The 72,089-nt window shown below is 42.6% G+C and overlaps 2 protein-coding genes across 2 annotated transcripts; one reads left to right on the top strand and one right to left on the bottom strand.

The window, feature by feature from the left end:
- Positions 1 to 10,364: 10,364 nt before the first annotated feature.
- LOC129835380 (uncharacterized) lies at positions 10,365 to 16,753 on the top strand. Its single transcript, XM_055901017.1, has 5 exons — positions 10,365 to 10,889; positions 11,033 to 11,329; positions 12,976 to 13,236; positions 13,399 to 13,556; positions 15,877 to 16,753. The coding sequence occupies exons 1-5, from the start codon at positions 10,841 to 10,843 to the stop codon at positions 16,291 to 16,293; spliced, it is 1,182 nt and encodes a 393-aa protein (XP_055756992.1). The 5' UTR covers positions 10,365 to 10,840; the 3' UTR covers positions 16,294 to 16,753.
- Positions 16,754 to 55,746: 38,993 nt separating this feature from the next.
- Positions 55,747 to 67,438, bottom strand: LOC129835472 (C-type lectin domain family 4 member E-like). Its single transcript, XM_055901109.1, has 5 exons — positions 67,369 to 67,438; positions 66,135 to 66,267; positions 65,571 to 65,712; positions 64,183 to 64,316; positions 55,747 to 56,764 (listed from the first exon to the last, which is right to left on the bottom strand). The coding sequence occupies exons 1-5, from the start codon at positions 67,436 to 67,438 to the stop codon at positions 56,584 to 56,586; spliced, it is 660 nt and encodes a 219-aa protein (XP_055757084.1). The 3' UTR covers positions 55,747 to 56,583.
- Between the last annotated feature and the right edge of the window lie 4,651 nt (positions 67,439 to 72,089).

Raw genomic sequence — 72,089 nt, 5'->3', positions numbered from 1 at the left:
AGCCATATTTAAGGCAGCCATAGGCATTTGGGTTTTGTGGGTAATTGTCTATGTTGAACGTTTGTTGCTTGTCTATGCACTTACGTCGTTAGCTTCACGGTCGTTTGTTGTTTTGTTTAGTTTGTATTCAGTGTTCGTTTTTCGTGTTTTTTCCCTTCTCTAAATAAAAGAGACTGTATTTTGCACACGCTGCGCCTTGGTCCTCTCTCTCACCCATAGACGATCGTGACACCCTCACGCATCTTTGGTTCATTGGTTGACACTGTGTATCTGATTGACAGGAACAACAGGTTAGTCTGAGCAGACAGTCAGAACGAATGTGCGCTTGAGCATTTAGGCCTATATTATTTTATTTCATTTTTCGTTCTTTGAATTAGTTAATTCTATTAAATTTAAATATTTTGATTATTCATATCTTAATTTTTATTTATTTTTATAAATAGATTTGGGTCTTTTGATATGCAAGCCGGCTCCCAACGTTCACCTACAAGAGCCGGCTCTTAGAGCCGACTCGTTCGCGAACGACCCATCACTATAATGTATTTAACGCAGTTAAAAAATGAGCGTGGACCCATAGGCGGAAATCCCGGGGGGGATGGGGGGGACACGACCATAGTAACGATTCACTCCGTGGTGCTGAAAAGAAAGCTCTGTAGTTGGGACAGCTTTATGTACCCCTCAACAGTTTGTGGTCACCGTTATAGTGCTATGAATGTATTGCTTAGTGTGGTGTTGTGTAGTGGCTTTGCAATAGGCGGAAATCCCACGACCCCCCCATCCTGGGAAAAATATGATTTGTCCCCCCCAATATATCACTGTAAACATAACTATGTAATTTCAATAATATTAATAATACGCAATGAAAGCACTTATGCTGAATATAGACACTTAATAGCGCGTTTCTAAGTTTCAAAAGATTGCGACCACCCCGCCCTTTGCCTCACAATGGTTTGATCCACTGCCAGTTCCTTATCTGGCAGGTAACAGAGGGTTCGTATCTACTGTCTGAAAGGCACTCAATGCACGTAACTGACGTGAGGTTAGTCCAGTCAATCGCGCCATAGCAATGTATTTTTTTTTAGATGTTGGCAGGGTTTACACACACACTAGCTGAGTTTGCAGAGCTCGTGGGCAAACATAAACTATTAAGCTAGCTAGTACCTATTCCATTTATGTGGCGTCGTCAAATATGGAATCTTTGCTATGGTCAGTTTATTCCAAGATCAGCATGCAGCTGTAGTGCTTCGAAGTCCCCGTGATAAGGTTAGCGATAAACTTAAGTCCAAACTGAACAGAACAGAACTACACTCTCTTATACCATTGTCTTAAATATATTTAATGGTCTCGTTGCAAAAGTTAAATTGTCGCTATGGGACTTTGAAGTACATGTGTGCCGATCTTGGAGTAAACTGACGATAGCAAAAATTATAGCAAACACCACAGAAACGGAATTGGTGCTCGCTAGCTTTGCAAATTCAGCTATTGTTGGAAGCCAGCCAATATGAAACAAACTATATTAAAATCACCAAAGGTTGCAGCATATGTTGTGTAAATGGTGAACTCATACAGCTGTCAACTCTTGTCACTGCAATCCGTTTCACATTTGCTAGTTACCTTTTAGATCGAAGCACATATAGAATGATAGAAGATAAGATGATAGAAGCCCATCTCCTACTGTAAATAACCTGTGTGTGTGTTTGTGCAGCTAGCCAGCCTGCCAGATAGAAAAATGTCAGAAAAAAGTTAAAATACAGACATCAGAGTATTTTTCAGTACACCAAAACGCAAAGTAAGAACTCTAGTAGCCTAATATCTCAAAGACTAGTTGATAAAATGTTCATTAGAAAGAAGTGAAATGCTAATGGAAATGTTTCACAATGATGTCATTAGGCAGAGCAGGCAACAGATGGCACACAGACAGCAGAGCTGGGGACAGATATGCAGGGACAGACTGGCAGAGACAGGGAGTCTCAGGTAAGTTTGTTGAGTCTTTGTTTGGCAACATTATGAAATTATCTCTCTTTTTTAGACTTGTAAAATAGGGACATAATTGGAAAATGCCATGGATACCCCCACTCTCAATTTAAACTGGTGACTGAACCAAGATTTGTTTACGGCAATGGTATTGCTGTTGTGATTAATTGTGTTGTTTTGGGTACCGGTAGTTAGGAGTACGGCAAACACCTTATTTATTTTCTAGGAGACAGACTGTGAGTCAGTGAGGGTGGTGAAAGGGAAAGAGCCAAGGAGAGAGACTTCAGAGGACAGTGTCACAGCCACGGCAGGACCAGGTGTCCCTTGTTGCCAGCAGCACCAGTATAGGGGACAGTGGCACAGCATTGTCCAGTTACCTCAGTGATGGCACAAAACTATATCAGCCACACCCACAATTTATAGAACTGCAAACTCTTGCCAACAGAGTGTTGACATTTCAAGAGAGATGGTTTCGCGATTTCCCCTGGCTACATTATAATCCATCAGTAAAATGAGTGTTGTGTTTTCACTGTAGCCAAGGGTTTTCAAGCCAGCCATCTTTTGGCCAAAGAGCAGATGCTGCCTTCATTAGTGCAGGATTTAGGTACTGGAGAAAAGCCATTGACAAATTCACAGCACATCAAAACTGCCAAACCCACCGCCACTTTGTAACTGTAACAGCACACCAGCTAAATCCAATCAGTGTCCAGTTATCCAGCACGTGGGGTAAACAGCAGGAGGACGCAAGCTACCTTGCACTGTATGAGAAAGCAACAACATTGATTGAATCCATTGAGTCACACTCAAGACGATTTGCTGGCAAAGCAGTGGATCACTATAGGGCAGAATTTTTTTAAGTGTTGGATGGTGTGGAGGTTCAGTTTGGCGACCGTTTTGACCAGGACAGTATAAACGTCCTGCACAAGTTGGAAAGAGCGCTTCTTATGGGGGAGTTGGATGAGTCTCTAGATCAGTACCCTGAGCTAAACATAGATTCTCTTTCAGTGCAGATCCCTCTCTTTCACAACAAATACCCCTGTAGCAGCAGTGGAGAGGCAGCAGAGGTCCTCAGGAGGCTTCCAGTGGAGGTGCGGGGGTTGGTTGACCAAGTTGAGGTGCAGATCAGAATTTTGTCTGTAATGTACATAAAGACAGGCTGGACAGTCTCAAGAGGGAAAATATCTGCCAGCAATTTGTTGGATCCATTGAAACCCTCAAACATATGTTCGGTTCTTTTGTTCAGTAGTGTGTATAGCAGTGGTTCTCAACCTTTTTTGAGTACTGGAACCCCTGCATATTTTGAGGAAAGGCAGGCAAGGTTTTGAGTGGTCCTCAGGGACCTCCACCCCCTCTATATTATATGTAAAGTCACTGGAATCCTTGTGCTGAATACGTTCATACACACCTTGACATTACACCAGGGACCCCTAGGGGTCCACCTACCCTGTTTGAGAACCCCTGGTGTATAGTATGATATTTGTTATTTTGTTTAGTAGTTTTTAGTACATGACAGTACACTTACTAATTATTTATTTTATTTAAAATTGCATACGTTGTGTGACATACTTGTCCATAGCTGTTGTTTGAAGAGTTGAGACACTGACTGAACAATAACTAAGTATTTCTGAAGGATATTTTGTTTGATTTGTTTGGGTTTTTCATTGAAGTAGTTATTTTGCTTAGAACTGTACTTATTCTGAGCGTTTTGTTCTTGTAAAGATGTTGTAATAGACTCAAACCACATATTTAATGACTATATAAATTAATCAGAAAAGGTTAAATAAAAAGGTCAGTTCAGTGCGGAGACCAACTTTGTTCTCAATGGAGATTATTTTAGACGAGATCACACCATGTTCATTGTATTTATGAAAACTGCACCCATACAGTGTACAGTACCATTACCACCTACTGACCTTGCTTGGTATTGTTGGTTGTAAATACAAATACCTGCATACATACTGGACTGATAAGGAACACTGCTATAACTATTATTAGAAGTAGTATTATAAAGATTTAAACATTTTAACAAGTTGGGACAACCCTTCAGTTAACTACTGTACCTATCAATTATCCAGTAATAGTAATTATGGTTCCTCAATATACATTTAACATATTACATTTAACATATTACATTTAACATATTACAACGTAGGCTATGTGTTACAGCACTACTTTTGGTATCCCCCTCAGGAATTGCTCTTGAGAAAATTTAATGTAATTGTCCCCTCCAAAGTTGATATCAGATTTTCGCCCCTGCGTGGACCAGAATGAGGCTCGCTTCTCACTATATTGTTCCTGCACTTAGGAATTGCATTCTTCAGAGGATGTTTTTATAATTTATGTGCAGATAATCAACATCTGGAGTTCAAAAAGCAGTAGCAAAAATGTTAGAATCAGGGAGCCAAATTAACGTCTCATTCACATACGCGATTCGCTTCCGGTGATTACCCAAAAAGAGCTGATCGTTCGCAAAAGGCCCATCACTACTGGTTACACACTGAGTGATGGACAAACACCCGCACCACACAGACAGAAAGGGGCAATAATGACGGAAATTGATTGGCAGATAGTGTTGGGCTTTTAAGCCAATAGTGGATTAACAGGGGTGGGATAATGTTAGTATTTTGTTGGTAAAATAGTAGCTGGGAACTTGCGGTGTCTGACACGTGTTTGACAGTTTACGGTGGAACACATGGAATTGCATGTACTTTCAGAATTGTTTGGCGAGCTACTCATAGGTGGTCTGCGAGCTACTGGTATATATTTATGACAAACCACTTATATTATGTCCTCTACCGTTAGCAACTCATTTCATTTCTAGGGTACATTAGTGTAAATTAAATTGGCTGAGAACAGAACTACCGGAACGTTACTTTTGTACCTGCCGACACTGCGGGAGAAATACAGTCTTTGGACAGAAATAACAGCTGGCGAGAAGTGCACAATATCTGTCTTATCTCCATATTTCTGGTTTGTAATGCTCCTTACTTTGAACAAATGTACTATCAGCCATCATTTCATGTTTGTGTCAATTTGAATAATTAATGCTATATGTTCCATGAAAATGAACCATGCCTCAACATCTCAAGGTTGAGCAAACACAATATTTTGCCTTGCAATATTAATCGCAGTAAAAACAGATAATGGCTATATTAACCATACTTTTCTCCTCTCACTTGAATGGAAATATAGTAGGAGATGTTTTCATTATTTTAATGACTATTCATGCTTAGCCCTACCAATCAGGTTGCCACGCCCTGGCCTTAGTATTCTTTGTTTTCTTTATTATTTTAGTTAGGTCAGGGTGTGACATGGGGAATGTATGTGTTTTTGTAGTGTCTAGGGTGGTTGTAAGGTTTAGGGCACAGGTGTCAAACTCATTCCACGGGGGGCCGAGTGTCTGCGGGTTTTCGCTCCTCCCTTATACTTGATTGATGAATTAACATCACTAATTAGTTAGGAACTCCCCACACCTGGTTGTCTAGGGCTTTATTGAAAGGAAAAACCAAAAACCTGCAGACACTAGGCCCTCCGTGGAATGAGTTTGACACCCCTGGTTTAGGGGGTTTATTAGAGTAGTTGGGTTTATGTTTAGTATAGTATTCTAGCTGTGTCTATGGTTGAGTGTAGGTATCTAGGAAAGTCTATGGTTGCCTGAATTGGGTCTCAATTAGAGACAGCTGGTTATTGTTGTCTCTGATTGGGAGCCATATTTAAGGTAACCATAGGCTTTAGCTGTTTGTGGGGAATTGTCTATGTTGAACGTAAGTAGCTTGTGTGTGCACGTTCGTTTGTAGCGTCACGGTCGTTTGGTATAGTTTGTATAAGTGTTTTGTTTCGTGGTCATCTTCGTCGGTCACAATAAAAGAAGCTGGAGAGCTGGAGGCGCAGCGGGATATGTATTCATATCCCGCTGCGCCTTGGTCCGTCTCTCCACACGATCGTGACACAGGTGTGCTCCAGCTGTCCTTGTCATTTGAGCTACTCATGTCCTGATAGAGAATAAATATGTTTATTCTCTTCACAAATGGCAAACTAATCATACTAAACTAACCATGGCTTCACATAAGGTAATTGACCCCCAGAATCATAAAGATACATATGTTTAACCACTGACCTAAAAGAAGCAGAAGTAAATTGATTAAGGCATGATTATAATGTAATGTTCAAACATTCAGTCACTTGTTGATATTTCGCTAACATAAAAGCAATATGAACTAGAGGAGACAAATGGCCTGTGCTTAAACTTGACTTTATTGCAGGTCATCAGTTCAGCCAAAATAAGGAGTCTATTACTTCAGTCCTTCATTAGTTTTCACTTCTTGTTACCTGGTAAATAACCACCAACAACAATAAGGTGAGAACCATCCATGTCAGCCAGGCCCATCTTTTTAAAGAAACACCATTTATTTCAATCTCTAGTTCAGTAAAATAAGTAGTTTAGTTCTGGTTAGAAAATAATCCAGAATTCTGGTAAACAGCGCCACACTCAGGCAGTAAACGTAATGTTATATTCTCAGACAGACCCATATTTTCAAAGAAAACACAATTGAATTATATCTATTTGAGCAGAATAAACAGTAGAATAAGTAGTAGCATGCGTAAAATCACTGAGGAAGCCATACCAAGTCAGTAAACAAGTCATATTACAATCTATGTTTCTACAATTGCGTTGTTTGCTCTATAACCCAAATCGTCCATACACCACCTTCATATACAATAAGGCTGTGACAACTAAAAAGACACATACGTTTAGTCAGCATGCCAATTGCACGCTCCCTCAACTTGAGACATCTGTGGCATTGTGTTGTGTGACAAAGCTGCACATTTTAGTGGCCTTTTATTGTCCCCCAGCACAAGGTGCACCTGTGTAATGAGCATGCTGTCTAATCGGCTTCTTAATATGCCACACCGGTCAGGTGGATGGATTATCTTGACAAAGGATAAAATGCTCAGTAACAGGGATGTAAACACATTTGTTCCCCAAATTTGAGTGAAATAAGCTTTTTGTGCATATGGACAATTTTTGGGATCTTTTACTTCAGCTCATGAAACATGCGACCAACACTTTAGATGTTGCGTTTATATTTTTGTTCAGTGTATCTACGTGCTCTCCTCCTCTTACCGTTTCACCTCACTTGTGGAATTCAGTGAACAACACACCAGCTGTCTGTGACCAGGTGAAAAAAAACTTTCCAAGCCAAACCTTCATATCCTGACCCCTCACCACTTCACACAGCCTACGTGGTTGTCACGTCATAGTGGACATACTAGAACTAACTCGTTAGTAGCCCTCTACAATTATGCCTTACAGTCCGAAAACAGTTTAGCAGTTGCGCCGGTGGCAATAAATTAATACAATCAAAAGCTTACCTTGACTTGGAAGAGTTCCGGTGTTGGATAGCCAGAGCCAGCTAACATAGCATCCCTCTCTGTTTGAGCCGGGTGCTTGAGTAGGATAAACTAGGTAGCTATATTTGCTTGCTAAGTGAAAGTTTAAAAAAATACAACCAAATATAGCTAGCTCTCTGTCTCTCGTCTCCTTAATTTTGGAAGAAATACATTTGTTAAACTGTTCAACTATTGTCTTTCTCTCTCTGAGTCAACTACTTACCACATTTTATGCACTGCAGTACTAGCTAGCTGTAGCTTATGGTTTCAGTACTAAATTCCTTCTCTGATTCTGTGATTGGGTGGACAACATGTCAGTTCATGCTGCAAGAGCTCTGATAGGTTGAAGAATGTCCTCCGGAAGTTGTTATTACTGTATAAGTCTATGGAAGGGAGAGAGATCCATGAGCCTCCTAGGTTTTGTACTGAAGTCAATGTATCCAGAAGAGGACAAAATCTAGCTGTTCTCTGGCTACACCATGGTGCTAGCCTACAGAGTGATGTTGAGGCTACTGTAGTCCTTTGCAAAACAGTGAGTTTTAATCAATTATTTGGTGACTTGAATATATTTAGTATAGTTTTATCTAAAAATGTTTCACTGTTTTTATTTTTCTGAAAATCACTGGAGGATGGTCCTCCACTTCCTCCTCTGAGGAGCCTCCACTGCTCAATGGTACTGATATTACAAGTAAAACTAAAAATGTGGACTCTACTTTTAGACTAGCTGAATGCCAATGGCATCCTCCTATCTTTCATGTTGGCAAAACGGTCTATGGCTCTGTAATACAGTACACTTACAAATGTTGTTGTCATAGACTACCTAGCTAACATTCTTGCTTGGCACCCATAAATACATGCCACTGAAAATAAGTCGTTTTGTTGTGATCACAAGAATAAAATCCAAACAATTCAGGTAAAGAGCGTCAGTCAGGCAGAAAAGTGAGAACAATTAGTTTCCCTGGCAGATATAACTGCTACTTAGAAATACTATAGCATTACATCAATAGATGCCTTTACCTTTGACAAATACATCTCAGTGTGAAAAGGCGTCCCATTTCTCTGTTTTGTCAACGAACTGAATATATTCCAAATACTGGTTGTAACCAGATGACCCAACTAATTTAGATAGCCTCATGTCCTCCTTTGGTATGTTCTATTGCGAACTGTCTGGGACTCGTTTCCCTGTTCGCGATATTGTACTTATTAAATGAAAGACGAAATTAACTACAATACACTGGTTTCAAATATATTAGCATAACCAGTCTACACAGAACCACAGCAGGCCCGTAGTAAAATGAGATGTTTTTTGTATTAAAACGTGTCCCAGTGCAACATGCCTAGCTCTGCCCACTGGGGCGTGGCTTACGGAGGGCTTTTTTAAATTAGCGCACGAATCACCGTATTTCAACCGACGGGAGTTATCTCCGGCTCCCCCACTACTTCAGTTGATTTACTTAACATTTTTGCTTTAGACCTGCGAGACCAAGTAGGTGTAATTCCGACCATCACGAGCTAGGTTTCAATCCAATTGGCGACATATTTTCATGCTAATATTCTAAAATCCTTCAAATTGACTCGTCGCAGAATAAAAGGCTGTGCACGTAGTGCAAATAAAAATTACATTTTGCGGTTAAACTCACATGTACCGAATAAAAAATATAAGTTAAATGGGTTGCCATCGTATTTTCAACTACTGGTGGTTCTCACAAAAAATGTTGCCATATGTAATCTGAAATTGTCTCGTGCGTTCTATCTGTACGCGGTTGGCTAGAGCGCACGTATAGCCTACAACATCATGAGATAATTAGTATTATGGACAAAATTCAGATGTTTATTTTTATTTGTAAAACAGCAGCCAAGCATCATGTTTCCAGAATAATACCCTCGATATTTATTGGAAAGGAGCATCAAGCTCATCACCTTGCACTTTCACCACGCTGTGAATGAAGTTCATCATAAATGATTTCATCTGTAGCCTGATAAACTGCATGCTTTCCCGACGAGTGGTAGTGTGAGGACTACACAACCAGAGTGACCACATTTAAAATACACAAATGCGGGACACCAGCATGGTTTTGCGGGACAATGTAGTCTACATTAATAAAAACGTTTGAATAAAAAGGGTCTGGAGAGAAATAATACTGTAAATGACGTCATCTTTTTTCTAAGTTTGAACCGTTATTGAATATCACTATAGAATATGCATACAATTGCAGACACATTTTTAATACCCTCAAATACCTAATTTCAAAATAGGGCATGGCATCATAACTGTCGATCGTGAATGATAATTCTTCACGTTTTGCCAGTGAAATGTTCAAACCGTGTCTGCATGCCAATCATTTGATCTCAATAAGATTCATGGAAATATGCATTGAGATCTTCTTGAGTTACTGTTTCATGAAAACAAGGAGCAGGTGTTAGGTATGGTGCATGGTTGGAATGTTTCAGTTTTCCCCCAATTGTGTCATACTGTAAACTTTCGGTGGCTGTTATAAAGATGGACATCCCATGGAAATTCAGTAATTCCCTGACACACACAGAGAACCTAAGTAGGCAACATATTGAAACAATTCTTCTCGGTAGAGAACTTGCCAACAGGAAGCTAGCTGGTTTTGAACTGCGGTCTCGTAGTTACAATAATACATATCGTTCTGATAAGAACAGTACTTCTCATTGTCAGATGATCCCAAAAGAGGAACCAAGAAAACAAACACATCTCAATATGCAAATAAGTGTTCTCAGATGCATATACGATAATATCTACCCTGGATACCAGTCTGTTTGTGCTAATATGCCACTCTTGTACGACAAATATAAATATAACTACTAATCATGTTAGCACAAAACAGTTCTGGATTAATGAAATGGCCACCAGACTATTACATTGACCCCCCCCCCCCCATTTGTTATGTACACTGCTGCTACTCGCTGTTTATTATGTATGTACTCACTTCACTCCTACCTACATGTACATATTGCCGCACACTGACTCGGTACCGGCATCCCCTGTATATAGCCTCGTTGTTATTTTGTGTTACTTTTTTTTTTTTTTTCTTGCGTTTATTTGGTAAACATTTTCTTAACTCTTCTTGAACTGCACTGCTGGTTAAGGGATTGTAAGTAAGCATTTCATGGTAAGGTCTACACTTGTTGTATTCGGCGCATGTGACAAAGTTTGATTTGATTTCAGACTAACTGAGATAATAACAGAACATTGCCCACATCTGTTCATGCAAAAAGTATGTACAGTAGGTAATCTATTTGTATAACTTGGGACATACTGTTGAAACCCCCCATCGTTTCTTTCTAGAGTGGTAAAAGTGACGTGAGAGTCATACGCATGTGGGGGAAGTTGTGGGGTGTTTTTCCTCACCGTTGCGGGGAACTGCAAGAGGTGTTAAATACTAGAGGGTTTAATTAAATATCACTTTGACAGAAGCCATGAAGTCAGGCTTTTGATCTCTCAAACATTATGGATATTCTGGGTTCACTACTAATCATTTTGCTGGGTACTATCACAGGTACAGAATTCTACTCTATGATTTTTTAAATAATATGAATTATATTATGTGTAGGTATAAAGTACAGTATATCCCATTATTGGTATACCAAAAAAATATATAAAAACGTTCAAAATGTGATCCTGCTGTTCCTCTGTCTTTAGGGACCAGGGCAAATGTCCATCCAATAGACAAATATGGGTTGAAGGGCGGTGCAGTGTGTTTGACAGTTAGAGAAAACCCTCTTCAAGAGATGGCGATGAAATGGATAACTGATGGCAATGTAATAGCTGCGAGGGAAGAAGTTTCTCCTCGATACAAGGAGAGGGTCGATTATAACTCCACAGACCACTCTCTTTGTCTCAGGAAACTGGAACAAACAGATACTGGAATCTACATTGCATATAATGTTAAGAAATGGAAGGAGATAAAAATAATCAAATATAATTTGATGGTCCAAGGTAAGTTTTGTAAAGGCTTTTTTACATTCCACTCATTAGCTACGTTTCCATAGATTTGTCCTGTAATTTTGTTTGTCAACATTTAGAAAGTTCGCATATAAAATAGACAATTGCCTGCTACCAGTGGTGTAAAGTACTTAAGGAAAACTACTTTAAAGTACAACTTAATATTTTGGGGGGGTATCTGTACTTTACTATTTACATTTTTTATAAATTTTACTTCACTAAATTCCTGAAGAAAATAATAAACTTTTTACTCCATACATTTTCCCTGACACCCAAAAGCATACGTTACATTTTGAATGCTTAGCATGACAAGAAAATTGTCACGCACTTATCAAGAGAACATCCATGGTCATCCCGACTGACTCTGATCTGGCGGACTCACTAAACACACATGCTTCGTTTGTAAATTATGTCTGGGTGTTGGCGTGTGTCCCTGGCTAAAATGGTGCTGTCTGGCTTGCTTAATATAAGGAATTTTGAATAATTCATACCTTTACTTTTGTACTTAAGTATATTTGAGCAATTAGATTTACTTTTGATACTTATTTAAAATCAAATACTTTTAGACTTTTACTCAAGTAGGATTTTACTGCGTGACGTTTACATTAGTAATTTTCTATGAAGGTATTTTTACTTTTTCTCAAGTAAGACAATTGGGTACTTTTCCCACCACTGCTTGCTACCGTGCATTTTCATTGAACTGTCGATGACATCACACCTAAACAAATATAAATTCTACGCAAAAAACCTAGATAAATTAAAATGAAGTGGCTGAACTGTTTCCAATATCCATTTAGACAAATTGCGCATTAATACATTGGCGACAGCCTGTATGCCCTACCACCTATCTGTTTAATCTCTCAGGTAGCCTGCAAAAGACAGCATGGATAGAATGCAATAATTTACTCTTTTTGCCATATTCTAATAATTATCATGTGCCAACGTATCTCCACGGTCCGTGCCATGGTGAAACTTACACTGCTGTAGATCTGAAATAACGTAGTGGTTAAACTTGCATCCAGACAATCAGGAAAGCAAGGTTTAGCAATTCAGGCATTCTCCAAAAGTCAAGACAATCCTTTTCCTGCAAGGAAACATTATTTTATAGTTTAAAAATAGATTTAGCAAGCAGTAGACATTTAGAATGAAATGTTATGTGACGACTGTATCACATAACAGGCTGAATCACAACCGGCCACGATTGGGAGTCCCAGGCGGCGCACAATTGGCCCAGCGTCATCCGGTGTAGGCAGTCATTGTAAATAATAATTTGTTCTTAACTGACTTGCCTAGTTAATTAAAGGTTACATAAACAAATACAAATGACATCACTTGCCCGCTTGCCTTAAATTATTCGGCAATGATGATTTATATGAAAACACCGTTTCCGTCATCATTTGTTGCAAAAAAGAAAGTTAGAAAAAATAAATACCATCCGTTTCGAAAGGATACCATTTTTGTCGATCTTTAGAATATTTATCTCGTAGCTGCCTTTCCATTACACATGTTTTTTTTTTATTGCTTTTGTCGAATTAACCTGAAAATGCAAACATGCCTACTGTCACCTGCTTGGTTTGATGAATGATCTTTTAGGACATCTTAACATTTTTTGTAAACTTTGATATTATCACTTATTTTAGAAGCTGTTTCCATACCAGTCATGGAGGTGGTGTCTCTCTCCTCCAACTATAGTGATGGAAGGTGCAATGTCACAGTGAACTGTTCAGTTACAGGTGTGTGGGTATTGTCTGTCTGTGATGGAGGTCAGTGCACACTGTCACAGCAGTCTCTTTCACACACCAGAGTCAACATCATCATCTCCAATGACAACGGGACTATCCAGTGCACTGGCAAAAATAACTTCAGTGCAGAGACCAACTCACAACGCATGGAGGACATATGTAAGTCTAATTTACTAGCTTCCACCTTCTGTGCATACCATTGTACATTTGTTTATCAAGAACGTTTTAATATCATTGCAGTAATTATAATTATATTACAGTTATATAATTTCCCATAAACAGAATAACAATATATGTGTGTGTGTATATGTAACCTCTCAGGTATAGGTGAGAAGAAGGGGAGACCTTCAACATTACCAGTTGGGACCATTATGGGCAGTGTTACTGGTGTAGTCTTCTTTGTTGGTGTGTTAGTTGGTGTAGGATGCATCATAACAACCAGAAGACGGCAATCCCCTAAAGAGCAGCAGTCAATGCAGGTACCCGCTCTGTCAATCATGTTTAACCCCCTAAAGTCGATGTCTATGCCCCCATCAAAACCTGTATGTTTAAGCTAGATATATCTGGGGTGTATTCATTACACAGTAGCAACCGGGTTTCTTAAACGGAAGCAAACGCAACGAAACGGGAGGGATCGACCTGAATTTGTCCAACAGAAACATTTTCTATTTGGCTAATGATTACACCCCTGCGTCTCAATCCACAACATCCGCCGATATCGGCCTTCCGCAGCTGCAGAGGAAGGTGGCAGAGCTACAGTGGTGTTTGTCAGAGCAGGACACATCCTAAAAAATGGTCTTCTCATGAAAACGTCCGAAGCGTCCCGAACAGTTTGGGCTATACACTACTATCCCCCCTCTGGAAAGATCACTCTCAAGAACACGATGGTGTTCTTCGGATTGCTCTAAGACCCCAACAAGCCTCACAAGACTCGTCTAAAGGTAACACAGTACCAATTAAAACAAATTTATGGAAATAGTTTTGTGCCTTTAAAAATGGGGGGTAAATTTGGGTAAAACACTTATGAGAAAGCTCAGGATTATATATTTTTTTATCTCTCATATCTGTTTTGCCATGTATGAATGTGTTATTCAACGCATTTCTTAGGGCCAATAGCAGTAACACCAAATTTCATCAAATATTTTTTTTTAAATAATTTTTTGATACATAAAGGGTTCCTAAAATTCAAAATGTAATAGCTAAATGATCCATGGTATGACCCTCTTAAAACAATTCAATATGTCAGCTTAGTAGAAACCCTGCCCCTAAGGGGACTTGTGAGAATGCTACAGTCTTTGTGGCGCAGAAGAAAGATCAGCGTGTCCCAAAACCAGAGGTTGTGAGATTAAATCCCAGATGGGGTCACATTGAAAAGTCAGTATTAAGTAATCATGTCAAATGTAATTGTATTTTTGTTCAACTTTGAGCAGTTGTTTTGGGCCCTGTACAGAGGCTAGTGACAGCGTCTAAGGTTCAGGGCAGGGTACCTGCTAGTGATGACTGTTTAACAGTCTGATGGCCTGGAGATAGAAGCTGTTTTTCAGTCTTTTGGTCCCAGCTTTGATGCACCTGTACTGTCTCTGCCTTCTAGATGGTAGCGGGGTGAACAGGCCGTGACTAGGTTGCTGAGGTCTTTGACCTTCTTGATCTTCCTGTTACTCCAGGTGCTGTGGTTGCGGGCGGTTCAGTTGCCGTACCAGGAGGTGATACAGCCCTACAGAATGCTTGCGATGGTGCATCTGTAGAAGTTTGTGAGGGTCTTAGGGGCCTGAGGTTGATGAGGTGCTGTCGCGCCTTCACCATACTGTTGGCGTAGAGGGACCATTTCTGGTCGTCAGCGATGTACACGGCAATAAGCTTTTGACCCTCTCCACTGCGGCCCGTCGATGTTGATGGGGGCATGCTGCTCTCTCTGCTGTCTCCTGTAGTCCACGTTCAGCTGCTTCGTTTTGTTGACGTTGAAGGAGAAGTTATTTTCCTGGCATCACTCCGCCAGGGCTTTCACCTCTTCCCTGGAGGCTGTCTCGTCATTGTTGGTAATCAGGCCTACCACTGTTGTGTCATCAGCAAAACCTTGATGATTGAGTTGGAGATGTGCGTAGCGACGGAGTGATGGGGGGTGAACAGGGAGTACAGGAGTGGGCTGAGTGTGCACCCCTGTGGGGGCCCCCGTGATGAGGATCAGCGTGGCGTATGTGTTGTTGCTTACCTTCACCACTTGGGGTTGGCCCGTCAGGAAGTCTAGGACACAGTTGCACAGGGAGGGGTTCAGGCCCAGGGCCCTGAGCTTAGTGATGAGCTTGGAGGGCACTATTGTGTTGAATGCTGAGCTGTAGTCGATAAACAGCATTCTCACAGGTTTTCCTTTTGTCCAGGTGGGATAGGGCAGTGTGCAGTGTTATGGCAATTGCGTCATCTGTGGACCTGTTGGGGTGGTATGCACATTGTAGTGGGTCTAGGCTGTTGCGTAAGGTGGAGGTGATATGATCCTCAACTAGCCCCTCAAAGCACTTCATAATGAGTGTTACCTTTGCTTTCTTGTGTACAGAACAATGGTGAACAACTTAAAGCAAGTGGGCACAACAGACTAGGAAAGGGAGAGATTGAATATGTCCGTAAACACTCCAGCCAGCTGTTCTGCACATGCTCTGAGGACGAGACTTGGGATGCTTTCTGGGCCGGCAGCCTTGCGAGGGTCTTACTCAGGTCGGCCAGAGAGATCAGGAGCACTCAATTCTGCTGAGCGGTCGGTGCCACATCAGCGACTCTGTGTTGTTTCTCACATTTCTCTTCTAACAGGCCGTTATTACAGAAGTTGACAACCCAGTGGCCGCTATACCAGGAAGACCAGAACCACAAAACACCCTTGGTTCTGAGGTGACATCTATCTACTACACTGCAGGCAGACCAGGAGCAGTACCAGCAGCAGCAGTAGAAGAACACCAACCAGTGGACAAAGGGTACACTTTACCAGAAGAAGGTACAGAACCACAGGCAGAGGCACTCTACAGCACTGTGCAGCAACCAGCAGTAGAAGAGCGCCACCTAGTGGACAAAGTGGGCTGTTCAAAAAGAGAGAGACCAGGACCACCTATGCCTTCTGAGGCAGAGCCTACATCGATCTACAGCACAGTACAGGAGCCAGCTATAGCACATCGCCACCCAGTGAACAAATATGGGAATTTTGTCAACAAACCAGACAAACTACCCTACTAAACTACCCCTCCATCCCCCTGATGTTACATTGACTAAGACTTGACATAGACTCAGATACCGAACAGCAAACACAGGGGAAGTTACAAAGAAGAGAGAATTATGATAATTTATTGTTTATTTTGTTTGGGTCTAATTTCATCCATATTTGAAGTGGCAATCTGTGATTGCTACATCAATTTTGGGGACTTTTAAATTAATTATATATAACTATTGGTTAATATAACTTATGTTTGTGTAATTCTAAACAGACACTGTATTGCTTCAAAACATAGTTATAACTATAATTTTGATGTCGTGAATGGTCAGTCCATAGCATCCATAGCCTCATCTATAAATTTAAGTATTACATTTCTCCAGACCCATCACTAAGCTGTTAACCTTAAAAAGGTGGCAGGATGATGGCATTCTTAGTATTTGAACTGCAGATTTCCCCTTTAATAATAAATCGTTATGCATACTGTGTTATTCTCTGTATATGAAAATGATAAAACATGCTGATTAATACAGCAGCACTTCACATGCTTTAAAATAAACATTATATACAAAACAAGGCAATTTTAAAATGGGGAGCCCATTCAATCAACTAATTGATGTATTGATTGGTCTTTCAATCAAACAAGCAATCAACAGTCAATCAATCAACCAACCATCTGAGCATGTCATTATTTTTCCATAATTATTTTTCTAATACATACGGTGTCTAATTGTTCATATTCTGAGAAATCATATTTACAAACATAACTATAAAAGGTATCCATCTTTCCATCTCAGTAACTGTCACATCCAGCTGGTTATGGGAAGCAACTACAGAGGTATGGCAGTAAATTATGGCTAAAATCGGAAGAATTTGTCCTGTGGACACAATCTGACATATCGGTGTGGCTGCAGTTCCAGATTTTCTGGATCCTGATTTGCCGTGGCTACAGATCGAGATTGCCAATTGATAACTTTTAATGTAGCTGCTGCCCACTCTGCTGCTCAGCGCTTCACTGCTGCTTCCTCTCCTTGATTGTTGATGATCGCCTTTGTCTTGAGTAGCCATAGAGATTGATAGAGAACTTGTGCCCAAAATCCCATTTTAGCATGGTCAGCGCCATTGAGGGCTTTCACCATTTTGAAGTAGTCAGCTGGCTGGGACTTATATGGGTTAAAACAGAGAGAACGCTGTAACCTTCATAATGGCCTTGAATATTTATTCAAATTGACACGTTTATTATTTATTTCAGCTGTTCAGGAATATGAGGCATAGGCTACATCATGAAGAGGGTGAGTAAATATAACACATTCGCAGAACGTCATCTGGATCCGTAGCTTTAAGTGGTTTTCAAAAACCTCTGTAGTCGTAGCCACAGCACTCAAATATAGCTAGTAGGCTACTCTGCGTTAACATTCAAATCATACATCATGGGTCGGTTTTCCTGGACACAGAATAAAACCTATTCCTGGACTATTATCTACTTTAAATAGAGAATCTCCATTTGATATTCTTCTTAGTCCAGGAGATTTAAATCTGTGTCTAGGAAACTAGCCTTTTATACTGTTCTACCCAACAATACGGTGGATTGTGCTGGTTACTCATTCAATACACTACATTTGGCTTCACTATGGAGTGGCTGCTGACTTTCACAGACTGCACGACTCTCACAGATTCTGTTAGATGGTTCGGCACATGGACAGTCAAACCAACAATTTTTATCTTTGGAACATTGTTGACCAAATAGGACACAGTTTTCTATTTCACCTTTAGGCCCATGGTTATTTGGCTCATTGGAGTCCCAGTACCTAGAAAAGGGAGAAGAGAACCCATTACTCCATAAAGTATGTCCCAGCAGAAGGAAATATTTTCTGCCAAATTGTAACGGCTGTCGTCTTCCTCGTCAGAGGAGGATAAGTTAGAAGGATCGGAGGACCAATGCGCAGCGTGGTAATTGTTCATCTTACTTTAATAAAGGTGAACACTCAAAACACAAAACAACAAAAGTGACAACCGAAACAGTTCTATCTGGTGCAGACACACAAAGACTGAAAACAACCACCCACAAAACCCAACACAACAGGCTACCTAAATATGGTTCCCAATCAGAGACAACACAAACATCTGCCTCTGATTGAGAACCATATCAGGCCAAACACAGAAATTGGAAAACATAGAAATACAAACATAGACTGCCCACCCCAACTCACGCCCTGACCATACTAAATCAAGACAAAACAAGGGAAATAAAGGTCAGAACGTGACACAAATATGTTGACACTTTTCTTGAATAATTTACTATTGCTTCTAAAATACGTTAAAATTTAGACATCTGGTCTTCACACATTGTTATTGGATTTTATATATTTTTTAATTTAAGTACACAGTGTGGTTCTTGAAAGGTTAAGGTTGACTGTTTTGCCCAGACAAGGTTTACGAGGACATAATCAGAGAATCATAGTACTGTTATTAATACAGAAAGGTACTCTGTCTGCAGGACATAAGAGTGGAAATACTGGAGACAGAAACCATGTTATTTTTCTTGAATATATCATATCGATTTTTATTTATTTCACTAGGCAAGTCAGTTAAGAACAAATTCTTATTTACAATGATGGCTACCAGGGAACAGTGGGTTAACTGCCTTGTTCAGTGCCAGAACAACAGATTTTTACCTTGTCAGCTTGGGGATTCAATCCAGCAACCTTTCCATTACATGCCCAACGCTCTAACCACTTGGATACCTGCCGCCCCAAATACAGTGCATTCGGGAAAGTACTCAGACCACTTGATTTTAGTAGTTACAATTCCAACTATTGCATCCTGCAAGATACTGTTGTTAATTATACAACTTCCATTTTTGCAAAAGCTGAGATGCTGAAATATTTTTTAGATTCAAGTGAAGTAGTGTGAATAAATGGTTAATGGTAACGGAGACCCTGGGAGACGAGAAACAGGTGCATAACCAATGCCTCCTGGGGAATGGAACTAAGGGAGTGACAGATATGGGAGGTAATCAGTGAAATGTAAGAGAGGCCTGTTTGTTCTACATAGTACATTTCTAACTGAAGATTTGTAAACATTGTGTCCTGCTGATCGCGCCCCATGTCTGTGATAATGTTTATAACGTGATAGGAAACGTCAGGGCCCATCTGTAATACTGGAACCTCATTATGTTAACAGCTAATATACAATGAAATGTCTGTTTTAATAAGCTCTGTTTTAGTCCATCTCTATCAAATGAAGTCCCTACAAAACTCTACAATTCTAACAAAGCCCACACACACATCTCTTTCGATGCCTCACGTCCATGAAGGGAACTTGCAGGGGGTTTACATTTATTTTGATATTGGAAATATCTTATTTTAAATTAAGCATCTATGAGTCAGCCAGCCAGGAAAAAAATTCAGTTCCATGTTATTGTATGAAATGTGGGTCTGATCAAGTTGATTCTTTCTTGCCATGGAAATACAGTGATTCAGACTCAGAGCACCTTCACACCTGAGAACTTTAAACAGCTCTTCTCAGCAGAGAACCCAGTAAACAGGAAGTGGGTTTCAGTTTCTTGTCGCGGTCACTCACACCTTTGAAAGGGAGCTACACCCCCTCACTCTAACCATATATGTTAGCGTCTCATTTAAACGTCTTGCTAACTATTTAGACAGCTGTTAACAATGTACACGTATGTACAATGTACAAAATACATGTACACATGTATTTTGTGTTGTAGACATCTGGTAGTAGAGTAGTGGCCTTAATGTATTGAAAAATCTGTTGAGAAATGTAATTTAAATGCAAAAAATAAAAACAAAATTGCCCACACTGAAGACACCTATATAGGTCTGCTAATAGAGGACTAGTAAAGGCTCAGTGCACAACTTTTGAGTAAAAATGAGTCTAATACTTATCTGTGCAAAACAGTTCATCTGATCATATTTGCAGAATCTAAAAAAACTTTCTTGATACAGGTTTGCTTTCCAGTTTCTTGAAAGACTTAGTTAAGTTATATAACTTAGCTAAGTTATTTCTATGTGAAAACTGAAATTGTCTATTCATTCTTTTTAGTAGACATAGTAGTGAGTGCATATATTTTCATACTTTTTTGTACTGGTCCCCCGTGGGAATTAAACCCACAACTCTAGATGTACAAGCACAATGCTCTACCAACTGAGCCACATCATCACAAACCACTTGATGTCTCAATGTACTCAGTTACTGTATTGAACATTGTTTTTCTTCATGGTGATGGAAAGTCTACAGGTTCTAACCTAGATGACCAGCCTATATACAATACAGTAATGTACATTTACATTAAGTGGTTTGTAAGGATGATAAATGAAAACTGCACAAAAAGTGGTTTTCTATATTATTTGATCAAGAAAAATATTTAATTTGATGTGGATGTTTTGGGTCTTTGCCCATAACTGCACTTTTTGATGTAAATGTTTGAGGACAGGGTTTTGTTCTTTCTGGATTCCATTAGAATGATGATTGCAGAGAAAGGAACAGGGCAGCAACTCTTACAATTCCAACTATTGCATCCTGCAAGATAATGTTGTTAATTATACAACTTCCATTTTTGCAAAAGCTGAGATGCTGAAATATTTTTTAGATTCAAGTGAAGTAGTGTGAATAAATGGTTAATTGTAACGGAGACCCTGGGAGACGAGAAACAGGTGCATAACCAATGCCTCCTGGGGAATGGAACTAAGGGAGTGACAGATATGGGAGGTAATCAGTGAAATGATGGAGTCCAGGTGTGTCTCATGAGGCGCAGGTGTTAGTAAAGATGGTGTCAGGTGTGCTTAATGATGGTTGTCTGAGCCAGTGATTAGTAAACCGGCGACGTTGATCGCTGGAGAGGGGGAGCGGGAGTAGACGTGACAGTACCCCCCCGACGCACGGCTCCAGCCACAGGACGATGCTGGCCAGGGGGACGGCCTCGAGGTGCAGTGGAAATGTTTTGGGGGGATTCAGTTCATTTGCATGGCAAAGAGGGACTTGCAATTAATTGCAATTCATCTGATCACTCTTCATAACATTCTGGAGTATATGCAAATTGCCATCATACAAACTGAGGCAGCAGACTTTGTGAAAATTAATATTTGTGTCATTCTCAAAACTTTTGGCCACGACTGTAGACGTGACATAAATAAGTGATAAGCAGTAATGGACAGTCATTACCATCATGGGACTTTTATTAATTGTTTTTTTTTCTGTGTTACAGCGTCCAACCCAAATAATCAAAACCGAAATCGTGACTATATTTTTTATAATCAAACTGAAACCAAACCGACTTCAAGAAACACTAATCGCTCAGCACTAGCAACAAGACTGTAGAACACAGATCTGTGAGAAAGTACTGTCAACCTCATTATCTGGCTTTATGACTTAATTTGATGCTTTACTTCAACAAAGTGTGTCATAAGGAGATCAACGTTGCACAACACAGAGGTCCCGGAGGAAGTAGCGAGGTGAGAAAATGCTACTGTTGTTTTATTTAGTATTTGAGTCACTCAGAGTTGACAGATCCGAAGTATTCCAGACTTCATCTCTCAGTTCTAAAATGAACATTCTGTGTTTTCTACCTCCTCCTTCTTGTCTGGCTGAGGTTCACTTTACAGTTTCCTTTAAGATAGTTGGAAAGGTTTCATGTGGTCTGAGAGCTTCTTATGTGTGTGGTTTTGTTCTTTTATCCTTGTTGGGACCTGAAATCAGCTAAAGTCCACACAAAAATAAATATACAAGTAAAACAAATACAATTCTCCCTCGTTGCGACACTTCCCACAAGGACAAATACTATTTTACGATTAAGGGTATAGGTATAGGGGTTAAGGTTAGGGAAAATAGAATTTTGACTGGAAATCAATGTTAGGTCCCCACAAGGATAGAAAAACAAGTGTGTGTGTTCAATTTGCACAAGTATGTGTTTATTACAAAACTCCAAAGAGAAATCAAAGTCAGTTTCAAAACATTTCAAATTAACTAAGTACAACACAATAATCCAGTCACTTTTTTACCAAACTTAAATTTGTTTCACATTGCATAAAAAATAATAGCTTTTCACAATGCAATGCTCACATTACCTTTGTTTTCTCAAACAAACATTACTGACGCCACACACTTACACCCACACTGTTACGTTCCCCAGCAACAATACCAAAAATTGTTGGTCAAACAGAAGGGGGAACTAACAATGAGTCACTGACAACCAAAACAAAACAGGTGTGGTTATAGGAGGGGTTCTGAAAGACACCCATGGTGTCCACTGAAAGTTGACTAGCAATAACAACTGGGACCTAAAAGACACCCACCATGAGCACCCACACAAATATACCGCTAAGAGGCATACAAAAGAAAAACCCACAGCAAACTTAAAGACAGGAAACAAATCAATAAGTTGAGCAAAACAAAAACAGGGAAGACATTTCTAGAAACCAAATAGGGAGTGCCAACTAAAGGTGTGAACCCTCCACATCTCTCAAGACCACTGGAGCACTGGGCCAGCCACTCTTAAATATCACCTGGGCCAGCACAGGTGAAACACCTACTGACTAACGAGGTGACACCAATCGGTGTACCCCACGTACTAAACGTGCTAACATCCAACCTCGAAATATAAATGGAAAAACCAACGCCTGTAACACACACGCACAAACACCCTCTTACCTACGCTGCTGCTAAATTTATTATAACAGTAGCATACCATTATGCTACTGTTCCTTGATTATTGATTGCCATTATCAGTATTTTAATATTGAATACTGCATTGTTGGGAAGGGCTCGCAAGTTAAGCATTTCACAGTGCATGTGACAAATAAACTTGAACTTTTATTTTGAGATTGGGAAAGATGTTATTTAAATTAAGGACCTACAGTTGAAGTCGGAAGTTTACATACATCTTAGCTAACTACATTTAAACTCAGTTTTTAACAGTTCCTGACATTTAATCCAAGTAAAAATTCCCTGTTTTAGGTCAGTTAGGATCACCACTTTATTTTAAGAATGTAACATGTCAGAATAATAATAGAGAGATTTATGATTTATTTCAGCTTTTATTTCTTTCATCACATTCCCAGTGGGTCAGAAATTTACATACACACAATTAGTATTTGGTCGCATTGCCCTTAAATTGTTTAACTTGGGTCAAACGTTTCGGGTAGCCTTCCACAAGCTTGCCTCAATAATTTGGGTGAATTTTGGCCCATTCCTCCTGACAGAGCTGGTGGAACTGAGTCAGGTTTGTAGGCTTCCTTGCTCGAACAAGCTTTCTCAGTTCTGCCTACAAATTTTCTATAGGATCGAGGTCAGGGCTTTGTGATGGCCACTCCAATACCTTGACTTTGATGTCCATAATTAAGCCATTTTGCCACAACTTTGGAAGTATGCTTGGGGTGATTGTCCATTTGGAAGACCCATTTGCGACCAAGCTTTAACCTGTTGAGGATGGGGGCGCTGTTGTCACTATTTATGCTAATCGTGTAATTTTTGAAACGGCTTCCCACAAAATTCTTGATCGTACAATATGCATATTATTATTATTATTGGATAGAAAACAGTCTATAGTTTCTATAGGAGTTGAAATTTTGTCTCTAAGTGGAACAGAACCCATTCTACAGCAATTTCCCTGACATGGAGTCAGATTTCAGAAATGTTGGCCCCTGATCTGGAGTCAGTTAAAAGGTCACAGTTATTGCTATGAGTATACGGACACTGCTTACGTCTTCCCCTGGATGCCTTTACGTGATGACGATTTGAATGGGGTCGATTGCGCGTTCACAGGCACTACAAATTAAAAAACCCTGTAGCTAGGAACTCTTTTCTTGCTGCGTAATGCGCCTGGAGGACATCGACCCGCACTTGTTCCAAGCATTAGTGGAGGGAGTAATATTACTCTGGTCATGTTTCTACTCGTTATGGGAGTTAAAAACATCATAAGGTAGTTAATTTAAAGCGTTTTATAGCAATTTATATCCGTTTAGTGCGATTTTGGGACATTTATTTCTGAAACGCTGTGAATTGCTGGGCACGCTTCCAGTTCATCCCGAACGCAGTTGGCATTTCCACATGGCAAGAGGACAGCTTTCCACCAAAAGACGATTAGACCCAAGAAAGGATCCTTTGCCCAAGATACTGATGGAAGAACAGCTCAAAGTAGGACATTTTTATTATGATAAATCGTGTTTCTGTCGAAAAATGTTAGTGGCTTAGGACGCCATGTTTTTTGACGTAGCTTCGCTTGGCGCAAACTGTATTGAAAAGTAAGGATAATTTAAAAAAATGTAATTCCGCGATTGTATTAAGAATTAAATTGTCTATCAATCCCTGTCCACCCTATATTTTTTAGTCACGTTTATGAGTATTTATGTATAAGAGTAGATCACTGTCTAATATGGCGCACGGACATTTTCTCACCAGCTGGGCTACATTTCACATTGTCTAACCATGATTTTGGTGGCTAAATATAAACATTTTCGATCAAACTCTATATGGATTGTGTAATATGATGTTACAGGAGTGTCATCTGAAGAATTCTGAGAAGGTTAGTGAAAAAATTAATATATTTTGGCGATGTTGACGTTATCGCTCACTTTGGCTAGAATCAATGCTGGGCTGCTATGTGCTATGTGCTATGCTAATATAACGATTTATTGTGTTTTCGCTGTAAGACACTTAGAAAATCTGAAATATTGTCTGTATTCACAGGATCTGTGTCTTTCGATTAGTGTATGCTGTGTATTTTTACGAAATGTTTGATGATTAGTAAGTAGGTAAACACGTTGCTCTATGTAGTTATTCTAGTCCATTTGTGACGGTGGGTGCAATTGTAACCTATGCCATCTACCTGAAATATGCACTTTTTTCTAACAAAACCTATCCCATACCATAAATATGTTATCAGACTGTCATCTGATGAGTTTTTTTCTTGGTTAGGGGCTATAAATATCTTAGTTTTACCCGAATTGGTGATAGCTACTGGTGTTGGTGGACAAATAAAAGATGGTGGATTATGCTAATGTGTTTTTAGGTAATAGATGTACATCTTTACATATTGTGTCTTCCCTGTAAAACATTTTAAAAATCGGACATGTTGGCTGGATTCACAAGATCTGTGTCTTTCATTAGCTGTATTGGACTTTAATGTGTGAAAGTTAAATATTTTAAAAATATATTTTTTTTGAATTTCGCGGCACTGGTTTTTCAGTGGGGGTGGGGGGGGAGTGCCGCTAGCGGCACCCTCATCCTAGACAGGTTAACTTCCTGACTGATGTCTTGAGATGTTGCTTCAATATATCCACATAATTTTCCTTCTCATGACGCCATCTATTTTGTGAAGTGCACCAGTTCCTCCTGCAGCAAAGCACCCCCACAACATGATGCTGCCACCCCCGTGCTTCACGGTTGGGATTGTGTTCTTCGGCTTGCAAGCCTCCCCCTTTTTCCTCCAAACATAACAATGGTCATTATTGCCAAACAGTTCTATTGTTGTTTCATCCGACCAAAGGATATTCCTCCAAAAAGTATGGTCTTTTCCCCTATGTGCAGTTGCAAAGCGTAGTCTGGATTTTTAATGGCGGTTTTGGATCAGCGGCTTCTTCCTTGCTGAGCGGCCTTTCAGGTTATGTCGATATAGGACTCGTTTTACTGTGGATATAGATGCTTTTGTACCTGTTTCCTCCAGCATCTTCACAAGGTCCATTGCTGTTGTTCTGGGATTGATTGGCACTTTTCACACCAAAGTATGTTCATCTCTAGGAGACAGAACGAGTCTCCTTCCTGAGCAGTATGATGTCTGTGTGGTCCAATGGTGTTTATACTTGCGTACTATTGTTTTTACAGATGAATGTGGTACCTTCAGGCGTTTGGAAATTGCTCCCAAGGATGAACCAGACTTGTGGAGGTCTACAATTTTTTTTATGAGGTCTTGGCTGATTTCTTTGGATTTTTCCATGATGTCAAGCAAAGAAGCACTAAATTTGAAGGTTGGCCTTGAAATACATCCACAGGTACACCTCCAATTGATGTCAAATGACAAATGACCTCCAAATCATGTCAATTAGCCTATCAGAAGCATCTAAAGCCATGACATCATTTTCTGGAATTTTCCAAGCTGTTTTAGGGCACTGTCAACTTAGTGTTTGTAGACTTCTGACCCACTGGAATTGTGATACAGTGAATTATAAGTGAAATAATCTGTCTGCAAACAATTGCTGGAAAAATGACTTGTGTCATGCACAAAGTAGATGTCCCAACCGACTTGCCAAGTCTATAGTTTGTTAACAAGAAATTTGTGGAGTGGTTGAACAATGACTTTTAATGACTCCAACTTAAGTGTATGTAAACTTCCGACTTCAACTGTATGAATCAATAGTCCCCAGGAAATGATTCAGTTCCAATTCCATGTTGTTATATGAAATGTGGGCCTGATGAAGTTGATTCTTTCTTGGCATGGAAATACAGTGATTCACACACAGAGCACTTCAATAGAGCACCTTCACACCTGAGAACTTTAAACAGCTCTTCTCAGCACAGAACCCAGTAAACAGGAAGTGGGTTTCAGTTTCTTGTCGCAGTCACTCACACCTATGAAAGGGAGCTACACCCCCTCACTCTAACCATATATGTTAACGTCTCATGTTAAAGTCATGCTAAATGTTTAGACACAGCTCTCTATAATGTTTAGTCATTGTGTCTAATTTCGGGCACTTTCAAAATGTGTTAGAAATAGCCAATATCTCATTCCCATTACAAAGTCAGACATTTAAAGCTGAGCTAGATTATGGCTCATGAGAATAGCCTTATACCTGTAAAGACAGGCAAAGAGTTTTTCACACTGTCATTGAAATTCTTATTAATGTTGATAGGAATAGCTAATTTAAGCAACTCAATGTACAGTACCAGTCAAAGTTTGGACACAATAACTCATTCAAGTATTATTATTATTTTTTTGCATTTTCTACATTGTAGAATAATAGTGAAGACATCAAAACTATGAAATCATGTAGTAACCAAAAAAGTGTTAAACAAATCAAAATATATTTTAGATTTTCAATTCTTCAAAGTAGCCCCGTGTTGACTTGATGACAGCTTTGCACACTCTTGGCATTCTCTCAACCAGCTTCACCTGGAATGCTTTTCCAACAGTCTTGAAGGAGTTGCCAAATATGCTGAGCACTTGTTGGCTGCTTTTCCTTCACTCTGCGGTCCAACTCATCCCAAACCTTCTCAATTCGGTTGGGATCGGGTGATTGTGGAGGCCAGGTCTTCTGATGCAGCACTCCATCACTCTCCTTCTTGGTCAAATAGCACTTAAACAGCCTGGAAGTGTGTTGGGTCATTGTCCTATTGAAAAACAAATGATAGTCCTACTAAAAGCAAACCAGATGGGATGGTGTATCGCTGCAGAATGCTGTGATAGCCATGCTGGTTAATTGTGCCTTGAATTCTAAACAAATCACTGTGTGTCACCAGCAAACCACCCCCACAACATCACACCTCCTCCCCCATGCTTCACGGTGGGAACCACACATGCGGAGATCATCCATTCACCTACTCTGCGTCTCACAAAGACATGGCGGTTGGAACCAAAACTCTCAAATTTGGACTCATAAGACCAAAGGACAGATTTCCACTGGTCTAATGTCCATTGCTCATGTTTTTTGGCCCAAGCAAGTCTCTTCTTCTTATTGGTGTTCTTTAGTAGTGGTTTCTTTGCAGCAATTTGACCACAAAGTCCTGATTCACGCAGACTCCTCTGAACAGTTTATATTGAGATGTGTCTGTTACTTGAACTCTGTGAAGCATTTATTTGGGCTGCAATCTGAGGTGCAGTTGACTCTAATGAACTTATCCTGTGCAGCAGAGGTAACTCTGGGTCTTCCTTTCCTGTGGTGGTCCTCATGAGAGCCAGTTTCATCATGGTGCTTGATGGTTTTTGCAACTGCACTTAAAGCAACTTTTAAAGTTCTTGAAATTCTCTGGATTTACTGGCCTTCATGTCTTAATAAGGATCTGCCCCTTTTTAAAATGTCCACCTAAAATGACATACCCAAATCTAACTCCCTGTAGCTCAGGACCTGAAGCAATGATATTAATATTCTTGATACCATTTGAAAGGAAACACTATGAAGTTTTGTGGAAATGTGAAATTAATATAGGAGAATATAACACATTAGATCTGGTAGAAGATAATACAAATAAAAAAAGATTTTCTATATTTTTTTGTTCCATAATTTTTGAAATGCAAGAAAATATTTAAAATAAAGAAAAACCCTGGAATTAGTAGGTTTGTCCAAACGTTTGACTGGTACTGTATATATTTTTTATTCAGATTTTTCAGAAGGTGCTGCGGCACCCTCAGCACCTCTCCTTCCTGCAGCTATGGCTGCTGATGCACCAGAGATACACATACTGGAAGTAGCTTTAAGATGTTGGATATTTCTATGTTTACGATAGCAAAAAGTAGTGCTGAGAGATTAACCTACATGTTGGGGGGGGGTTCCATTTTTTAAACAACTAATTGACTGATGTTTGTTCAATTATTTGAATTCCACTTCTTTCTGGGTTTTTTTCTGCGAGCTCAATGCACACAATGCACAGTTTCTCTATAGATAAACCAGAGCCAGCCTGAACTGTGCGATGAAGTAGGGAGTTGTAGTTTTCAACAGGCCAATATTCTATATAGTTTAGTGCATAAAACGTGGCAATTAACTACAGTGACCATAATCCATTGTGCATCTACTTGTCCAGTTGTGTTTCTTTCAATGCTACAGAAGAGACAGAAGAATGCATGACCGTGAGGGGACATAGAGAGCAGCTCATGCTTTGCGAGCTATCTCTACCTGAAAATACATAATCATAAAAGTATGCCTTATTAAAGAACTACAAAATAGAGATTTTTGTCAGACAGCATAGGCAGCAGCTCTAGAGATGAAATGGATTGAAATAATAAAGCAATCAAATAAAACAAATGTAATTTACACAACAACTGACATTTTATTAAAGTAAAGTAATGTTAATAAATGATAAGCAGTAATGGACTGCAGTAAAGTCACTACCATCATGGGACCTATATTAACTGTTTATTTATTAATTGTCATTTTTTTTATAGTGTTCAACCCATATAATCACAACCGAAATCCGTGATTATTTTTTTAATAATCGAACCGAAACCGAACAGACCTCAAAAAGCTCTAATCGTTCAGCACCAGCAACAAGACTGTAGAGCACAGATCTGAGAAAAAATACTGTCAACCTCATTATTATCTGGCATTATGCTTTAATTTGACACTTTACTTCAGCAAAGTGTGTCATAAGGAAGTCAACTTTGCACAACACAGAAGTCCCCCATTGAGTCATAAACAACTTCAAAGAGGACGGAGGAAGTAGTGAGGTGAGTAAATGCTACCGTTGTTTATTTAGTATTTGAGTCATTGAAAGTAAGATACCAGATGTAATCTCCCCCTCTTCTAAATTGAACATTGTGTGGTTTCTACCTCCTTCTCATTCTCTTCAGGCTGAGGTTCACATTACAGTTTCCTTTAAGATAGTTGCAAAGTTTTCAAGTGTTCTGACAGCTTGTTGTGTGTATGGTTTTTGTTATTCTATCCTCATGGGGACGTGAAATCCCCAATGTCCCCACAAGGATAGTAAAACAAGGACAACTCTCCCTCGTGGGGACATTTCCCACATCCCCACAAGGGCAAAGACAATTTAAGATTAGGGGTTGAGTTTAGGGTTACAATTAGGATTAAGGGTTAGGTTTAGGGGTTAAGGTTAATGTTAGGTCCCCACAAGGATAAAAAACAAGTGTGTGTGTTCAATTTTCACAAGTATGTGTTTAGTACAAAACTCAAAAGAGAAACTAAAAAAGGCAGTTGTTTCAAAACTCTAAGCACATTAGAGAGAATATAGTAGACGGTTGCTGTCAAAAAGCGATTGATTCGTTTTTTCTGTCTCCTGTGTTTGACTTGTTAATGTTCTCACAATATTTAGTGTGTGCTTATGTAACTTGATAGCTGTTCCTTTGATGCGAAGAACATGTTTGAAATAAAAAGTGATGGCCTGGTGATTGATGTGTCGCGTAGTGACCTTGTTGAACTTAAAGAAAATGTGTTTGAAATAAGTAATTTCCGGGTAGGTCTGCCTGAGTATTAGTAAGTCTTAGACTTGTCCTGTGAACACTACGAGCGAGAAGAAACCTCAAGAGAGATAAACCACAGAAAACTACAGAAAAATGTCTCCTAGACCTATTCTAGGTGAATTGTGTCCTTCATGATTGGGGCACAATGACAAAACCATCGATGCCATTCTTTGTGATGCACCTGCTTGTTTTAATGGTGGGATTGATATGAGTGAGGGCCATATAGGTTACATTTTCCAACCGGACGATTCAACAGTGAAGCTTTTCACACACAGCTGCCTCAACATCCTATTCCAGCCCAAAAATGGGAGATTTTCTCATGTGTTAACAACAAAAGAAAACATGTATCGTGTAGTGATGTGTAATAATAACAGGTCTTATTCATATAAAGGTTTAGTAATAAACATTAATGTCATAGTTTAATATTTAATATTGTATAGTACAACGTTAATCATTTGTATACTATAATTAAATTAATGTAGTAAAGTGTTTGAAGAAAATAAAAGGTTTGAAAGAAAATTGTATTTACCTTCAATTAATTAAATCTCTCTCTCTCTGTCTCAACAAAAACAATAATTACACATATAAACATATATTGGGCATTACAGTGTTGTATTGTGCAATAATAATATGTAGGATTTATATAAAGGTTTAGTAAAAAAACACTTTAGTTTAATCGTTTTTTTTGCATAGTAAACTTTTAATAATTGTAAATGTATGTTCACATGTCTGTACAAAGTTTTAGAAGAACATAAAGAAGGTTGTAAAGAACATGTAAGTTACCTTTAATGAACTCTCTGTGTCTCTCTCTTTCGCTCTCTCTCTTAGGTTTTAGGTTTTTAGGCTGGATATCTGTAAAAAAAACTTTGTGACAACTGCTGATGCGAAAAGTGGTTTTAAGAAATACATTTGATTGAGTGACAGATTTGTATTATTCTAAAATAATATAATAATATGATTATCATCATCATAATCATCATAATTATTATTATTATTATCAAATCAAATCAAATGTATTTATATAGCCTTTCTTACATCAGCTGATATCTCAAAGTGCTGTACAGAAACCCAGCCTAAAACCCCAAACAGCAAGCAATGCAGGTGTAGAAGCACAGTGGCTAGGAAAAACTCCCTAGAAAGGCCAAAACCTAGGAAGAAACCTAGAGAGGAACCAGGCTATGAGGGGTGGCCAGTCCTCTTCTGGCTGTGCCGGGTGGAGATTATAACAGAACATGGCCAAGATGTTCAAATGTTCATAAATGACCAGCATGGTCAAATAATAATAATCATAGTAGTTGTCGAGGGTGCAGCAAGTCAGCACCTCCGGAGTAAATGTCAGTTGGCTTTTCATAGCCGATCATTAAGAGTATCTCTACCGCTCCTGCTGTCTCTAGAGAGTTGAAAACAGCAGGTCTGGGACAGGTAGCACGTCCGGTGAACAGGTCAGGGTTCCATAGCCGCAGGCAGAACAGTTGAAACTGGAGCAGCAGCACGGCCAGGTGGACTGGGGACAGCAAGGAGTCATCATGCCAGGTAGTCCTGAGGCATGGTCCTAGGGCTCAGGTCCTCCGAGAGAGAGCGAGAAAGAGAGAATTAGAGAGAGCATATATTATTATTGTTATTATTTTGTTACAGGTGAGACATACCCAGAAATGTCAACGTCTTGTCCAGTGCTCAAACCCGGCCTTATAGATAAACCCCCCAAAAGTCTACATGAGATTGGAGGAGCTGACCGTGAGTGATATAAAAATTTAAAAGACGCACTACAACTTCTCTGTACAGCAGCCCCAGACAATCATGTACAGTAGCTCCAGCTTACAAGAATGGGTTTACATGGCAGTGATGAAAACAGTTTATATGAGCGCTAATTCAAACACACAATGACATATTTTTGATTAAATTACCCATTCAACATTTTTGTTACAAAATCACTTCTCATTGTATACATTTCAAGGTTTCACAAACAGAAAACAGCAGTTTAACATAAACAGTATTTCCCTCCCCTCTAAAAACGTATTTTCCGATTATAAACATATAAATATAATTATCTGTTACTTGCAACTGTATGCAAACGATACAGTTGTGTACTCTATCGCCCTCCCTGCTGATCGGGCTCTATCTGAACTACATTATGCTTTCATTATTTTGCAGAAAACCTTTATTGACCTTAAATTATTATTGATTATGTGTAAAACTAATTCAGACTGCTGAATGTGGCTTGTTATACTTATAAAATCTTTAAAAGGAGTTTGTGAAACCATTCAGTCATTGATGTATGTAAACATATTTAACACGTATTGCTTGTTACAGAAGACCACTGTTGTACATTGAATAGCCTTTCATCATTATTACTTCTCTAATGTCTGTACATGTTTATAATCCACATAGTGTGAATAGTGGTTTCCATAAAGTGTTTACCCCACTAAACCTAAACCTGATTCTGAAATGACCTTTATGATCTTTCTTACCACTATTACTTTGGGGTTGTAATCCCCCTCTTTTAAAATCCCCAGTGTGAACAAATCTTTAACATTCACGATTTTATTGGTGGAGTTTATGGATTTGCATGTGGCTGTGCATTATATGATGCCTGAATAGGAAAGAGGATCTGATCAAGCCTATTGGTATTCTGGATCAATTCTTGATCCAAAAAGACACACAACTGTTTGGGGTTAATTTCACATCTGCTTGCATTGCTTGGGAGTGTATTAGCATGGTATGAGACGACATAAATAATAACATTTATGTCGAATAAGAATGAACAGTATTATTCTAAATTGAGACGTGAATAAAAATGGTGTTATGACATCAACAACAACATCTTTCATAATGTAATAATGTACCTGTTTTCAGTATAGAATGACATGTATACAGATTATATTAATAATTCTATGTAACACATTATTTTCATAATTCCCCAAAAATGTGATGTCATTGTTTATCAGAACTGTTGCAATACAAAACAGTGAAACGTTGTAAAATATTTTTCACTTTGGTATACATTGAGGGAGGTAGTAGAAAGAGAGAGCGAGAGAGTAGTATTACATAGTATTACACAATGACATAATAGATCATCACACCCACGGACATGGCTTCAATGTTGGTCATAGTTTCTTATCATAGTGTCACGATCATGTGGAGGATTGACGGACCAAAACGCAGCATTTGGAAAATAAGCCATCTTCTTTTATTATAAAGATGACGAAAAATAAACAGGAAACACTTAATACAAACTAACAAAACAACAAATGATCGTGAAGCTAAATAACGATGTGCACACACTGGCTACAAACGTTCTGACAGACAATTACCCACCTCACATGAAAGCCTATGGCTACCCTAAATATGGCTCCCAATCAGAGACAACAGAAATCAGCTGTCTCTAATTGGGAACTCATTCAGGCAACCATAGACTCTCCTAAACAACTAAACCAACATAGACAACGCTAGACACATGCACTACACACAAACCCATACAATACACCCAACACCCCCTTTACCATATAATCACCCAAAACCGACAAAACACAAACATTCCCCATGTCACACCCTGACCTAACTAAAATAATAAAGAAAACAAAGAATACTAAGGCCAGGGCGTGACATAACCCCCCCCTTAAGGTGCGAACTCCGGGCGCACCATTACACAGTCTAGGGGAGGGTCTGGGTGTTCTTCCATCCACGGTGGCGGCTCCGGCTCTGGTTGTGGTCCCCACGTCACCATAGTCCCTAACCGCCTCCTTAGCTTCCTCCAAATGACCCCCCTCCACATTAACCCCATAGCATTAAGGGGCAGTTCCGGACTAAGGGGCAGCTCCGGACTAAGGGGCAGTACCAGGGTAAGGGGCAGTACCAGGGTAAGGGGCAGTACCAGGGTCAGGGGCAGTACCAGGGTCAGGGGCAGTACCAGGGTAAGGGGCAGCACCAGGATAAGGGGCAGCACCAGGATAAGGGGCAGCACCAGGATAAGGGGCAGCTCCGGACTGAGGAATGGCAGCTCCGGACTGAGGAATGGCAGCTCCGGACTGAGGAATGGCAGCTCCGGACTGAGGGACTGCAGCTCCGGACTGAGGGACGGCCCATGACTGGCTGACAGATCTGGCTGCTCATGGCTGGCTGACAGATCTGGCTGCTCATGGCTGGCTGACGGATCTGGCTGCTCATGGCTGGCTGACGGATCTGGCTGCTCATGGCTGGCTGACGGATCTGGCTGCTCATGGCTGGCTGACGGATCTGGCTGCTCATGGCTAGCTGACGGATCTGGCTGCTCATGGCTAGCTGACGGATCTGGCTGCTCATGGCTAGCTGACGGATCTGGCTGCTCATGGCTAGCTGACGGATCTGGCTGCTCATGGCTAGCTGACGGATCTGGCTGCTCAAGGCTAGCTGACGGATCTGGCTGCTCATGGCTAGCTGACGGATCTGGCTGCTCATGGCTGGCTGACTGATCTGGCAGATCCTGTCTGATTGGCGGCTCTGGCAGATCCTGTCTGGTTGGCGGCTCTTGCAGATCCTGTCTGGTTGGCGGCTCTGGCAGATCCTGTCTGGTTGGCGGCTCTGGCAGATCCTGTCTGACGGACGGCTCTAGCGGCTCCTGTCTGGCTGGCGGCTCTAGCGGCTCCTGTCTGGCGGGCGGCTCAGTAGGCTCATGGCAGACGGGCGGCTTTGCAGGCTCATGGCAGACGGGCGGCTTTGCAGGCTCATGGCAGACGGATGGCTCAGATGGCGCTGGGGAGACGGATGGCTCAGATGGCGCTGGGGAGACGGATGGCTCAGATGGCGCTGGGGAGACGGATGGGTCAGATGGCGCTTGGCAGACGGGCAGTTCAGGCATCGCTGTGCAGACGGCAGACTCCTGCCGGCTGAGGCGCACTGTAGGCCTGGTGCGTGGTGCCGGGACTGGTGGCACCGGGCTGGGGACACGCATCTCAGGGCTAGTGCGGGGAGAAGGAACAGGGCATACTGGACCCTGGAGACGCACATTAGGCCTAGTGCGTGGTGCCGGCACTGGTGGTATCGGGCTGGGAACACGCTTCTCAGGGCTAGTGCGGGGAGAAGGAACAGGGCATACTGGACTCTCAAGGCGTACTATAGGCCTTGTGCGTGGTACCGGTACTGGTGGTACCGGGCTGAGGACCCGCACATCAGGACGAGTACGGGGAGAAGGAACAGTGCGTACAGGACTCTGGAGACACACAGAAGGCTTGGTGCGTGGTGTAGGCACTGGTGGTAATGTGCTGGAGACACGCACCACAGGGCTAGTACGTGGAGGAACAGTAACAGGACGCACAGGACTCTGGAGACACACAGGAGGCTTTGTGCGTGCTGTAGGCACTGTCTTAACCAGACGGCTAGCACGCACCTCAGGACGAGTATGGAGAGCTGTTCCCGGTGACATTAACTCACCAACACGCTCATTCGGACGGATGCCGTGCCTCATGCACCAAACCAGTACATCCCTCATAACTCTCTCCTCCAATTTCTCCATTAATTCCTTTACTGTCTCTGCGTCGCTCACTTCCAAATCCGCCCTCACCAGCTCCTTACGGTAAGCAGGAGGAGTTGGCTCGCGTCTCCCGACTGACCCAACTAAACTACCCGAGAGCCCTCCCCCAAGAAATTTTTGGGTTTGACTTACGGGGTTCCAGCCTTGTTTCCGTGCTGCCTCCTCATATCGCCGCCTCTCTGCTTTCGCTGCCTCCAGCTCAGCTTTGGGACGGCGATATTCTCCCGGCTGTGCCCATGGATCTTCTCCGTCCAATATTTCCTCCCAACTCCAATAATCCTGTGTAGCAGGCCACTGCTCCAATTCACGCTGCTTGATCCTTTGGTGGGTAATTCTGTCACGATCGTGTGGAGGATTGACGGACCAAAACGCAGCATTTGGAAAATAAGCCATCTTCTTTTATTATAAAGATGACGAAAAATAAACACGAAACACTTAATACAAACTAACAAAACAACAAATGATCGTGAAGCTAAATAACGATGTGCACACACTGGCTACAAACGTTCTGACATAGACAATTACCCACCTCACATGAAAGCCTATGGCTACCCTAAATATGGCTCCCAATCAGAGACAACAGAAATCAGCTGTCTCTAATTGGGAACTCATTCAGGCAACCATAGACTCTCCTAAACAACTAAACCAACATAGACAACGCTAGACACATGCACTACACACAAACCCATACAATACACCCAACACCCCCTTTACCATATAATCACCCAAAACCGACAAAACACAAACATTCCCCATGTCACACCCTGACCTAACTAAAATAATAAAGAAAACAAAGAATACTAAGGCCAGGGCGTGACACATAGTTTGATCATAGTTTCTAATCATAGTTTCTTATCATAGTTTGATCATAGTTTGTCATAGTTTCTAATCATAGTTTCCAATCATAGTTTCCAATCATAGTTTCTAATCATTGTTTCTAGTCTGAGAGGTTTTGATACGATAAGAGGTTCAAATAGAACCTAAGAGGGCAAAAGCTATTGTCTACAAACAGTATGAATACAAACAATAGCTACTGCTCAATGGATAAATAACCTTAATTTAAAAATAAAAAACATACATGTCAACGAAAACAATGAATACATATGTCTTAAATAATATATATCTATATCCAAACATCACATTGAATATTCAAATCACCTTCAAAAAGCTCCATGAGGAAGAGAAGATTCCCAGATGATCTTTTAGATGTTCTGTCTTCAGAATATTCTGGGCTGATGGCTGTTGGAGAGGGGAGTGGCAGTTGAGTGAGCTGGGGCCTTTTCTTTCCCTTCCTCTGGGAGCCTGTCAGTTTGTGACATGATGAGAGAGAAAGAGAGAGATGGCCTACCTGCAAAATATTTTGTGCTTCAAACATAATTATATTGGAAGAGTTTTTCACCGATCAGGGACCAAATCTCAAACACTCATGATTTTTTTTTTGTCTACACTAAATAATGTGAATTTGGTCATAAAAATGCTTTTTGACAAGTTATATGCACACAAAAAAAGATGCTTAAAAATGTGAGATGGATATAAAAGCCTTATTCATATTGGAAATTCAACTCACCTTGCTCCATGAGGAAGAAAGGATTCAAGGAGTCTCTTTAGATGTCTTCAGGGCTTCTGTCCTCTGGGTCTTTTCTTGGTTGACTGAGACATCCAATGGATGCTCTTTTATGGGGGCTAAAATTGACCTGTTTAGGTCATCGGTAAAAGCGGACATCTAAAATAGTAGAATTCCTATTTAAAATGTTTTATTGACTGAGTAATCTCAAAGTATAAACACAGAACAAGGAAGTTGTTGACATGATCTCCTAAAAAGTTTGGAAATGTGGGATAAGCCTTTTCAAACTAGATAAAAATGTTATTAAATATAAAAACAAACAACAAAATACAAATTCTTATTTTCAATGACGGCCTAGGAACAGTGGGTTAACTGTCTTGTTCAAGGGCAGAACGACAGATTTTTACCTTATCAGCTCGGGGACTTGATTTGGCAAGCTTTCGGTTACTAGTCCAACTCTCTAACCACTAGGCTACCTGCTGCCCCATGAGAGTGAGAGAATGTACTGTACATATACTTTCTTTCTTTCATCACATTCCCAGTGGGTCAGAAGTTTACATGCACTCAATTAGTATTTGGTAGTATTTGCCTTTAAATTGTTTAACTTGGGTCAAACGTTTCGGGTAGCCTTCCACAAGCTTGCCTCAATAATTTGGGTGAATTTTGGCCCATTCCTCCTGACAGAGCTGGTGGAACTGAGTCAGGTTTGTAGGCTTCCTTGCTCGAACAAGCTTTCTCAGTTCTGCCTACAAATTTTCTATAGGATCGAGGTCAGGGCTTTGTGATGGCCACTCCAATACCTTGACTTTGATGTCCATAATTAAGCCATTTTGCCACAACTTTGGAAGTATGCTTGGGGTGATTGTCCATTTGGAAGACCCATTTGCGACCAAGCTTTAACTTCCTGACTGATGTCTTGAGATTTTGCTTCAATATATCCACATAATATTCCTCCCTCATGATGTCATCTATTTTGTGAAGTGCACCAGTCCCTCCTGCAGCAAAGCACCCCCACAACATGATGCTGCCACCCCGTGCGTCACGGTTGGAATGGTGTTGTTCGGCTTGCAAGCCACCCCCTTTTTCCTCCGAACATAACAATGGTCATCAGACCAGAGGATTTTTCTCCAAAAAGTACAACCTTTGTCCCCATGTGCAGTTGCAAACTGTAGTCTGGCTTTTTTATGGCGGTTTTGGATCAGTGGCTTCTTCCTTGCTGAGCGGCCTTTCAGTTTATGTCGATATAGGACTCGTTTTACTGTGGATATAGATACTTCTGTACCTGTTTCCTCCAGCATCTTCACAAGGTCCTTTGCTGTTGTTTTGGGATTGATTTGCACTTTTCGCACCAAAGTACGTTCATCTCTAGGAGACAAAACGTGTCTCCTTCCTGAGCCGTATGATGGCTGCGTGGTCCCATGGTGTTTATGCTTGCATACTATTGTTTTTACAGATGAACGTGGTACCTTCAGGCGTTTGGAAATTGCTCCCAAGGATGAACCAGACTTATGGAGGTCTACAAATTTTTTTGTGAGGTCTTGGCTGATTTCTTTTGATTTTCCCATGATGGCAAGCAAAGAGACACTGAGTTTGTGTCACGATTCCTAATGAAGGTGGCTCCCCTTCCTGTTCGGGTGGCGCTCGGCGGTCGTCGTCACCGGCCTACTAGCTGCCACTGATCCCTTTTTCCCCTTTCTGTTTATTGGTGTCACCTGTTTTGTGTTTGGTTAATTAGTTGGGCTAGATTACCCAGCAGGCCCGCTATTTGTGCGGGAATGTTTGTGTAACTAGGGTGCACGTTTGAGGTATTACGTGTTTCTGATTTTGTGGGTTTTGCTGGACTGTTGCAGTCCCCGGTTTTGGGGCATTTGTTTTGTGTGCGCCCTGTGTTTTGTGGGGTGACATATGTTCGCCGTTTTTGTGCATTAAATTAGCACTACCACTGAACTCTCTGCTTCCCGCGCCTGACTTCGCACCCACTACACCGCGAGCATTACAGTTTGAAGGTAGGCCTTGAAATATATCCACAGGTACACCTCCAATTGACTCATTTTCACACACTCTACCCCACCCAGGTGCATATTGGAGGAGGAACACACAACAAATAAATAGCTTTGCACGTGTGGCTCCTTACCACAATCAATCAGAATTGCAAACATAATCTCTACTCAGAGGGCCTTAGAAATAAAGGAAAGATAGTGTGGATGGAGCGTCTGCGGAGTCTGACGGTGAGTTGGAAGAAGAGGATGAAATCGACCCTCAGCCAGCCCCAGAACCAGCGCATCAGCAGCCAGCCTGAGGACCAGCCTGTCAGCAACCAGCTCATCAGCAGCCTGCAGGAGGAGAAATATGGATGTTAACAAATGGTGAAATTGAATGTTCTTCTTGCCTAAGGAATGAGCCACCCAGCATGGCTGCCAATGTGATAAAGATGCAACCAGGACCGGATTGCGGTTACTTATGTGCAGGACATAAAGCATTCTTTTGAACTGTTCATCCCAGACACCATCCAGAAAATCTCTCTGGACTGTACTAATTTGGAGGGAAGGCGTGTTTTTGGAGACATGCATACTTTGGGGTTCTTATCCTTCCCGGTGTTTTCAGATCCAATGGGGAATCCACAGAATCCCTGTGGGATGCAGAAACTGGCAGAGAACAACAATGTCCCTGGAAAACTTCCACATTATTTACAGGATTATCCACTTCGATAACCGAGACACCAGACCAGCTTGGCGGCAGAGAGACAAGCTAACTGCAATCAGGTCAGTGTGGGACAAGTGGGTGGACCGCCTTCCCCTGTTCTACAACCCTGGGCCCAACGTTACTGTTGATGAGCAGCTTATGCCATTTAGGGTCCACTGCCCCTTCAGGCAGTACATGCTGTCAAACCCCTAAAATATGGAATCAAGATCTAGGCTGCCTGTGATGCTGCATCATCATTTGCGTGGAACTTGCTAGTGTGTACAGGGGATCCAGATGCAGGAGCCCCTGAGAAGAACCAAGGAATACAGGTTATCCTGGACGTGACACAGGGACTCTGTGGCCACAACATCACATGCGATAACTTTTTACTTTGCACAAGCTGGGACAGGAGCTCCTCAGGAGGAAGCTGACGATGGTAAGAACAGTACGAAAAAACAAGCCAGAGCTCTCACCTCAGCTGTTGAATACAGGCTACAGGCCTATCAATTCCTCTAAGTTTGTGTTGACGACCGACACGTCCCTAGTGTCCTATGTGTCAAAGAAAGGTAAAAATGTGGTATGAGTACGCTGCACAGGGATGGGAGAATCTGTGGCCAGGAACATTATGGATTACAATGCCATAAAAGGAGGGATTAACAATTTAGACAAGCTGGTGACTGGCTACAGCTGTAAAAAAAAGAACCCTACGCTGGCCACTTGTGCTATTCTTGAACATCTTGGACATCTCGGTATACAACGCGTTGAACCCAGATTGGAAGAGAGGGAAGCTCCAGAGCAGACAGATCTTTCTCGTGGAGCTGGGCAAGGCATTGGTTAGACCTCAAATCCAGAGGAGGGAACATATCCCAAGGACATGCAGCCATCGTGAGGAGGATTCAGGAGGAGGATGCTGGTGCCCCATCCGCCCGACCGACAGAAACAACAACTCCAATACCGGAAGTAAGTGTGAGTGATGTTGTTGCATGTGTGTGTGTCTGACTCTCCTACCTTGGCCTGCTGTAACTATATATGTGAGTGAGTTAGATGTTAGTAAAATTCCTGAACTAAGTGTTTTCATCTCTCTAGATTGCAGCCGGTAGCAACAAGAAGAAGCGCTGTGATGTGTGTGGACCCAAGAAAGACAGGAAAACACAGTACACATGCAACAAGTGCAAGAAATACATTTGCAACACACACCCAGTAAAACTCTGTCCCTCATGTGGTGTGTAGATCAGCCTTCATTTGTGTTCAATGGGGCTCATTTATAATTTCCATAAAATACTGAGAGCAAAATTTGTCCTTCCAATTTGTTCAGTTCAAAGCAATAAACATCAATAGTGATGATAACCTTGTTTCATTTATATTTGTTTGAGATAAACATGATTTATTACACCCATGTGTTGATTATAAAAATGAATAGCGCTTTTATTGATAAATGTGATCTAGTAAAGGTTAATGGCAAATATCAACAATGTATGCTGTCTATATTGCTTGTAATTGATATGTCAACATCTCAGTCTAAAGTATTTTTACGTAAATTGTTACGGCTGTATTGTTTTAACCCAATAATTTTGTGGGTCCATCAGATCCGTGAACACTGGGTGAATAACAACAACATGAAAGGGGAAAAGATAGTTGATAAGATGTCAAGTGGACAGATCTACTAAATGGTGCACCTGTATTTTCCAAATGGAATTAAGCATTGCGGACAGAAGAAAAAGAATGAATACATTAAAAAGTAAATTGTAAATGAACACAGTTTCATATTTTAGCCTGGTTTGTTTTTGGTGTTTTTTCCCTCGCTGAAAAAACAGGTGCAACCTTTTCCTCTCTTTAGATACCTGGGCTGAAGACCCTCCAAAGGACCAGTATGGGGTGGGAGGTAGCCTAGTGGTTAGAGAGTTGGACTAGTAACCGGAAGGTTGCAAGAATGAATACCCGAGCTGACAAGGTAAAAATCTGTCGTTCTGCCCCTGAACAAGGCAGTTAACCCACTGTTCCTAGGCCATCATTGAAAATAAGAATTTGTTCTGACTTGCCTAGTTAAATACAAAAATGGGTTGAAGGGAGGTTCAGTGTGTCTGACTGTTGCAGAACCACCTGAGGAACTTAAAGGACTTAGACGGAAGGTCAATAGTACTGTAATAGTTGATGATAAAGAGATCTCTCCAAAATACAAGTAGAAGGTGGATTATAATACAGTGAACCACACACTGCATTATGAATCTGAGTGAAAAAGACAGGGGAACTTACATTGCCACCTATGAGAGAAATTGGTAAGAGTCAACTATTATGTACAGACTAACAGTGCAGGGTAAGTTTTGTGCAGTTTCATTTCTGGTACAATCTGCTGCATGTTTCTGCTTACTATGTAATATCTCGTAATGTCTAAAGTCATGCAACATTCTTTCCCAACTCCACTGGTTCTTGTAGAAGTTGTTTCCAGACCAGTCATGGAGGTGGTGTCTCTCTACTCTAACTCTACTCCTGGACGTCACAGTGAACTGTTCAGTTACAGTTACAGGTGTGTGGGTGTTGTCTGTCTGTGATGGAGGTCGGTGCACACTGTCACAGCAGTCACTGTCCACACCAGAGTCAACATCACCATCTCCAGTGGCAGTGGCAGAACCCAGCTAGTACAGTGGATCTGGGCCGATTCCGGCTGAGAGTTGGGGAACTCTGAGAGTCAGACTCGGCCGACGTCGGCAATATTACTTATGGCTAGGATGCGGGGATTGAGCTTGTGTAACGGCAGATTTCTTCCTCTTCGTCTGAAGAGGAGGTGTAGCAGGGATCGGACCAAAACGCAGCGTGGTAAGTGTCCATGTTTTAATAGAATCAACTGAACATGACACAATACAAAATAACAAAGTGAATCTAACCGAAAACAGTCCCGTGTGGCACAAACACTGACACAGGAAACAAACACCCACAAAACCCAACACAAAACAGGCTACCTAAATATGGTTCCCAATCAGAGACAATGACCAACACCTGCCTCTGATTGAGAACCATATCAGGCCAAACACAGAAATAGAAAAACATAGATAAACAAACATAGACTGCCCACCCCAACTCACGCCCTGACCATACAAAATAAAGACAAAACAAAGGAAAATAAAGGTCAGAACGTGACAGCTTGGGCCAATTCCGGTGTGAGTTATCTGGCTCAAATGTATTACATGGGGCTCGGGCCGATTCCGGTGTGAGTTATCTGGCCCAAATGTAAGTCTTGGGGCTCGGGCCGATTGGGGGTACTCTCTGGCAAATGATTACATGGGCTGCTTTATATAATTAACATTTCATTATTTATTTATTTTTCCATATTTTGTCATTGTTTCTGTGATCAAAAAATGTAATCAACATTTAAATTCAATTCTTTAAGAGTCCTGTTTAAGAAGAATTTAGTATTTTGATACTTTGTGCAAATTGAAAATCATTAAAAACTTGATGGATGGGTCCTCCAGGTGGTGCAGTGGTCTAAGATACTGCGTGATGCTACAGATGCTGGTTCGATACCCGTGCCGGCAGCGACCGGGAGACCCATGTGGCAATGCGCAATTGGCCCAGTGTCGTCTGGGTGAGGGGAGAGTTTGGCCGGCCCGGGATGTCCTTGTCCCATTGCGCTGTAGCGACTCTTGTGGCGTGCCAGGCTCAGGCACGCTGACATGGTCGGCTATCGACCTTTGCCTCTCCCGAGGCCGTACAGGAGTTGCAGCGATGGGACAAGACAATTGGATATGACAGAAAAGGGGTAATAAATACATACAATTATATTTTTTGGTGGATGGTATAATTTGTATGTATTAAATGTATAATAGTAATATTTAAAATTACTAAATCAGGTAATTGTGTATACATTTATTTAAATTTACATCGGGCCGCTTCTGGGGAGATTCTGGTAAGATGCCGGCAAAGTCGGCTAAATTCCGGTAGATGGATACGGCCTGATGTACTTGGGCCGGTTCTGGGCAGTCCTTCATTTTGATTCTGGGCCAAGTCCGACATCCGATTCCAAGCCGATTCAATCAGTTTCGCCCCCCCGGAAGAGGGCCCCTTCTGGGCCGATTCCTCATTGCTAGCTGGGAAATCACTTCGGTGCAGAGACCAACTCACAACGCATGAAGGACATATGTAAGTCAAATTTACTAGCTTCCACCTTCTGTGTATACCTCTATCATTGTAAAAATACGTTGAACTGTTTTAACATCTTTGCAGTTATATTGTTCTCGAGGAACATTTTGAACAACAGCTAGGTCAGAAGGATGGACAAATTTCAGCATCACCAGTTGGCACCATTGTTGGCAGTGTTATTGATGTGTTCTTCTTCGTTGGTGTGTTCCTTGTTGTAGGAGGTATCCTATCTGCCAAAACATGGCCATCCCCTAAAGAAGAACAGCTATTGCAGGTAACATATCTGTCAATCATTTATTTGGTTTAAACACATTTTTTAAGAATTATAATTTAAACGTTGTTATGATTTCTCATCTCCTAACAGGTCGTTGTTTCAGAAGTTGACAACCCAGTGAGCACTATACCAGGAAGACCAGAACCACAGAACACCCCTGGAACTGAGGTGACATCTATCTACGTTAGTGCAGGGAGACCAGCAGAAGCAGTAGAAGTCCACCACCCGGTGGACAAAGTGAGCACTTCACCAAAACAGAAGACTGAATCACAGTCTCCCCCAGCAACCAGCGGTACAAGAGTGCCATCCAATGGAACATGCAACTCAAACAAACTCAATTTGTTTGTATGTTCATTAGCACAGAATACATGAACCCAATTTTTGCTTCAAGATGCTGGCAATTTGAAAAAGTAGATTGTGCTGATTTATTGGCACATTGAACCATGTATAATTTTTTTATACATATATAATTTTACAGAGCTGCTACTCACTGTTTATTATCTATGCATAGTCACTTTACCCCTACCTAAATATACATATTACCAATTTTGTTGAGATATTTTATTTAACCTTTATTTAACTAAGTCAGTTAAGAACTAATTATTATTTACAATGACGGCCTACACTGGCCAAACTCAGACGACGCTGGGCCAATTGTGCGCCGCCCTATCACGGTCGGTTGTGATACAGCCTGAAATTACCTCGACTAACTGTCACGAGAATATTCAATCCCAATGATAATAACTATCAATCAATCAATAGCTTTGACCAATCCCCGAGGTTTGTAAGACCATGGGTTTAATAATAATTAGTCAAAGACTCAGCTTATGCAAAAGGCTAGTACAGTTTATTCAGAGAACATTCTGAAGTCCATTATACAAAGACATCCATTTTATAGCTGCGCACATACTTCCACACAAACAGTAGGTATCCTTCGCACATACATACAAGTTCAAATCTTAAACTACGCCTTGCTCAGACAGTCTGTGTTTTCCCACTATACAGATACATTGTTTCTTTAATCTGCAACATGCTTCATAATTTTCTGTGAGCCTAACAGTTTCTCCCCTCCACGGGTGGAGACAGAATGTCCTGTAAGGAACACAGTAGTCCAGCTTGTCTGTTGATAGCTCCTCTTATCATTTGTTTCACACTTGCACCCTGTTTACATACTAAAAAGGAACAAAAGGTCCTTGTTCAAATTCTAACTAAAACTACACACATCATCAGATTATAGTTTTATGATTCTAATACATTTCATACAATTATATGGTTTTAGGGTGGAATATTCTAATCAATACCTTTAAGCATATAATTCCCTTATCACTAACCTGCACAACTTGGTACTGGTACCCCCTGTATATAGCCTCGTTATTGTTATTTTCTTAAACTACTTTATTTATTTTTTTACACATGGGAAATTGTGAAGAGAACTTAAAAAAAACAAAAAACAAGTTTAAAGGCTAAACCATACAATAAAAAAACTGGTAAAATATCACAGCACACAATCAATCAATCAATCAGTTAAGCAATTAACCAATTAAGCAACCAGTCATCTGAGTATATCATGTTTTTTCTATAATAATTGTTCTGATATATACTTTGTGTCTAATTATTAAGAGGATGAGCAGGCATATTTATAAATCTATCAATTTCAGTATCAATTTCAGATTGGTTTCCCAAGATGGCGTAGCAGCAAGACGTGTTCGTTATTGTCCCGTGTAAATATTCAGCTTTTTTAGTTTTTTTGTATACATTTCAATGTCTTTTTCCATTTTCAAATTAAATATACCTTCCTGCAACCCGCCTCACCCAACGTGGTACGGATCTGCAATTTTTTTTAGACCTTATAACTGTAATCTCCATCAGAAGCTAGCCAGCTAATTAGCTACTAGCTATTTAATCATTGTTAGCCACTGCCAGCAGTCTTTACCTTTAGCACAGACACAACCCGCTTTAGCCCGGATAGTCCGGATAATATCTGCCAGTCTGCACAGCGCGATATCAGCCCTGAGCATATCGGACTGCTTCTATTTCCCACTACATCACCAGATTCCTGCCGCAAGCTCTGGACCATTACACCGGAACATCGCAGCTAGCTAGCTGCTACCGAGTGGCTATCGTGGTTAACGCCAGTGTCCAGAAGCAAGCAACAGTTATCCTTGAGCTAGGCCCATTCCCCCAACACGGAGCCCCGCCGATCCATCACAACTGGTCTACTGATGTATTTCGGCTGATGTGCTCTCAACCGGCCACTACATCATTGATGTCGCTGAGGACCCAGCTATTAGCCCTGGCCCGCTAACTCTCTGAGTGCCGTGTCTCCCGCTCGACTAGCATAGTGATAACTGCTGAGCGGCTCCATGTTTCGTTCATTGCTGCTTATTGGACCCTATGATCACTCGGCTACAAAGCTGATGCCTACTGGACTGTTGACTAATTCGGTACTTCATTTAGTTTATCTGTCGGCCCCAGCCTCGAACTCAGGCCTTACGTGTAGCTAACTGACCCCTATCTGCCCATTCATCGCCATTTACCCATTGTTGTTGTCTTAGCTGTTTACCCGTTGTCGTCTTAGCCCTCCCAATCAACACCTGTAATTGCTTTATGCCTCCCTCTAATGTCAATATGCCTTGTAGACTGTTTTTTAGGGTAGTTCTCATTGTTTTGTTTTATTGTGGAGCCCCTAGTCCCACTTTCATGCCTCGGTTAGCTCCCTTGCCCCACCCCCCACACATTCGGAGACCGCACCTAGCTTATTAACTGGTGCTTCCAGAGATGCAGCCTCTCTCATCGTCACTCAATGCCTAGGTTTACCTCCACTGTACTCGCACCCTACCATGCCATTGTCTGTGCATTATGCCCTGAATCTATCTTACCACGCCCAGAAGTCTGCTCCTTTTACTCTCTGTTCCGAACACACTAGACGACCAGTTCTTATAGCCTTTAGCCGTACCCTTATCCCACTCCTCTTCTGGTCCTCTGGTTATGAATAGGTTAACCCAGGCCCTGTGTGTCACCAGGCGTTCTCATTTGTTGACTTCTGTAACCGGAAAAGCCTTGGATTCATGCATGTTAACATCAGAAGCCTCCATCCCTAAATTTACTTTATTCACTGCTTTAGCACACTCCGCAAACCCTGATGTTGTAGCCGTATCTGAATCCTGGCTTAGGAAGGCCACCAAAAATTCGCAAACTTTCCATCCCCAATTACAATATTTTCTGTCAAGATAGAACTGTTAAAGGGGGCGGAGTTGCAGTCTACTGTAGAGATAGTCTGCAGAGTTCTGTCCTACTATCCAGGTCCATGCCCACAGTTAGAGCTGCTACTTCTAAAAATCCATCTCTCCAGAAATAAGTCTCTCACTGTTGCCGCTAGTGAAAGACCCCCCTCAGCTCCCAGCTGTGCTCTGGACACCATATGTGAATTGATTGCCCCCCCATCTATTGTCAGGGATATGCTTAACACCCCGGCTGTCCTACAATCTAAACTAGATGCCCTCAATCTCACACAAATTAACAAGGACCGACCAGGTACAACCCCAAATCCGTAAACATGGGCATGCTCATAGATATCATCCTGACCAGCTTGCCCTCTAAATACACCTCTGCTGTTTTCAACCAGGATCTCAGCGATCACTGCCTCATTGCCTGCGTCCGTTATGGGTCCGCGGTCAAACGACCACCCCTCATCACTGTCAAACGCTCCCTAAAAAACTTCTTCTTTCACTTCTTTCTAATCGACCTGGCCAGGGTATCCTGGAAGTGGCCCGGGTATCCTGGAAGTGCCTTCCTCACCATCTTAAATAAGCATGCCCCTTTCAAAAAATTTAGAACTAAGAATAGATAAAGCCCTTGGTTCACTCCAGACTTGACTGCCCTTGACCAACACAAAAACATCCTGTGGCGCACTGCACTAGCTTCAAAATAGTCTCCACGATATGCAACTTTTCAGGGAAGTCAGGAACCAATATACACAGTCAGTTAGGAAAGCAAAGACTAGCTTTTTCAAACAGAAATTTGCATCCTGCAGCACTAATTCCCCCAAAATTTGGGACACTGTAAAGTCCAAGGACAATAGGAGCACCTCCTCTCTGCTGCCCACTGCACTGCGGCTAGGAAACACTGTCACCACCGATAAATCCACAATAATCGAGAATTTCAATAAGCATTTCTCTACGGCTGGCCACGCTTTCCACCTGGATACCCCTACCCCGGCCAACAGCTCTGCACCCCCCGCAGCAACTGGCCCACGCTTCTCCTTCACCCAAATCCAGACAGATGATGTCCTGAAAGAGCTGCAAAATCTGGATCCCTACTGGGCTAGACAATCTGGACCCTCTCTTCCTAAAGTTATCCGCCACCATTGTCGCAACCCCTATGACTAGTCTGTTCAACCTCTCTTTCGTATCGTCTGAGATTCCTAAAGATTGGAAAGCGGCCGCGGTCATCCCCCTCTTCAAAGGGGGAGACACTCTAGACCGAAACTGTTACAGACCTATATCCATCCTGCCCTGCCTTTCTAAAGTCTTCGGAAGCCAAGTTAACAAACAGATCACCGACCATCTTGAATCCCACCGTACCTTCTCCGCTATGCAATCCGTTTTTTCCGAGCTGGTCACGGGTGCACCTCAGCCACGCTCAAGGTCCTAAACGATATCATCAACCACCATTGATAAAAAACATTACTGTGCAGCCGTCTTCATCGACCTGGCCAAGGCATTCGACTCTGTCAATCACCACATTCTTATTGGCAGACTCAACAGCCTTGGTTTCTCAAATGATTGCCTCGCCTGGTTCACCAACTACTTATCAGATAGAGTTCAGTGTGTCAAATCAGAGGGCCTGTTCTCCGGACATCTGGCAGTCTCTATGGGGGTGCCACAGGGTTCAATTCTCGGGCCGACTCTTTTCTCTGTATACATCAATGATGTCGCTCTTGCTGCGGATGATTCTTTGATCCACCTCTATGCAGACGACACCATTCTGTATACATCTGGCCCTTCTTTGGACACTGTGTTAACAAACCTCCAAACGAGCTTCAATGCTATACAACTCTCCTTCCGTGGCCTCCAACTGCTCTTAAACGCTAGTAAAACTAAATGCATGCTCTTCAACCGATCACTGCCCACGCCTGCCCGCCCGCCTAGCATCACTGCTATGGACGGTTCTGACTTAGAATATGTGGACAACTATAAATACCTAGGTGTCTGGCTGGACTGTAAACTCTCTTTCCAGACTCCAATCCAAATTAAATCTAGAATCGGCGTCCTATTTCGCAACAAAGCCTCCTTCGCTCATGCTGCCAAACATACCCTCGTAAAACTGACTCTCCTGCCGATCCTTGACATTGGCGATGTCATTTACAAAATAGCCTCCAACACTCTAATCAGCAAATTGGATGCAGTCTATCACAGTGCCATCCGTTTTGTCACCAAAGCCTCTTATATTACCCACCATTGCGACCTGTATGCTCTCGTTGGCTGGTCCTCGCTACATATTCGTCGCCAAACCCACTGGCTCCAGGTCATCTATAAGTCTTTGCTAGTTAAAGCTCTGCTTTATCTCAGCTCACTGGTCACCATAGCAACACCCGCCCGTAGCACACGCTCCAGCACGTATATTACACTGGTCATCCCCAAAGCCAACACGTCTTTGGCCGCCTTTCCTTCCAGTTCTCTGCTGCCAATGACTGGAACGAATTGGAGACTTACGTCTCCTTCACTAACTTCAAGCATCGGCTGTCAGAGCAGCTTACCGATCGCTGCAGCTGTACACAGCCCTTCTGTAAATAGCCCATCCTACCAACTACCTACCTCATCCCCATATTTGTTTTTTCGTTTTTTTCTGCTCTTTTGCACTCCAGTATTTCTCCTTGCACATCCTCATCTACACATCTATCACTCCAGTGTTAATTGCTAAATTGTAATTACTTTGCACTATGGCCTATTTATTGTCTTACCTCCTTACTTCATTTGCACACAATGTATACAGATTTTCTATTATGTTATTGACTGTACATTTGTTAATCCCATGTGTAGCTCTGTGTTGTTGTTTTTGTCGCACTGCTTTGCTTTATCTTGGCCAGGTCGCAGTTGTAAATGAGAACTTGTTCTCAGCTGGCCTACCCGGTTAAATAAAGGTCAAATAAAATAGAAATAAAAAACTTCTGTCACATCCAGCTGGTTGCATGAAGAACTACAGAAGTAAGTCAGTCAATTATAGATCAAGCAGAAGAATTTGGGAATAATGTCAACAAACCAGACACAGTGTACTGTACAATATGAGATAAACTACCCTACTAAACTCCCCCTCCATCCCTCTCAGAGACTTGACATAGTGTCACAATCGTGTGGAGGATTGACGGACCAAAACGCAGCTTTAGGAAAATAAGCCATCTCCTTTTTATTAACGAAGAAGGCAAACGAAACAAAAACACTTAAACACTAAACAAAACAAGAAAACGATCGTGAAGCTAAACAACGATGTGCACACACTGGCTACAAACGTATCACATAGACAACTACTCACCACAAATGAAAGCCTATGGCTTCCCTAAATAAGGCTCCCAATCAGAGACAACCGAAATCAGCTGTCTCTAATTGGGAACTCATTCAGGTAACCATAGACTCTCCTAGACAACTAAACATACATAGACAACGCTAGACACATGTACTCAACACAAACCCATATACTACACCAACAACCCCTTTACCATAGAATCACCCAAAACCAACAAAACACAAACATTCCCCATGTCACACCCTGACCTAACTAAAATAATAAAGAAAACAAAGAATACTAAGGCCAGGGCGTGACATAACCCCCCCCTTAAGGTGCGAACTCCGGGCGCACCATTACACAGTCTAGGGGAGGGTCTGGGTGGGCTTCCATCCACGGTGGCGGCTCCGGCTCTGGTTGTGGTCCCCACGTCACCACAGTCCCTAACCGCCTCCTTAGCTTCCTCCAAATGACCCCCCTCCACATTAACCCCATTGCATTAAGGGGCAGTTCCGGACTAAGGGGCAGCTCCGGACTAAGGGGCAGTACCAGGGTAAGGGGCAGCACCAGGGTAAGGGGCAGCACCAGGATAAGGGGCAGCTCCGGACTGAGGAATGGCAGCTCCGGACTGAGGAATGGCAGCTCCGGATTGAGGGACTGCAGCTCCGGACTGAGGGACGGCCCATGGCTGGCTGACAGATCTGGCTGCTCATGGCTGGCTGACGGATCTGGCTGCTCATGGCTGGCTGACGGATCTGGCTGCTCATGGCTGGCTGACGGATCTGGCTGCTCATGGCTGGCTGACGGATCTGGCTGCTCATGGCTAGCTGACGGATCTGGCTGCTCATGGCTAGCTGACGGATCTGGCTGCTCATGGCTAACTGACGGATCTGGCTGCTCATGGCTAGCTGACGGATCTGGCTGCTCATGGCTAGCTGACGGATCTGGCTGCTCATGGCTAGCTGACGGATCTGGCTGCTCATGGCTAGCTGACGGATCTGGCTGCTCATGGCTAGCTGACGGATCTGGCTGCTCATGGCTGGCTGACTGATCTGGCAGATCCTGTCTGATTGGCGGCTCTGGCAGATCCTGTCTGGTTGGCGGCTCTGGCAGATCCTGTCTGGTTGGCGGCTCTGGCAGATCCTGTCTGGTTGGCGGCTCTGGCAGATCCTGTCTGGTTGGCGGCTCTGGCAGATCCTGTCTGGTTGGCGGCTCTGGCAGATCCTGTCTGGTTGGTGGCTCTGGCAGATCCTGTCTGACGGACGGCTCTAGCGGCTCCTGTCTGGCTGGCGGCTCTAGCGGCTCCTGTCTGGCGGACGGCTCAGTAGGCTCATGGCAGACGGGCGGCTTTGCAGGCTCATGGCAGACGGGCGGCTTTGCAGGCTCATTGCAGACGGATGGCTCAGATGGCGCTGGGGAGACGGATGGCTCAGATGGCGCTGGGGAGACGGATGGCTCAGATGGCGCTGGGGAGACGGATGGCTCAGATGGCGCTGGGGAGACGGATGGCTCAGATGGCGCTTGGCAGATGGGCAGTTCAGTCATCGCTGTGCAGACGGCAGACTCCTGCCGGCTGAGGCGCACTGTAGGCCTGGTGCGTGGTGCCGGGACTGGTGGCACCGGGCTGGGGACACGCATCTCAGGGCTAGTGCGGGGAGCAGCAACAGGACGCACAGGACTCTGGGGACACACAGGAGGCTTGGTGCGTGGTTTAGGCACTGGTGGTAAAGGGCTGGAGACACGCACCATATGGCTAGTGCATGGAGGAGGCACTGGTGGTACTGGGTTGGGGCGGGGAGGTGGCGCCGGAAATACCGGACCGTGCAGGCGTACTGGCTCCCTTGAGCGCCGAGCCTGCCCAACCTTACCTGGTTGTATGCTCCCCGTCGCCTGACCAGTGCGGGGAGGTGGAATAACCCGCACCGGCCTATGTAGGCGAACCGGGGACACCATGCGTAAGGCTGGTGCCATGTACGCCGGCCCGAGGAGACGCACTGGTGACCAGATGCGTTGGGCCGGCTTCATAACATACGACTCAACGCTCAGTCTAGCCCGGCCGATACGTGGAGCTGAAATGTACCGAACCGGGCTATGCACACGTACAGGAGACACCGTGCGCTCTACTGCGTAACACGGTGTCTGCCCGTACTCTCGCTCTCCACGGTAAGTACAGGGAGTAGGCGCAGGTTTCCTACCTGACTTCGCCACACTCCCTTTAAGGCCCCCCCCCAAGAAATTTTTGGGTTGTACTCACGGGCTTCCAGCCTTGTCTCCGTGCTGCCTCCTCATATCGCCTCCTCTCGGCTTTAGCTGCCTCCAGCTCTTCACGAGGAAGGCGATATTCTCCCGGTTGTGCCCACGGCCCCTTACCATCCAGTATCTCCTCCCATGTCCACGAATCCTGTGTAGGTGGGTCCTGTTGCCGCTTTCCATGCCGCTTGGTCCTGTAATGGTGAGTAGTTCTGTCACGATCGTGTGGAGGATTGACGGACCAAAACGCAGCTTTAGGAAAATAAGCCATCTCCTTTTTATTAACGAAGAAGGCAAACGAAACAAAAACACTTAAACACTAAACAAAACAAGAAAACGATCGTGAAGCTAAACAACGATGTGCACACACTGGCTACAAACGTATCACATAGACAACTACTCACCACAAATGAAAGCCTATGGCTACCCTAAATAAGGCTCCCAATCAGAGACAACCGAAATCAGCTGTCTCTAATTGGGAACTCATTCAGGTAACCATAGACTCTCCTAGACAACTAAACATACATAGACAACGCTAGACACATGTACTCAACACAAACCCATATACTACACCAACAACCCCTTTACCATAGAATCACCCAAAACCAACAAAACACAAACATTTCCCATGTCACACCCTGACCTAACTAAAATAATAAAGAAAACAAAGAATACTAAGGCCAGGGCGTGACACATAGACTCAGATACTGAACCGCAAACACAGCAAATTTTGAACATAAAACATTTAGATCATGAAATGTTTATTTATGTATTACTTCATGTCTAATTCCATCTATTAGACCTGCACTGTAACGCCTGCTCCCGCTCTTTCCCCCCTGGCGCTCGAGGGCGCCAGGCTGCCCTGCATTACTCACTCCTGCCACCATCATTTATGCACACCTGTCTTCCCTTGTCACGCGCTTCAGCGATATTGGACTCACCTGGACTCACTCAATCACCTGTTTATTACCTCCCCTATATTTGTCAGTTCCCCAGCTCTGTTCCCCGCTGCTGCATTGTTTGTCATATGTCCGTGTTACCCATGTGCTGATGCTGTTCCTGTCTTGTTCTGTCTGTTCCCGAATAAATGTCTGACTCCCCATACCTGCTTCTCCTGACATGCACATACAAATAAATCTGTAAAAACAGCAGAATTAATCAATCCCATTGTTAGAAATAAATCTATAAATCAACTGAATACATTTTTTTTATCCTATCGTTAGAACAACAACCTAGTTACATTTTCCTGAATAGAAGGTTGAGATGACAGTCAACCCATACAGGCTAAACCATACAGACTAAACCATACAGGCTAAACCATACAAACTAAACCATACAGGTTAAACCATACAGACTAAACCATACAGGCTAAACCATGCAAGCTAACCCATGCAGGTTAAACCATACAGACTAAACCATACAGGCTAAACCATACAGGCTAAACCATACAGGCTAAACCATACAGACTAAACCATACAGGCTAAACCATACAGGCTAAACCATACAAACTAAACCATACAGGCTAAACCATACAGACTAAACCATACAGGCTAAACCATACAGGCTAAACCATACAGGCTAAACCATACAGGATAAACCATACAGGCTAAACCATACAGACTAAACCATACAGGCTAAACCATGCAAGCTAACCCATACAGGTGAAACCATACAGACTAAACCATACAGGCTAAACCATACAGGCTAAACCATGCAGGCTAAACCATACAGACTAAACCATACAGACTAAACCATACAGACTAAACCATACAGGCTAAACCATACAGGCTAAACCATACAGGCTAAACCATACAGACTAAACCATACAGGCTAAACCATACAGGATAAACCATACAGGCTAAACCATACAGACTAAACCATACAGGCTAAACCATGCAAGCTAACCCATACAGGTGAAACCATACAGACTAAACCATACAGGCTAAACCATACAGGCTAAACCATGCAGGCTAAACCATGTAAGCTAACCCATACAGGTTAAACCATACAGACTAAACCATACAGGCTAAACCATGCAGGCTAAACCATGCAAGCTAAACCATACAGGTTAAACGATACAGAATAAACCATACAGGCTAAACCATACAGGCTAAACCATGCAAGCTAACCCATACAGGTTAAACCATACAGACTAAACCATACAGGCTAAGCCATACAGGCTAAACCATGTAAGCTAACCCATACAGGTTAAACCATACAGACTAAACCATACAGACTAAACCATACAGGCTAAACCATACAGACTAAACCATACAGGTTAAACGATACAGACTAAACCATACAGGCTAAACCATACAGGCTAAACCATGCAAGCTAACCCATACAGGTTAAACCATACAGACTAAACCATACAGGCTAAGCCATACAGGCTAAACCATGTAAGCTAACCCATACAGGTTAAACCATACAGACTAAACCATACAGACTAAACCATACAGACTAAACCATACAGACTAAACCATACAGACTAACCCATACAGGCTAAACCATACAGGTTAAACCATACAGACTAAACCATACAGGTTAAACCATACAGACTAAACCATACAGGTTAAATATGTTCTCTAATACTACTGTATTGATCTGTATATCTAATTATTCACTAAAATGTACTAATTGTAGGTCACTGTGGACAACAGCGTCTGTTAATGAACTAACATGTCAAATGTTACATGAGAAAGCATATTTACCAATATATATAGAACAGTTAAATCCATTTCAGTAGTATCTGTCAGATCCAGCTGGCTATGTGGAGGAACTACACAGGTATGACAGTCAATTATAGCTAAAAGCAGAAGTATTTGTTGTGTGGACATAAGCTCAAATGAAGGTAGTACTCTACATTAATCAAAACGACATTGAACATGCTTAGTCCAGCAATACACTCTTAGAAAAAAATGGGCTATCTAAAACCTAAAATATTTTTTGGTCATCCCCTTAGGAAAACCCTTTGAAGTAGTGTTTTTGGTTCCAGGTAGAATCCTTTTGGGTTCCATGTGGAACCCTTTCAACAGAGAGTTCTTCATCTACACGGAACACACAAGTGTTCTACCTGGAGTTAAAAAGGGTTCTACCTGGAGTCAAAAAGGGTTCTCCTATGGGGACAGCTGAAAAACCCTTTTGGAACCCTTTTTTCTAAGAGTGTAGGTTTGATCTGTGTCAAGGAAACTGGCCCTATATACTACTCAACAATACGGTGCCTTGTGCTGGTTACTCATTCAATACACTACATTTGGCTTCACTATGGAGTGGCTGGCCGACTTTCACAGACTGCACGACTCTCACAGATTCTCTTAGATGGTTCGGCACATGGAAAGTCAAACCAACAATTTTTATCTCTGGAACAGTGTTGACCAATTCGGACACAGTTTTCTACTTCACCTTTAGGCCCATGGTTATTTGGTTCTTTAGAGTCCCAGTACCTAGAAAAGGGAGAAGAGAACCCATTACTCCATACAGTATGTCCCAGAATAAATAAATATTTGCGACCAAATATATTGGCACCATGGATTTTTACAATTTTAATTTATAAAATAAAGACAAATGGCATGGACAAAATGATTGGCACCCCGGAGCTAGTACTTGATTGCATAGCCTTTGGCCAAGATCACTCAAGACAAATGCTTCTTGAAGCCATCAATAATCTGCTGCACCTTTCGACTGGCAATTTGGCCCAGTGTTTAGCAACAAACTGCTCTAATTCTTCAGTTTGGCCCAGTGTTTAGCAACAAACTGCTCTAATTCTTCAGTTTGGCCCAGTATTTAGCAACAAACTGCTCTAATTCTTCAGTTTGGCCCAGTATTTAGCAACAAACTGCTCTAATTCTTCAATTTGGCCCAGTATTTAGCAACAAACTGCTCTAATTCTTCAATTTGGCCCAGTATTTAGCAACAAACTGCTCTAATTCTTCAATTTGGCCCAGTATTTAGCAACAAACATCTCTAATTCTTCAATTTGGCCCAGTACTTAGCAACAAACTGCTCTAATTCTTCAATTTGGCCCAGTATTTAGCAACAAACTGCTCTAATTCTTCAATTTGGCCCAGTATTTAGCAACAAACTGCTCTAATTCTTCAATTTGGCCCAGTATTTAGCAACAAACTGCTCTAATTCTTCAGTTTGGCCCAGTATTTAGCAACAAACTGCTCTAATTCTTCAATTTGGCCCAGTATTTAGCAACAAACTGCTCTAATTCTTCAGTTTGGCCCAGTATTTAGCAACAAACATCTCTAATTCTTCAATTTGGCCCAGTATTTAGCAACAAACTACTCTAATTCTTCAATTTGGCCCAGTATTTAGCAACAAACTGCTCTAATTCTTCAATTTGGCCCAGTATTTAGCAACAAACTGCTCTAATTCTTCAATTTGGCCCAGTATTTAGCAACAAACTGCTCTAATTCTTCAATTTGGCCCAGTATTTAGCAACAAACTGCTCTAATTCTTCAGTTTGGCCCAGTATTTAGCAACAAACTGCTCTAATTCTTCAATTTGGCCCAGTATTTAGCAACAAACTACTCTAATTCTTCAATTTGGCCCAGTATTTAGCAACAAACTGCTCTAATTATTCAATTTGTGTCACAATGGCGTGTATAAGTGGCAGAGGAAGTCAGGCGCAGGAGAGTCAAATAGAGTGTAGAATGGAGTACTTTAATTAAAGTCCCAGTAATTTGCTCCATAACACTCACGGAAAAATATAATACAAATCTGGGTACGAAGACCCATCGCACACCTATACACAAACAACACAACACTTGACAACGAACAATCTCTGACAAACACATGAAGGGAAACAGAGGGTTAAATACACAACAGGTAATGAATGGGATTGACAACAGGTGTGTGGGAAGACAAGACAAAACCAATGGAAAATGAAAAGTGGATCGATGATGGCTAGAAGGCCGGTGAAGTCGACCGCCGAACACCGCCCGGACAAGGAGAGGCAACGACTTCGGTAGAAGTCGTGACATTACCCCCCCCCTGACGCGCGGCTCCAGCAGCGCGTCGACACCGACCTCGGGGACGACCCGGAGGGCGAGGTGCAGGGCGATCCGGATGGAGGCGGTGGAATTCTTTTAACATAGAAGGATCTAAAACGTCCTCCACCGGAACCCAGCATCTCTCCTCCGGCCCGTACCCCTCCCAGTCCACGAGGTACTGAAGGCCCCTCGCCCGACGTCTCGAATCCAAAATGGATCGAACAGAGTACGCCGGGACCCCCTCGATGTCTAGAGGAGGCGGAGGAACTTCACGCACTTCAGCCTCCTGGAGCGGGCCAGCCACCACCGGCCTGAGGAGAGACACATGGAACGAGGGGTTAATACGGTAATTAGTGGGCAGTTGTAACCTATAACATACCTCGTTCACTCTCAGGACTTTAAACGGCCCCACAAACCGCGGACCCAGCTTCCGGCAGAGCAGGCGGAGGGGCAGGTTTCGGGTCGAGAGCCAGACCCTGTCCCCTGGTGCGAACACCGGGGCCTCACTGCGGCGACGGTCTGCGCCAATTTTCTGGCGCCTTATGGCACGCTGAAGGTGGACGTGGGCTGCCTCCCAGGTTTCCTCAGCGTGCCGAAACCAATTGTCCACCGCAGGAGCCTCGGTCTGACTCTGATGCCAAGGAGCCAGAACCGGCTGATACCCTAATACACATTGAAAAGGAGTAAGGTTAGTGGAGGAGTGACGTAGCGAGTTCTGGGCCATCTCTGCCCAGGGCACGAACTTCGCCCACTCCCCCGGCCGGTCCTGGCAATAGGACCGCAGAAACCTGCCCACATCCTGGTTAACTCTCTCCACCTGCCCATTACTCTCGGGGTGAAAACCTGAGGTAAGACTAACCGAGATCCCCAGACGTTCCATGAACGCCTTCCAGACCCTTGATGTGAACTGGGGACCCCGATCAGACACTATATCCTCAGGCACCCCATAGTGCCGGAAAACGTGTGTAAACAGGGCCTCTGCAGTTTGTAAGGCCGTAGGGAGACCGGGCAAAGGGAGGAGACGACAGGACTTCGAAAACCGATCCACAACGACCAAGATCGTGGTGTAACCCTGTGAAGGTGGAAGATCAGTCAAAAAATCCACCGACAGGTGCGACCACGGCCGTTGAGGAACAGGTAAAGGTTGAAGCTTACCTCTAGGCAGGTGTCTAGGAGCCTTGCCCTGGGCGCACACCGAGCAGGAGGAAACATAAATCCTCACGTCCTTAGCTAAAGTGGGCCACCAGTACCTCCCATCAAGACAGCGCATCGTCCGACCTATCCCAGGATGACCAGAGGAGGGTGACGTGTGAGCCCAATAGATCAATCGGTCGCGGACAGCAGACGGAACGTACAGACGACCAGCTGGACACTCAGGAGGAGAGGGCTCTGCACGTGACGCCAGCTCAATGTCCGCGTCCAGCTCCCACACTACTGGCGCCACCAAACACGAAGCTGGGAGTATGGGAGTGGGATCCATGGACCGCTACTCTGTGTCATACAGCCAAGACAATGCGTCTGCCTTGACGTTCTGGGAGCCTGGTCTGTAAGTAAGAGTAAACACAAAACGAGTGAAAAACATGGCCCACCTTGCCTGGCGAGGATTCATTCTCTTCGCCTGCCGGATGTACTCCAGATTGCGGTGGTCAGTCCAGATGAGAAAAGGGTGTTTAGCCCCCTCAAGCCAGTGCCTCCACACCTTCAAGGCCTCTACGACAGCTAACAGCTCTCGGTCCCCCACATCATAGTTTCGCTCCGCCGGGCTGAGCTTCTTCGAAAAAAAAGCACAGGGGCGAAGCTTCAGTGGCACACCCGAACGCTGAGAGAGCACTGCTCCTATCCCAGCTTCGGATGCGTCCACCTCTACCATGAATGGCAAAGAGGGATCCGGATGAGCCAACACAGGCGCCGAGGTAAACAGAGTCTTCAGGTGTCCAAAAGCCCTGTTCGCCTCAGCCGACCACTGCAAGCGCACCGGGCCCCCCTTTAGCAGTGAGGTAATGGGAGCCGCAACCTGACCAAAACCCCGGATAAATCTCCGGTAGTAATTGGCAAACCCCAAAAAACGCTGCACCTCCTTTACCGTGGTTGGAGTCGGCCAATTACGCACGGCTGTAATGCGGTCGCTCTCCATTTCCACTCCTGAAGTGGAAATCCGATGCCCTAGGAAGGAGATGGATTGTTGGAAGAACAAGCATTTCTCAGCCTTGACATATAGATCATGCTCCAACAGGCGACCAAGCATCCTGCGCACCAGGGACACATGCTCGGCGCGGGTAGCGGAGTATATCAGAATATCATCTATATACACCACTACACCCTGCCCGTGCAGGTCCCTGAAGATCTCATCTACAAATGATTGGAAGACTGATGGAGCATTCATCAACCCATATGGCATGACCAGGTACTCATAATGACCTGAGGTGGTGCTAAATGCCGTCTTCCACTCATCACCCTTCCGAATACGCACCAGATTATACGCACTCCTGAGATCCAATTTTGTGAAGAAGCGTGCCCCGCGCATTGATTCCATAACTGTATTTATCAGAGGTAGCGGGTAACTATATTTCACCGTGATTTTATTGAGACCTCGATAATCAATGCACGGGCGTAAACCACCATCCTTCTTCTTCACAAAAAAGAAACTCGAAGAAGCGGGTGAAATGGATGGCTGAATGAACCCCTGACGCAGGGATTCAGAGATATATGAATCCATAGCCACCGTCTCCGCTTGCGACAGGGGATACACGTGACTCCTGGGATATGCAGCGTCTACCAGGAGATCTATCGCACAATCCCCCTGTCGATGGGGTGGTAATTGAGTCGCCTTCTTTTTACAGAAGGCGAGTGCCAAATCGGCATATTCAGGGGGAATGCGCACGGTGGAGACCTGGTCTGGACTTTCCACCGTAGTAGCACCAACGGAAACCCCTAAACACCTACCTGAGCACTCTCGCGACCACCCCGTGAGAGCCCTCTGTGGCCAAGAAACAGTGGGGTTATGACACGCTAACCAGGGTAGACCTAGCACCACAGAATACGCAGGGGAATCAATAAGGAAAAGACTAATCTTCTCCTTGTGACCCTCCTGCGTTATCATATTCAACGGTGCGGTGACCTCCCTGATAAAACCTGACCCTAATGGTCGACTATCTAAGGCATGAATAGGAACAGGCATATCCACAGACACAATAGGAAGCCCTAAACTATGAGCTAAATTTTTATTAATGAAATTTCCAGCCGCGCCTGAATCTACTAGCGCCTTATACTGGGACTGCAGGGAAAAATCCGGAAAAGTGACAGAGACAAACATAAGTGCAACAGAGGGCTCTGGATGAGAATGGTGCCTACTCACCTGGGGTGATGCCAGAGTGCCCTGCCTGCCTTCTCTATTCTCAGAGGAACCAACCCGGCACCGACCAGCAGTGTGATCTCTGCGACCATAGATGGTGCTCGAGCGGGAACCCCCTCCGGTCTCCCGGCGCACCGTCCCTCCCAATTCCATTGGGAGGGAGAGAGGGTGCGGGAGGATGGAACAACCAGACCCCGATCTAGACGTCCACGAGTAGCCAGCATGTTGTCCAGCCTGATGGACATGTCCACCAGCTGGTCGAAGTTAAGGGTGGTGTCTCTACAGGCCAGCTCCCGACGGACGTCCTCGCGTAGGCTACAACGGTAATGGTCGATCAGGGCCCTGTCGCTCCATCCAGCGCCGGCAGCCAAGGTCCTAAACTCCAAAGCAAACTCCTGGGCACTCCTCGTCCCCTGCCTCAGATGATAGAGGAGCTCACCCGCCGTTTTTCCTTCGGGAGGATGGTCGAATACTCTCCTGAAATAAAGGGTGAACTCCTCAAAATGGTCCAACGCCGCATTCTCCTCTCTACACACAGCGCTGGCCCACTCCCGGGCTTTCCCGGTGAGGCATGAGACGAGGGCGGAACTCTTCTCCCGGTCGGATGGTACTGGGGAGACCGTGGCCAGATATAAGTTCAGTTTAAGGAGGAAACCCTGGCAGCCAGCAGTATCTCCGTTGTAACCCGTGGGTAGGGGTAAACGGATTTTGTTAGGTTCAGGTGGGGAAAACGCGTTAACGGTAAATCCCAGTTGTGGCAGTGGAGGCGCTGGAGAAACTCCCTGTCTCTCCCAGCGATCCATATTCTGGACAATACGATCCATGATGGCGCTCAAACAGTCAATCTCCTTCGCTTGTTCCATAACGCGCTTTTCCACCTCCATGGCCGTCGTGTCCTCTCCTGCTGACTTCATATATTATATGGTCAGAGATTCTGTCACAATGGCGTGTATAAGTGGCAGAGGAAGTCAGGCGCAGGAGAGTCAAAATAGAGTGTAGCATGGAGTACTTTAATTAAAGTCCCAGTAATCTGCTCCATAACACTCACGGAAAAATATAATATAAATCTGGGTACGAAGACCCATCGCACACCTATACACAAACAACACAACACTTGACAACGAACAATCTCTGACAAACACATGAAGGGAAACAGAGGGTTAAATACACAACAGGTAATGAATGGGATTGACAACAGGTGTGTGGGAAGACAAGACAAAACCAATGGAAAATGAAAAGTGGATCGATGATGGCTAGAAGGCCGGTGAAGTCGACCGCCGAACACCGCCCGGACAAGGAGAGGCAACGACTTCGGTAGAAGTCGTGACAATTTGGCCCAGTATTTAGCAACAAACTGCTCTAATTCTTCAATTTGGCCCAGTATTTAGCAACAAACTGCTCTAATTCTTCAATTTGAGTGGTGCCCTCCACCAAATGCTGTTTTCTGCTCTGGCCATAGGTTATGGATGTGATTTAGATCTGGACTCTTCGCTGGCCACAAACAAACAAAACTAAATTTGAGTTACAGATCAGCACTGTGTTTACCGATGACCAAATGAAGCATTCAACGAAAATAACACCCTCCCTACAATCAAACATGGGGGAGGTTTGCATCTGGTCCTGGGGGCCTTGAACATGCGCAAGGCATCATGAAATCAGCAGATTATCAAGGTGTTTTGGAGTCCAATGTTAAACCTAGTGTCCAAAAACTGAGTCTCCATTGAATGTTGTGGGTCTTCCAGCAGGACAACAACCCCAAACACACATCAAAAAGCACCCAGAAATGGTCCGGGAAGAAACGCTGGACTGTTCTAGAGTGGCCAGCAATGAGTCCAGATCTGAATCACATCCAAAATTAATTGCCGATATCCTCCCAATAATGTCACCGGATAGGTGTAGTGAAATGTGTTGTTTTACAGGGTCAGCTATAGTAGTACGCCACAAATGAAGCTCAAAGGCACATCAGATTGTTTCACCTTGTCGGCTCGGGTATTCCAATCAGCAACCTTTCGGTTTAGCTCTATTCGCTAGGCTACCTGCCGGCCAAAACAGCAGTTGGTGGAGGGCACCCCTCAAACATTGAAGAATTAGAGCGGTTTGCTGCTAAATACTGGGCCAAATTGCCAGTAGAAAGGCGCAGCAAGCTCATTGGTGGCTACAAGAAGCATTTGTCTTCAGTTATGATGGTCAAAGGCTGCGCAATCAAGTACTGGCTCCAAGCACATTGTCGATGCCATGAAGATCCAATAACAAAGTGTGAATTTCAAAGGTATTTTTTCTATTTCAACTTATTTGAGAAGAAATATGGAATTATTTGATAAAAGTGCAAGGGTGCCAATATATTTGGCCTCAACTGTACAAGGCTTACAAAACTATGTATACAACGCTGTGCTTTTGAGTGTACAGCTGCTTTGTCCTTGTGTGTGTGTGTCTTTGAGTGTGTGTGTTGAATGTGAAGCGCGTGCCTGTGAGTGTAGATGTGTGCGAATAAAGGCCTTAAAAACATCCTTACTTGAGGTTCTCATTAAGAGCTGTATTGTCCATCCAGACCCACACTTTCTCTTGCTTCTCATCTGTCAGTCCAATCCAGGGGCTGTGTTCATAAGGATCCATTCCCAGTGTTACAACTCTCTGTTTTATAAACTCCTATGGAGAAAACAACACAACGCTTCTCATCTGTCAGTCCAATCCAGGGGCTGTGTTCATAAGGATTAATTCCCAGTGTTACAACTCTCTGTTTTATAAACTCCTATGGAGAAAACAACACAACGCTTCTCATCCTGATGAAAGCCTTGATGGCTGAACATTCATTTTTTATACTATTCTAAATAAAGTATATTTTTAACTTAAAGAGCGAGAACCCTGTCTGCTTTCCACTAAAATCAACCAATTGAGACCGACATGCAAAACACAGAGATACTGAAAGAAGGATGTATCCTAACTTGAAGTCTGCCCATTATGTGAGAGTCAAGTAGCAATAAATTACACTAAATGAGCAAAAGTATGTGGACACCTGCTCGTTAAACATCTCATTCCAAAATCATGGGCATTAATATGGAATTGGTCCCACCTTTGCTTCTATAAAAGCCTCCACTCTTCTTGGAAGTCTTTCCACCAGATGTTGGAACATTGCTGTGGGGACTTAATTCCATTAAGCCACAAGATCCTTATTGAGGTCAGGCACTGATGTTGGGCGATTAGGCCTGGCTCGCAGTCGACATTCCTATTCATCCCAAAGGTGTTCGATGGGGTTGAGGTCATGGCTCTGAGCAGGCCCGTCAAGTTCTTCCACACCGATCTCGACAAACCATTTCTGTAAGGACATCGCTTTGTGCATGGGGGCATTGACATGCTGGAACAGGAACGGGCCCCAAACTGTAGCCACAAAGTTGGAAGCACAAAATTGTTTGGAATGTCATTGTATTCTGTAGTTTTAAGATTTCCCTTCACTGGAACTAAGGGGCCCGAACCATGAAGAACTGCCCCAGATTTTACAGTTGGCACTATGCATTGGGACAGGTAGCGCTCTCCTGGCATCCACCAAACGCAGATTTGTCCAGACTGCTATGCGCTTCAACACTCTGCGGTCCCGTTCTGTGAGCTTGTGTGACCTACCACTTCGCGGCTGAGCCACTTCACAATAACAGCAGTCACAGTTGACCAGGGAAGCCTTAGCAGGGCAAAAATGGAACTGACTTGTTGGAAAGGTGGCATCCTATGACGGTGCCACGTTGAAAGTCACTGAGCTCTTCAGTAAGGCCATTCAACTGCAAAGTTTGTCTATGGAGGTTGCATGGCTGTGTAATCAATTTTATTCACCTGTCAGCAACGGGTGTGACTGACTTGAAGGGGTGTCCATGTACTTTTGTATATATATGTGTTCTACACCTCCAATCTTACCTGCTCCTGCTGACTCTCTATGATGACCAGGTGTCCTCCGTCACGGATGCAGGCGTACTGACTCTGTTCCCAGGTCAGTTTGTCTTGAGAGAAGTAGTAACATGATCCATTGTAGAACTCCCAGCCAGGAGAACACAGCTGACTGGCATTACATCTCTTCTGATTCCCTAGAAGAGAGAAGAGATAACATCATTGAAATGCGATAACTTCACTTCTATATCCTGTGATACATCACTTCTGATTCCCTGGAAGAGAGAGAGGAGAGACAAGAACACACCAGAAGACAAGGAGACAAGAGACAATGAGATGCAATTTGTATTTGATGACTTACAGTACGACAGTATATACTATATTTATATGTATATCCAGGATATACAGTATAATACAGTAGAATATTCAGTACTACAGTATATCCTATATTTATATGTATATCCAGTAAATACAGCATAATAATATAAGTACAATATAATACAGTATAATATTCAGTACTACAATATATGGTATATTATGAATTTCCATGAGGCATCCACTTTTGTACTCTCATGCATGGGAGGAGGATAGAACTAACCTTGGATGGTTGCCAGGAGATCTTTGACCCTAGTAAGGTTGGCATTACAGTCTTGTAGCTCTGAGGATAACAGCTCTCTCTGGACTGAGAACAGAATAGATTGATATCTTATTAGAATATTTTCCCCATCTTAATCTTTTATTTTTATTGGCCAGTCTGAGATATGGCTTTTTCTTTGCAACTCTGCCTAGAAGGCCAGCATCCCGGAGTCGCCTCTTCACTGTTGATGTGTTTTGCGGGTACTATTTAAGGAAGCTGGCAGTTTAGGACTTGTGAGGCATCTGTTTCTCAAACTAGACACTCTAATGTACTTGTCCTCTTGCTCAGTTGGGCACCGGGGCCTCCCACTCCTCTTTCTATCCTGGTTAGAGCCAGTTTGCGCTGTTCTGTGAAGGGAGTAGTACACAGCATTGTACGAGATCTTCGGTTTCTTGGCAATTTCTCGCATGGAATAGCCTTCATTTCTCTGAACAGGAATAGACCGACGATTTTCAGAAGAAAGGGCTTTGTTTCTGGCCATTTTGAGCCTGTAATCGAACCCACAAAAGCTGATGCTCCAGATACTCAACAATTCTAAAGAAGGCAGGTTTTATTGCTTCTTTAATCAGGACAACAGTTTCAGCTGTGCTAACATAACTGCAAAAGGGTTTTCTAATGATCAACTAGACTTTTAAAATTATAAACTTGGACTAACTAACACAACGTGCCATTGGAACACAGGAGTGATGGTTGCTGACAATGGGCCTCTGTACGCCTATGTAGATATTCCATAAAAAATCTGTCATTTCCAGCTACAATAGTCATTTACAAAATTAACAATGTCTACACTGTATTTCTGATCAATTTGATGTTATTTTAATGGACAGAAAAATTGCTTTTCTTTCAAAAACAAGGACATTTCTAAGTGACCCCAAACTTTTGAACGGTAGTGTATATATTATTTAAAATATGTACAGTACCAGTCAAAAGTTTGGACAAACCTACTCATTCAAGGGTTTTTCATACATTTGTACTATATTCTACATTGTAGAATAATAGTAAAGACATTAAAACTATGAAAAAACACATATGGAATCATGTAGTAACAAAAAAGTGTTAATCGAATCAAAATATATACATATATTTTTTAAAATATATTTTCCTTTATTATAAAATAACTGTTGAATTAAGGCCATAATACAAAGGTATGTCTTTGACGAACAAAACATTTGAAGTACAAAATTGTCACGCCTGCTCCCGCTCCCCCTCCCTGGTGCTCAAAGGCGTCAGGCTCCCCAGCATTACTCACTCCTGCCACCATCAGTACGAACACCTGCCTTTCCCCGTCACGCGCATCAACGTATTATTGGACTCACCTGGACTAAATCACCTGTTTATTACCTTCCCTATATTTGTCATTTCCCCATCTCTGTTCCCCGCTGCTGCATTGATTGTCGTTATGTATCTGTGTGCTGACGCTGTTTCTGTCTTGCTCTTTGTCTGTTCCTAATTAAATGTCAACTCCCCGTACCTGCTGCTCGTCTCCAGCGTCGGTCCTTACACAAAATGACTTTCCAATACACTTCACCACACTGATAGGACTAGGTTTCCATTAGGGCCAGAAGTCTTTCCTAGTCAACTAAAACCCCTTTGCTTCCTCATACACATTACAATGGTAGCATATACAATATTCAAATAATATGTTTTGGGGAAGCAATACTACTGTATATGTAATCCTAACCTTGATAACATGGAACTTTGTACTGAAATGAGAAGTTTGAGTTAAATTGGGTTCAACTTCCACTTTTAAACTTCACATTAATAATGAATGAATATATGATATGAATAGGAGCATTGTGGCCAGTCAGTCCCATGTCAGTTGAGTCATGTTCTAGACTACCTACCTGTTATGATGAGGGTCTCATTCTGTAGTCTCTTATAGCTGTCTTGTAGTTCAGTTGAGTCCTGTTCTAGACTACCTACCTGTTATGATGTGGGTCTCATTCTGTAGTCTCTTATAGCTGTCTTGTAGTTCAGTTGAGTCTTGTTCTAGACTACCTACCTGTTATGATGAGGGTCTCATTCTGTAGTCTCTTATAGCTGTCTTGTAGTTCAGTTGAGTCATGTTCTAGACTACCTACCTGTTATGATGAGGGTCTCATTCTGTAGTCTCTTATAGCTGTCTTGTAGTTCAGTTGAGTCATGTTCTAGACTACCTACCTGTTATGATGAGGGTCTCATTCTGTAGTCTCTTATAGCTGACTTGTAGTTCAGTTGAGTCCTGTTCTAGACTACCTACCTATTATGATGAGGGTCTCATTCTGTAGTCTCTTATAGCTGTCTTGTAGTTCAGTTGAGTCCTGTTCTCGACTACCTACCTGTTATGATGAGGGTCTCATTCTGTAGTCTCTTATAGCTGTCTTGCAGGTCATGCAGTTTCCCTGTTATGAAAGAGCAAATAATATGGAGGAATAACATGAATTTAGTTACATATCTAACCATAAAGTAAGTACGTAAACCTTGTACAAGCTTGAATGACCTCTTATCTAACCATAGTCCTATTAAAATGAAACAATATTTTATTTATCTATTACAGTGAAACTGCAGTATTTTAATCTGAGCCAGTCCCTCATAGGCAAACTGCATCTTAATGATTTAAATGAAGGATTCTCTCAAACATTTATATAAGGGTTTGATCATGGTGAAGATCTCTGGATCATTGATATTCTCACCTGTTAGATTCTCTTTCATCTGGGCAAAGAGGGCCCCCTCAGCTTGAAGACTAGTCATGTTGGAAGCATCTGGAACAGAGACAAGGAGACAAGATGGAGGGTTGTGGTTTTTCTCTGGTGTTTGTCACTATCGAACCCACCTGAAATGTACTGGTCTGGGTTGGCTTGGATATTTTTTGGGCACATTGTCCTTTTCAGCAGAGTTCCAGGCCAGCAACTATGGTGGATGCATAACCAGTCCAGCTCGGTTCAGTAATGTAAAAGGGTTCAGTAATGTAAAAGGGTTCAGTAGTGTAAAAGGGTTCAGTAATGTAAAAGGGTTCAGTAGTGTAAAAGGGTTCAGTAGTGTAAAAGGGTTCAGTAGTGTAAAAGGGTTCAGTAGTGTAAAAGGGTTCAGTAGTGTAAAAGGTTTCAGTAGTGTAAAAGGGTTCAGTAGTGTAAAAGGGTTCAGTAGTGTAAAAGGTTTCAGTAGTGTAAAAGGGTTCAGTAGTGTAAAAGGGTTCAGTAGTGTAAAAGGGTCAGGGTTCAGTATAATGTTTATAAACTCACAGAGGACTCCCAGAGTGATAGCCAAGCCCAGCAGTAGAACACAGAGACACACCAGGGTCATCACGGGAACTCTCCCAGACCCTCCCTCAGGGATTGTAGCCTTTGACCCCACTAGGGGAGTGGGGTCACTATTGCCAGGGTCCCTTCCTGTAAAAGGAGTGGGTGTCAGAGGTTAAAAGGTCGAAAGGTTTGTTAGATTTGGGGTAAACTTTGAACATTGAGGCATTAAAGACATGATAGATCAGACACATAGTGTATAAGGAGTGAAAGAAACTGGGTTTTATGTCAGGAGGTAATGGGTCTCTGTAGAAAGACAGATGTCTTTGGAATGTGTAGGGTGGACGTGAGGAGATCACAGGATTGCTATAGGGGAAGCGGATGGACATCTGTAGATTAGGCGAAGGAGGGGTTGAGGTCAGGATGTCAGGTCAGATCGCTTGAAGGAAATAAGGGTTTATTATCCCAGTACCCTCTTCCCGTGGAACCATAAAATGTAAGGATTAGAGAAGGAGGAGTGTCCGAAGTGGAGTATATCTACTTGTGATGGTGAGAACATGTTTTTGTCTGAATTACAGCTGTAACGACCCTTTGGGAAGAATTTAACTTGGTTAAAGCTTCTCTAGTGTCCATGAGTTATTTACTCTGAACAATTAGAACCTAACAGGTTAAATAAGGGGTACTTAATGTAACCCGTAGCTAACTGTAACACACACACATCTCACCTTTCCCAGGATCCTCCTGCTCACTAGCTCTACCTCCAGGTCTTCTAACCTCAGAGTATGTGACATCTTCTTCACGTTCGGCTACTCCTATGGTTACAGAGAGATGAAGAAAGAGATGGTTCCTTTTTTTCACTTATTTTATATGTATTGCACCCCATGTGTGATTATATTACTTCACTAAAACTAACCTCATGGTGATTACGCCCAATTAGATTTGTACCATTCTAGTTTCTCCCTCACAATCCACTATCTCAACATTCTATTAGATTTGTACCATTCTAGTTCTGTCACACCCTGGCCTTTGCTAGATATATTTTCTTGATTAGTTTAGTTAGGTCGGGGTGTGACATGGGGAATGTTTGTGTTTTGTCTAGTTTGGGTGGTTATATGGTAAAGGGGGTGTTGGGTGTAGTGTATGGGTTTGTGTTGAGTGAATGTGTCTAGGTATGTCTATGGTTGAGTGAATGTGTCTAGGTATGTCTATGGTTGCCTGAGTGGTTCTCAATCAGAGACAGATGTTTTTCATTTGTCTCTGATTGGGAGCCATATTTAAGGCAGCCATAGGCATCATGTATTTGTGGGTAATTGTCTATGTTGAACGTTTGTTGCTTGTCCATGCACTTACGTCATTTAGCTTCACGGTCGTTTGTTGTTTTGGTTTGTTTTGTGTATAGTGTTCGTTTTCGTGTTTTTCCTCTCTTCTAATAAAAGAAGATGTATTTTGCACACGCTGCGCCTTGGTCATCTCTCTCTCCCTTTGACGATCGTGACAAGTTCCTCTCTCACAACCCACTATCTCAACATTCTATTAGAAATGTACCGGTCTACACAGAACAAAAATATAAATTCAACATGTAAAGTGTTGGTCCCATGTTTCATGAGCTGAAATAAAAGATCCCAGAAATGTTCCATACACACAAAAAGCTTATTGCTCTCAAAGTTTGTGCACAAAATTACATCGCTGTTAGTGAGCATTTCTACTTTGCAAAGATAATCTATCCACCTGACAGGTGTGGCATATCAAGAAGCAGATTAAAAAGCATGATGATTACACAAGTGCAGGGGACAATAAAAGGCCACTCTAAAATGTGCAGTTTTGTCACCCATCACAATGCCACAGATGTCTTGTGGGAGCATGCAATTGGAATTCTGACTGCAGGAATGACACTAGAGCTGTTGCCAGAGAATTCAATGTTCATCGCTGCCATAAGCCGCCTCCAATGTCGTTTTAGAGAATTTTGCAACCAGACTCACAACCGCAGACCATGCGTATGGCGTTGTGTGGGCAAGCAGTTTGCTAATGGCAACATGTCAACAACAGAGTGCCCCGTGTTGGTGGAGGAGTTATGGTATGAGCAGGAATAAGCTACGGACAACGAACACAACTACATTTTATTGATTAGCCATTTGAATGTACAAAAATACCATAACGAGATCCTGAGGCCCATTGTGAGGCCCATTTTTTTTTAGATACAGATACAAACAGATGCATATCTGCATTCCCAGTCATGTGGAATCCGTAGATTTGAGTGTAATGAATTGATTTCTATTGACTGATTTCCTCATATTAACTGTAACTAAGTAAACTCTTTTAAATTGTTGCATGTTGCATTTATATGTTTGTTCAGTATAGTTCCTCTCTCACAATCAACTATATCAACATTCTTTTAGAAATATATCAGTATACTTCCTCTCTCACAATCAACTATATCAACATTCTTTTAGAAATATATCAGTATACTTCCTCTCTCACAATCAACTATATCAACATTCTTTTAGAAATATATCAGTATACTTCCTCTCTCACAATCAACTATCTCAACATTCTATTAGAAAGATACCAGTATACTTCCTCTCTCACAATCAACTATCTCAACATTCTATTAGAAAGATACCGTTCTCATTCCTCTCTCACAATCCGCTGTCTCAATGTTATTTTAGAAATATACCATTCTAGTACCTCTCTTAC

The sequence above is a fragment of the Salvelinus fontinalis genome, chromosome 36 (assembly GCF_029448725.1).
Source record: "Salvelinus fontinalis isolate EN_2023a chromosome 36, ASM2944872v1, whole genome shotgun sequence".
In the NCBI taxonomy this organism is placed as follows: Eukaryota; Metazoa; Chordata; class Actinopteri; order Salmoniformes; family Salmonidae; genus Salvelinus; species Salvelinus fontinalis.
This window is presented reverse-complemented; position numbering and strand designations above follow the sequence as displayed.

Excerpts from the sequence above, each read along its gene's own strand:
- LOC129835380 (XM_055901017.1), top strand. The coding sequence starts at position 10,841 with ATGGATATTCTGGGTTCACTACTAATCATTTTGCTGGGTACTATCACA. Across the intron at positions 11,330-12,975 it reads ATATAATTTGATGGTCCAAG|AAGCTGTTTCCATACCAGTC; the intron begins GTAAGTTTTGTA and ends CACTTATTTTAG. Across the intron at positions 13,557-15,876 it reads AAGAGCAGCAGTCAATGCAG|GCCGTTATTACAGAAGTTGA; the intron begins GTACCCGCTCTG and ends CTCTTCTAACAG.
- LOC129835472 (XM_055901109.1), bottom strand. The coding sequence starts at position 67,438 with ATGGTGGCAGGAGTGAGTAATGCTGGGGAGCCTGACGCCTTTGAGCAC. Across the intron at positions 65,713-66,134 it reads CTGGCAACCATCCAAGGTTA|TCAGCTGTGTTCTCCTGGCT; the intron begins GTTCTATCCTCC and ends ATGTAATGCCAG. Across the intron at positions 64,317-65,570 it reads TAGAGAGTCAGCAGGAGCAG|GAGTTTATAAAACAGAGAGT; the intron begins GTAAGATTGGAG and ends TTTTCTCCATAG.